Here is a 72,089-nt window from a genome sequence, read left to right on the forward strand (position 1 = left end):
TTCCTTGTAAACTTTGACGAACTCAAAACGACGCTCGACGACCTCGACTAAACTCAACCGAGCAGCTCGTCTGAAGATACAACAGTTGGAACCTTTGATTTCACAGTCGTAACATCATCACTAATATCGTCAACTATGGTTGACCTTTCTTTGATGTCCACAACTGGTAATTCTTGGTCTTTTCCTATCTCATTTCCTTTACCCTCCTTACTCTTTCCCCACACCACAGAGTAAAGTCCCATGACTATGATAATTGCTCCAATGCAGCTTCCAAGGTGGACTGACTCAGCCAAGATAATAGCAGCAAGAACAGAAGTGATGACCATACTCAAAGGGATAAAGGCTGTCACGAACACTGGGCCTTTAACTTTATTAACTATACTTTGCACGTAATATGCAATTCCCAAGCAAATGATTCCAGAATAAGCAGCAGCAAGGAGCCTAGCATCGAAGCCAATTTTCCATGCATTCCAATCACGTTCCATTATAAGAGCAACAAATCCTCCTTCCACTATGCCCATCACACATACCCATGCTGCCAGAGATAGCTCTGCTGGGTACTCCTTCAATGTCATCGATTGAACAATAAAGAAAACGGACCAACCAACAATGCAAGAGATGAGCTCAATGGTTCCGGCGACCCAGTTCTCGGGGGTGGTGTTTGGACTAGTGGTTTTCGAAAAAGATGGTGCAGCAGCCATGGCTGTCTTGGTGGAGCTGAAGACGTGGTTGACTGACATGAAGATGGAGAGGGAGCTGAGGCGACGGGATAGTGACGACGCAGCAGCGGCTGCGATGAGCAGCTGGGGACGGGGGTGATGGTTTGGGTCGTTTGGTCGTCGACTAGTTATGGTCGTAGATGGTGTTTGGACGGTGTTTGGGTGGTGTTCGACGGGCTGGACGGGATGGACGGAGGGAGTCGATGGCGGACAGCAGTGGTCGTCGGATTTAATGGAGGATCTCCGGAGAGGTTTTGGAGAGGAAGAAGATAGGGTGGCCATTGTTGGCTTTCTTGAAGCTTGAGGAAGAAGAAGAAGATAGGAGGGGGGCGGATGGTTTAGGTCTTTTAGGGTTTTTGTCTTCTTTTTGTTTTGTTTTGTTTTGTAAAACGTAAGACAAAGGGGTTTGGGTCTTTTGGGTTATGGACTGGGTCGACCCAGTTCGAAATAGACTGGGTCGTAGGGAAGATTGGGCCATTTTTTGGGCCTGTGGCTTGAAATCGAAGAAGAGGCCCAATTCCGACTTTCTTTATATTTTCGCTCTCTTTCTTCTTTTATTTCTCTAAAACTAAATTATAAAAATACTTAAACTATTATTAAGAAGTAAATTAAGTTATAAAAGCGCAAATTAACTCCCAATAACAATTAACGCACAATTAAGTAATAATTAAGCATAAAATTGTATATTTGGACATTAAATGCTAAAAATGCAAACGATGCCTATTTTTATAATTTTTAATTTTTGTAAAACAAATTTAATTACTAACAATTTTAGAATTAAATCCTACATGCAAAATGCGACATATTTTTGTATTTTTTATTAATTTAGCAAATAAACACGCACAGACAAATACAAATAATTATTCAAAATATCACAAAATATCACAAAATTGCACACCAAAGAAAAATCATTTTATTTTTGGATTTTTTGGGAGTAATTCTCATATTGGGCAAAAATCACGTGCTTACACACCTAACAAGACAATATGCGATAGTACAAGAATTTCATCATAACTCCTGATCCACTATTAGGGTAAACACTTCATCACATAGAAACTTTTTACTTAACTCATTCCAAGAGAACTATAGCAACATGCGAGTGATTTCTCATAACCGTAGAACATTCAAATCCTCAAGTAGTGGTCTAAACCACCATGACCCTTCCGGGATCCGCCTACATATAACAAGGCCATAATACTTGAATACTTCCAAATAAAATCAATTAAGGCGGCCGTCAAGCCTCGCACGTACCGCCACAAATCACATGCATAACTTAATCACACTGAAGGAACTGATCACCGCCACTATTATGCTAATTCAACCATAGCTAACCAATCTAACTTCTTCTAATTCATCCTTAACTTGTCTTAGAGACAATAATAGCTCCATTCCTTACATCACCAACCTAAATCCGCACTCATCTTGAGTGACCCCATTCCACGAGACCACATTGTCTCCAAACCCATGAACCGTTCCATACCCTCCTTACACACACATTCTCATCTTCAACTGATACACCTATTCTGATAATTCCTCTACGAATTCGAAGTCTTTTTCTCATTTTCCTCCCAATGCTACACTGCAAGTCGAAAATATCATAGAACATTCCGAGCCTCTTATCATAATCTTCTACAAAAGCTCGATTCTTAACCATACTTCGGGTTTGAATCATTAGGCACTGCATTTTTAACCTTTGAGTTCACTAGGACCGTTGTTGAGAGTCACCCATTCATGTTCCTCATGTGAGGGCCCAGTAGTATCTGCTAGTGCAACGCCTTCAACATTTACAATGGCCCCTTCGTCCCCCACACCTTTTACCTTATTTTTTCGGGAGATGATCTTATGCAGTACACCATCAGCAGACACCACAAAGACGGTTACAACATTTTCTTCCTCAATTGGTACTATTGCCACCACGGAATCGATAGCAACAATGTCTAAACCCTCTGTGACCTCAGGTTTTTGACCTTGTTCACCACTTGGTCTTTGATTAATGGAAATCTCTGAAGGTAGAGAGAACGGATCAACAATTTTAGGGGTTTCTGAAATAGAGAGAGAAGTAAAATCTAGGTGAGGTGTGATTTTAGTGGGAAGGGTAGAAGTGGTTAAAGAGGGCTCAGCAGGGGCGGAGGACTCCATATGTCTTTCAATAACAGGTATGGCTGAGGTAGTGAGGTCGGAGTTTGTATCAGCCATTGGAATGATGGAGCGAACGTGCTTTGGGAAGTTCGAATAGAAGACTTATGGATTGTGGAGAACAAAAAGAGGGGTTTTATTAAGAATAGGTAATTATGAAGAGAGAGAGAGATAGGCACCGGTTCTGAAACGACGGTTGGGCATGGAGAAGTGCAACGTTTCAGAGGGAGATGGAACGATTTGAAGTGAAGAGACATGACAGCAGGATCTGAAAAGTTGGATGCCATGGCAGTTGTGTTTTGTACCTTTTTAAGACGTGTATTAAAGAATGCACAGAACTACTAATCTTTGGTACAAGAACCAGGTTCTTGACCTATTATTTGAAAATATTAATCCTTGTTTATCCTCCATGCACTGCATATAACTTCTATACTCATCATGCGTGTTTACCTGCAACGGTATTGAAGTGAGTTAGACAGGGCCAGAAAACACTTTTAGCCAATTTTTCTTGAAGATGTTTTTTCATAGCCAAATAATGAGGAATCAGGTTCTCAATTGGGCTTTAAAAGTACCAACTTCACTTTGTTTCTTTCAAAATGCTCCCTACTTAGTGCGTTGGTAAAGATGTCTCATACATATTAACTCTTTCTCCACATTGTCCCTTAGAAAGTGATGCCTCATATCAATATGCTTGGTCCTTTTGTGTTGAACTGGATTCTTCGCCATGTTGAGTGCACTTGTGTTATCACATAGAAGGGGAACACTCTTAGTGAGTACCCCAAAGTCCTCCAGTTGCTGCTTGATCCACAAAAGTTGTGCACAACATGATGTTGCGGCTATATATTCTACTTCAGCTGTTGACAGAGCCACTGAGTTTTGCTTCCTTGTGCCCCAAGAGATGAGACATGAGCCTAGGAAGTGATCCATTCCAAAAGTGCTTTTCCTGTCCACAAGATATCCTACATAGTTTGCATCAGCATATCCAATAAGATTAAAGTTGTCACCTAAGGGATAATAAAGGACTAGGTCCTGTGTTCCTTTAAGATATCTCAAAATTCTTTTGGCTACCTTCAAGTGAGATTCCTTGGGATTTGATTGAAATCTCCCACATAACCCCACACTGAAGACAATATCAGGTCTACTTGTAGTAAGATAGAGAAGAAACCCAATAATGCCTCTATACATGGTTTGATTCACAGGAGACCCAACTTCATCCATATCTACTCGAGTGGTCGTAGCAATGGGAGTGTCTATCACCTTTGATGCTTCCATTTCAAACCTCTTCAAGAGCTCCCTGATGTATTTTTGCTGACAAATGAATGTACCCTTTGGGGACTATTTTACTTGAAGTCCCAAGAAGAAGTTCAGTTCCCCCATCATACTCATTTCAAACTCACTTCCCATGAGTTTTGCAAATTCTTCACACAGAGAATCTGTTGTTGCCCCAAAAATGATATCATCAACATAAACCTGAACAATGAGCAGGTTCCTTCCCCGTTTCTTTAGGAACAGGGTGTTGTTAATTTTCTCTCTTTTAAAGCCATTTTCCAAGAGGAATTTTGACAGTCTTTCATACCAAGCTTTAGGAGCTTGCTTCAGCCCATACAATACTTTGTCTAGTTTAAACAAATGTCTAGGGTGTTCATGACATTCAAACCCTGGAGGTTGCTTCACATAGACTTCTTCCTTAAGAAGTCCATTCAAAAATGCACTTTTGACATCCATTTGGAACAAGGTGAATTCCATATGAGATGCAAAAGCGATTAGTATTCTAATAGCTTCCATACGAGCGACCGGAGCAAACGTTTCATCATAGTCAATCCCTTCTTCCTGATTGTAGCCTTGAACCACTAGCCTGGTCTTGTTCCTTGTGGTAATTTCATGTTTATCAAGCTTGTTTCTGAATACCCACCTGGTTCCTATAATGGTTCGATCTGAGGGTCTGGGTACCAGTTGCCAAACATTGTTCCTTTCAAACTGATGTAACTCGTCTTGCATGGCTGTAATCTAATCTGCATCTTTCAAGGCTTCTTTGATATTCTTGGGTTCTATCTAGGAGAGAAAAACTGAGAAGGCAAGTGAATTTCTGGCTTTTGACCTGGTTTATACTCCAAAATCTAGAGGAGTAATTATGTTGTCAAGAGGATGAGAGCTTTTGTGTCTCCATTTAGACGTCTGAGGTTCATTTAGAGAGAACATGGGTACATTTGACTGGTTTTCCTGTGTTCTCTCAGGTGCTAGTGGTGTACCTTGAACTGCATCAACCACTCTTTCTTCAGCTTCAGTGATTGTAATTGAAGTACCTGGTTCCATTGAAGATGAGGCAATGTTGTCTTCACTCAGGTCTTTTACTTGGCTCATCATGTCTGCCTTTCCATTTGTCATGTCAATGACTTCACCGGAAACTAGTAAGGGTTCTCCATATTGATCTTCTTCAACACTCTTCTCACAAGATGAATAAGTCTTATCAAAAATAACATGAACACTTTCCTCAACACAGTGAGTCTGCTTATTATATATCTTGTACGATTTGCTTTGAGAAGAGTAGCCCAGAAATATTCCTTCATCACTCTTGGCATCGAATTTACCAAGCTGATCCTTTCCGTTATTGAGAACATAGCATTTGCACCCAAATATTCTTAGGTGAGGCAACTTGGGTTTCCTTCCATTTAGCAACTCATATGGGGTTTTTTTCAGGAGGGATCTGATCACGCACCTGTTCACCAAGTAGCAAGCAGTGTTGACTGCTTCATCCCAGAAGTTCTTTGCAATTCCACTGTCGATTAGCATTGTTCTTGCCATCTCTTCCAGAGTTCTGTTCTTCCTTTCCACTACTCCATTTTGCTGGGGAGTTCTGGGAGCTGAGAAGTTGTGGGTAATGCCATTTTCATTGCAGAACTCATCAAATTTGGCATTTTCAAATTCTGTTCCATGATGTGACCTAATGCATGCGACTCTAGATTCCATCTTCACCTGGATTTTCTTCACAAAGGCTACAAATACTTCAAAGGTTTCATCTTTAGTTCTAAGAAACATAGTCCATGTGAATCTGGAGTAGTCATCCACTATCACAAAGATGTATCTTTTTCCTCCTCTACTTTGCACTCTCATTGGACCACACAGTTCCATATGCAAAAGCTCTAGTGGCTTTGAAGTAATCATATCCCTTTTAGACTTAAAAGAGGACTTCACATGTTTTCCCTTAGCACATGAATCATAAATTTTTTGCACCTTGAGTTTTGACATGGGCAGACCATGGACCATGTCCTTATGAATTAGTTTGTTCAGAAGAGAAAAGCTTGCATGCCCCAATATTTTATGCCATAGTTCAGCATCATCATCAATGGATTTCAAACAACTCAGATCACCACTTTGTAAGGACTCAAAATCAGCAACATAGATGTTCTTATATCTCTTGGCCATAAGTAACACTTCACCAGTTACCAGATCAGTAAATGTACATATCTTGGACGAGAATTCCACCTTGTTTCCCTTATCGCAGATCTGAGAGACACTCAAAAATTGTACTTAAGACCATTGACATAGTACACATTTTCAATAGAATGAGTGAGCGACTTCCCGACTTATCCCTTTTTCTCATTTCCAAAGGATACACTCCCTCCTTGCAGGGATTTTAGTGAAAGAAAGTCCATGGTGTTCCCATTCATGTGCTTTGAATACCCACTATCCATGAATCTTTATTGATTGCTTCCTTTCATTGTTCCCTGCACAAGAAAGTTGGAGTTAGTTGTAGGAACCCCAAAGCAAGTTTGGGTCCCTTGTAGTAGGCAAGAGGAAGAATAAGAGCTCTCTTAGTCCATGTAGGTAATGTGCGTTTTTTGTGAGTGGAACCTCGTCCGTCTTTTGTAGTCATCTTTTCAGCAAACATTTTGTTTTTCTGAACAGACTGAACCCTGGCCTGGCAATTTTCTTTGACATGCTCATTGTTCCCGCAGTGGGTACAGAGCCAGTTATCATAAATAGTGACGTACTTGATGTTAGGGTTGTAAGGAGTTTTCCCCCTTTGGAACCATATTCCCTGCCTGTTTCCACCATTATTAGTGTATATGGCAGTGATAGTTTCTGAGGACCAGGTCCACTTTAGGAACTTTTCAAGATCATTTTTTACTCTTTCCAAATCAGTTTGGAGGTTCTTGTTTTTCTCAATTTCAGCACACATCCTAGTTCTCACAGCTTTCAACTCATTTTCAAGCCCTAATGTGTTCCACACTGACTATATGTTTTCCTTTTCTAGAATTTTCAAGTTTTGACTTAGTCCCTGATCTCTCTATTGTCTCCCTTAGGTCTACAATTACTGCCAAGAAATCATTTCTATCTTCTTTGAATTTTTCAATGGTTTCCTTATGGTCAATAACTACAGCCACTAAGTCATCTCTAGTTTGTTCAGCTTCTCCTAGTTCTACGGTCAAGGAATCCCTATCCTCCACAAGACTATGATAGGCATCAATCAATACACTAGCTAAAGACATGGGTTTCTAGAGAGAGTAGGATTTCAGATTTCTCTGAACATCCCTGAAATTTACCTCCTTGTTGTGATTGTCTTTATCATCATCTGATTGGGCCATCAAAGTAAAGGTTGAGTCATATTCATTTTGCTCGCCTTCAACTGCCAACATGGAGCTATCACTAGCATCAGTTTCATCTTCAGAATCACCGAAGGAATCTCCCCATGCTGCAAGAGCCTGTTTCATCACATTATCAGCAGATTTTGAAGTACTTGAAAGGAACCGGGTTCCTTTTAGCTGTTTTTTCAGGGTTGTTCTTGGAGAATTCTTGCTTCAAGAGAGGACAGTCTTTGATGAAGTGTCCAAGCTTTCCACACTTATGACAGAGATCATAGTTTTTTGGTTTGCTAGAGTTGCCCCTTTTTAGCAGTTCTCCATTTCTTCTGACCATCTTCCGAAATCTTTTGGTTAAGTAAGCCATGTCAACGTCTTCATCACTTGAGTCATTGCTATCAGCTTTGAGTACCAGGTTCTTTTCTTTCTTTTGTTCTCTTCTTTCACTGTTTATCTTCCTCTTCATCTCGTAGGTCTTCAGATTTCCAATAAAATCTTCTGTGGTCAGCTCCTGCAAGTCCTTTGATTCAATAATGGTATTCACCTTGCTTTCCCATGGGCTAGGTAGAATACGGAGGATTTTCCTCACTAGCTTGTTTCTAGGAATGGTTTCGCCAAGTGAGTGTAACTCATTTATGATGAAAGTGAATCTTGTGTGCATATCTTGAATAGATTCATCGTCCTTCATCCTGAAGAGTTCATACGTTATAGTGAGTATATCGATCTTAGATTGTTTTACTTGGGTAGTTCCCTCATGAGCTGTTTGCAAAGCTTCCCATATCTCTTTAGCGGTGTCGTAAGCAGAAATTCTATTATATTCTTCATGTCCTATTCCACACACCAGAATCTTCTTGGCATGAAAATTCTTCTCTACAGCTTTCCTGTCTGCGTCAGTGTATTCTTTACTGGTTTTTGACATTGAAAATGGGAGTTCTTCCAGTACCTTTGTTGGAACATATGGACCATCACATATGATATCCCATAACTTAAAATCCTCAGCCATAATAAAATCATGCATTCTTGTTTTCCACCACCCATAGTATTGTCCATTGAACTTGGGTAGTCGGTATGTAGATTGACCTTCTTCAAAATTTGGTGGAGCAGCCATAAGGATCCTTACTAGGTGTTAGCCTGATAGGAGGAACCCGCTCTGATACCAATTGTCAGTTTGTATGAGTCCACCAAACAGTAGAGTACCTGGTCTTGTACGAAATTCTGCTGAGAATGCTAATAAACTATAAGTAAATGAGACAATGGATTTTTTACGTGGAAAAATCCCACACAAGGGGTCCAAAAACCACGACCTACACCTGTAGGCTTTCAACTTTACTAACTTGTAAAAACCTATTACAAGCCACTTTGTAATGACTCCATTACAAAGAATTCAACTCAACTAACTTGTGGTACTCTTACCACAAACCACTTTGTGACTCCCTAGTTACAAAGACTTTTATTAACTTGTGATGCTCTTACCACAAGCCATTTTGTCACTGTACAGTTACAAAGGCTTTTACTTATAACTAAACCTAGTCACAACATAAACTTAAAGAGTTTACGGATTTTACAAGAAGATTCCTAATCAACACTTCTATCTAAGCAATTTAGGAGATACAATAAGTACAATAACAAAGTTACAACTCAACTAAGGTCAACAGAATACTGACTTTAGGAACTGGTTCGTAGTAGCATTCAACTTTGTTCTTCAAGCTCGTGAGATTTGATTTCTCTGTTTTTGCAAAAGGCTTGAATGAGAAACAGAATGTTCAAGTGATGTTTTGTATAAACTCATTGTTGACACACCTTGATGACATCACTTGAAATGATGTAAGCACTTTAGTTGGTCAAGGAATAAGTGGATACTGAAAATGTGCAGTGCAGGCAGAAATAGTGCAGGCAGTCACGTCGCTTCCAGCTGTGTCCAATTGACTTTGTACTGCTGCGAAGAAACCACAAGGGTATCAGGTCCTTGTTTGGTTTCCTATCTCCTGAAGCTATAGCAGTTCACCTTTAGATGAAATCCGTTAAACTTGCAATATAGTCCAAGTAGGTCAGGTTCCCTATCTCGTTCTTAATAGTAAGTTTGTTAGATCATCAAAACATAATGCAAGGATATTTAAAACCTATCAAAGATATTAACAGTGCATCATTTTGCGGGGTCAGCACGCCATCTACATCTGCATCATCAAATATAATACTATCTTCTTCCAAAATCCGTCGAACTCGCTTCCCGTGAGTAACTGTAATTTTTGACACCTTTTTTGTTGTCGTATACGTTACGCCATTGATCTCTTCCCCTCCACTTATGACATTAACCGTTCTTTTTGGTGAATGAGGTTTTGGCGGTTCCTGCTTATTCTTCATATATGCTTGTTTCCCCTTTTCACTAAACAATTCAATTAAGTACCTTTGTTTAAATAAATGTTTTACTTCGCCTTGTAACAATCCGCCAATTGTGTGACCATGATCGTTGTGAAACTCGCACCAAAATCGGGATTTCTCTTGTTTGGGTTTGATCTCATTTTTTTTGGCCATCGTACCTTGTCTCCATGCTTTTTAAAACAACCACCAACTCAGATGTGCTAACATTAAAACTGTAGCCCCGAGCTTCTGTCATCATCTTGTGTCTCTTGTATGTTTCGTTCTTTTCCGAACCTTGATGATGAACCTGACTCTTTATCTCTTGATCTAGGATCATACCTTGGGTTTTCCTATTTTGAACGCAAATCTTTTTCAGATTCAGTTCGTATCGAATTCACTCTTTCATCTTTCCGAGACTGAATGATAGTATCTTCTTCTATCCGCAACTTTGTGTTGTATTTATTATAAATATCATTCCAAGTTGTTGCTGGAAATTCTCGTAAATTTTCTTTTAATCTCCTCGTGGCTTCCGAGCTTTTTTTATTTAGATTACTGGCAAAGGCCATAGCCACCCAGTTATCAGGTACACGTGGCAACATCATCCTTTTACGCTGGAATCTGTCTACGAATTCCCTGAGCAGCTCCGTATCTCCTTATTTTATTTTGAAAATGTCCTTCATTCGCTTTTCAACTTTTTGAGTTTTTGAGTGTGCTTTGATAAATGAATCTGCAAGCTCAACAAAAGAATCAATATAATTTTCAAGTAAAAGAGAGTACCAAGTTAATGCTCCCTTCGTGAGTGTTTCTCTGAATTTTTTGACCAATACTGATTCACTTTCTTGTTTGGTCAAATTGTTGCCCTTTACACCAGTTGTGAATGCAGTGACGTGATCTCGTTGAACAGTTGTTCCATCGTATTTCGGAATATCAGGCATCTTGAATTTCTTTGTAATTGGTAAAGGAGCGTCACTTGGCTTCCAAGGTTGTTGAGAGTATTTGTCCATATCTATTCCCTTGATTACAGGTGGCACTCCAGGTATCCGTTCTATGCGATCGCTCTGCTCCTTGAGCTGTTTCTGCAAAGTTAGTACTAAACTTTGTAAATCAGAATTAACTGGGTTACCTGACCTTCCATCAAGAGATTCGCTAGGAGTTCCTCCATTGCCTGAGTTAACGAGTCTTGAGCGAGGATTTTCCACAGTGTTGTTGTTTGGAGTTGGTGTTGGTGGTACAACACCTGACAACTAGTTAGCAAAAGCCTGAAGAGCATTACTGACCTGTTGAGCAATTAATTTTTTCAAAGCTTCATCAATAGCTTGATCATTCTCAAACGGCTCGTTCATATTGGATTCAGATCCGTCAGGAGTTCCTTCTCGAGACTGTCGAGGAGAGTTTCATTGTGAAGGGACTAGAGTTCCATCGCCTTATTGATTCTCCTGATGTTGCTGATTTTCTTAGTGATGTAAATTTTGTTGGTTGTTGTCGTTGATATTCGACATGATTGTTTTGACAAAAGAGTCAATTTAGAAAGTAAGAGATTATCAGATACCCGGTAACAGAACCAATTTGTTTAACCAAAAAATAGGAATTTCGGTCAAAGCTTAATTTTAGAAGAACTCGGGTTACTGATAATCAAATAAAGAAAAATTATGTAATGAAAAAGAAGAATTGAACTGAGAAGTAGATGAGTAAGCAAAATAAATCAGTATATTTTAATAATAATCCGTGTCCTCAATACACCTTTTATAGCTATTTCTAAGTATTACGTTTCTTTCCTCTCAAAATAGAGTCATTATGAGCAATTAATGGCATTAATGTAACGTTATAATTGGCAATCGTAACTGTTTCGTGAAGATTCTATAACGTTTTTCATCATTGATGCTCATTAATTACAGATAATACGTATTTGTACTTTTTGCTAACTAGGTTCATTCATCCGATGTCTCTTCAAATTATCAAGAGATCCGAGTAACCGTTCGTTCTTATTTTCTTGAACCTTTGCTCGTACCTATTAAGGCTCGCAGCTCTTTGAATACTTTTTGCTAGTTGTCACTCTTTTATTGATTCACGTGTCTTGACATATCAGCATATAATTAATTCCAAATGTTAACTCGATTTTTCCCTATACAATATTCATTGATTGAAACGGAAAGTTCATGAAAATATGCTATACATTTACACATAACAAAACTCGTTGCTTAACTAATTGCTGTGCGCGAAGGATGACACTGAGTATATATTTTGATCTTGCACCTTGGTGTGTCTTTCGAGCTGCATCATATTCTTGTAATGATATGTGTTACTGGAAAGTGGAAAGGTCACTTGTAAAATCTGACGACATTTCTACTAACAAAAGTTATTCCTCTTTTCCTTATTTTGATTTATTTTACTCTCTTTTAATATACATAGGTATTTAAAGCTAAGAACTTTCGTCTATTACAGTCCTTTTAATTTATGTTATGTGTGATTATTTGCAAGTTCCCTCTTCATCAGCAAAGGTAAATCTTTAACAGTAATTTTTTCAGCTTTTCTCACGGTATTTTGTCCATTTATATTTCAAGATTCTTTTTACTTGTTTTATTTGTTTTTGAAACTTTGGAAGCTTGAACTGAATTTCCTTTTCTCATTTTTGGTATAGTCTGTGAGGTGCGAACTCCATTGAAGAGACACTCGAGCTAAAGCTACTGGCTGATAGCTGAAGAGAACATTCTGGAGTCTGAGAGAAAATGTGGAAAATGCAAAGTGATCGCATTCACTGTAGCTCCTACACGTGTAAGAACAAATGTAACTAACCTAACAGCTGGCAACAACTCATTAACAGCAAGCTAACAACTAAAACTAACATTAGGCTAACTGACTAACTATAATAACGTGTACATAAATATATTAGTGCTTAGTCAATCTTAACATAGTCCTAATGTCCAATATTATAGTAAGTTGTAGTTCCATTAGCTTGTAATCGCGGTAAAAATTGTTCCCATTTTTTTTCTTTTTTCAAACGTTATTTTTAAAAAAAAAATCATGTAGAACGTGCATTATTTCTTTTCCTTGTTAACTAAACTACCGAAAAATAGCTTTGAAATTCCACCTTCAATCTTATGTTAAATGAAAACTAAAATGCATGTAAAGTTTTGTTCGTAACCACTTCACCATATATAGTTTCGTTTAATCTGTTTGTAAATCAACAAATTAAACGCTTAGTAGTACTCGTTTCATCCAAAAATAGAAAAGAAAAACTGAAGTGGAATAAAGAAGCTTAAATCAACCCCTTCTTTTATTTTAAAGAACGGAAAAGGGTTCAAAATGCCCCTAAACTATTGGAAAAGGTTTATCATCTATTGGGCTAAAAAAACCCTATATCCACCTTTTTGGTTCACTTATACTCTTTGACCATTAGGTTAATGCTGAATTTATTCTTTTTCTAAAATTTTAAAAAAAAATTACAAAATATTTTCGTTTTTTAAACTATTGCATCAGTAGTCCACTAATTTAGTAAAGTCTTCTTCTTCTTTTTTTCAGTTTTTACAAAAAATATTTTTTTTTTCATTTTTTTAGTTCTTTTAAAGCATTTCTTTGTAAAAACTGGAAAAAAAATTGTAAAAACAGAAAAAAAAATTTTTATTAAAATATTTTCGTTTTTAAAAATTGGAAAAATATTTTCAACAAAATATTTTTGTTTTTGAAAAATATTCTTTTTTTCATTTTTTCAGTTTTTTAAAAAAACAAAAATATTTTTTCTTTAACAAAAATGAAAAACGAAAATAAAACTAAATGCTTTACAAAAACTGAAAAAAAATATTTTTCAAAAACGAAAATATTTTGTTGAAAATATTTTTTTCAGTTTTTAAAAAATGAAAATATTTTATTAATTTTTTTTCTGTTTTTACAAAAAAAAAAGTTTTTACAAAAAAAAAAAAAATTGGCAAAAATGAAAAAAATTAGAAGACTTTACTAAATTAGTGGACTATTGGTGCAGTAGTTTAAAAAAACAAAAATATTTTGTAATTTTTTTTACGTTTTAAAAATAATAATAATTATTTTTAATTTAGCATTGACCTAACGGTCAAAGGGCATAAATGAACCAAAAAAGTGGATGGAAGGGTATTTTTAGCCCAATAGATAGATGAAGGGTATTTTTAAATCTTTTCCAATAGTTTAGGGGCATTTTGAACCTTTTTCCGTTTAAAGAAAAAGATAGTGAGAACAGTAGACTCTGTTGAAAATAATCAGTGACCTAATGCTCCTGACTCTTGACAATATATATATAAATTTTAATCTTAAACGTGGAGTCAAATTTAAGTTTTCAAACAAGTAATGGTGAATAGAAAAATAAAAAATAAAAAGATAGGATAGGAAAAATGGGACAGAATCTAATAGTTTGTTTGGCTAATTTTTTTTTCTTTTTTTTGCCAAAAGCTTGACCAAAAATTGAGGTGTTTAGCCAAGCTTTTGGAAGGAAAAAAAGAGCTTTTAAGGAGAAGTAGAAGCAGTTTTTGAGAAGCAGAACAAAGTAGCTTCTCTCCAAAAAGCACTTTTGAGAAAAATACACTTAGAAGCAGTTTTCAAAAGTTTGGCCAAACACTAATTACTGCTCAAAAGTGTTTTTCAAATTAATTAGCTAAACACAAACTGCTTCTCACATTTAAAAGTACTTTTGAGAAAAAACACTTCTCAAAATAAGCAGATTTTAGAAGCTTGGCCAAACAGGCTATAAAACTATAATAAGTATCTATCTATCTATCTCTATATATATATATATATATATATATATATATATATATATATATATATATATATATATATATATATAGTTGGTCCAAGTAAAGGTTAGTTTTGAAGATTGACAAAGGATTGGTATTTATTTTTTTTGTCAATTTTTTACTTTTTTCTCTTATATTTTCCTCAAAATATTTATTGAAAAATTAAGTTACTCTGCCAAATATTCTATAACGGTAAACATTCATTGCTCAATTAGAAGGGCAAAATATTTAATAATATGAAGTCTCTCGATTTTTCAATTCTTAAATTTTAATTTGTATAAATGTTTATAACTCCCATACCTCTCATATTCATAACTTCCAAAATTTAATGTGTTATTTAATGACATGATTATTCTTCCATCTATGCTTATACAACGTAACATAAGTTTAATAGCCAAACAACAGTTTCATGAAATATCAGGTTAGTAGTATCTTCCATGGCATATTTGGCTGCAAAGTTTTAAAATCAGAAAAGCCTGTTGAATCAATTGGTAAATATACTCTTGCAAGTTGCATGTGGATTCTTTTTTGACTGACTTACTTTTTTTTGTTCTTATTTTGTTAGGTTTTGCAATTTCTTTTCCATTCGTGATTGAGAAATTTGGTAAATGTGTCTATTGGAATTATTGATCCTTTAGGCGTTTTGATAGAGAAATATGGCAAGAGCTAAAAATATGAAGGTATGCACATTCATAATAATATGCTGAATTAATATAATTTTGTGTTGTCTTAACGAATAACTTCTATGATTCCGTCTATAGTTTAGTTTTGACCATTACTTTTCAAATTATTTTTGTTATTAGATGGCAATATTAGCAGCTTACTTTGGTCTTGGGGAGCAAATACTCAAGTTAGCTTAGAAGGCATAACATTTAGGAATTTTTACCTCCTATACCAAAGGTTAACACCTTATTTATTTTAAATAAATATCATTTAAAAAAATTATATTCTACAGATACCTTTTAAGGTTTATAGCAAAATATTTAATTTTGATTAGCTCCTAGCCCTAAGCCACTAAATACGTTATTCAGTTACACTATTTTCTTTCTCTCTCTATTTGATACATCTCATTCTCTTCCCCGCACGATGCACAATCTCAAAAGGGCACGAATTTCTTTCTCTTTCAGTGAGGCAGCAATTGAGTCATTATGTAGCAAAGGCAGTGATGGACTATAAAAAGTGAAGGCAACGATGAAAATTTTGACCAATTTATCTCTGTTGATGTTTTAGTTTTATTTATTAGAGCAAACCTCAATCGCTCGTCAGCTAGTTTTAAATGTTGGAATAGTTCAAAGCTATGTAGGGCAGAATTGTTAGGATTGATGGTTGTTCCAATTCTGTATGTGAAAGTACCTGAAGATGAGATTCAAAGTTGCAGAAAGCAAAAAAAAAATTTACTAGGAAAAACTTATGCTTGAAGACAGTCTCAGAACTTGCAATGATTATGCAGCTACGGTGGGCATATAGTTCAACGTCCCCACGATAAATCTCTCTGCTATGCCGGCGGTGACAATCGTGTTGTCTTCGTTGACCGTCGTACCACCACCGCGTCCCTCTCCGTCCTTATTGCCCATCTTTCCCGTTCCCTTTACATTATAATTCAATGTGTCTCGTTGTATTTCATGTATTTCACTGTATTCACTATCTTTTTTCTCATTGTATTTCAATGTATCCCGCTATATTATATGTATTTAATTGTATTCACTGTCTCGCTATATGCCATGAATGTATTCATAAGTTTTTTTAATTAATATAATTTATGTATTCAGATGTATTATTTAATTTCTTTGAAGATTGCTATGTTTTGGGGGTATTTTTCGGTTGAGAATCTTTTTTATAACTGAAAATACAAATTTTGTGTGTTATAATTGAGTTTGTTGAGTTATATTAAGAGTCTATTATGTTAATTGATTCACTTCCCGTTTTAAAAACAGTGTAATCCCCTATTTTACGCCATGAATACAGTCGAATACAATAATCTGTCAAGCTGTAATTCCATGTTTCACTCCATGAATACAGTCGAATACACTCGAATACAACAACTGATTAGCTGGGCTTCTCTGATTCACGACTAGTTTTGCTACTGTATTCATGAATACAATAGCTTAAATATATCAAATACATCTTATAACCACATCAAAGGTATCTATAATCCGTAATATAGCAAATGGTATTTATAGATGATTACTTACTACTAAAAGATAGTGCTTTATGAAAATCTCTCTAACATTTATGGCCTAAAATCAAAACTATCTAAGTTATTTGTCATGAATGAGGAGCTTAGATGACGTTCCGATGGATTTGGAAGTCTTAAAAATTATGCAACAGTTCTATTTCTTGTATATTCGAAGTTTATATTATCTTGGCAAAAACTTTTAATTAATTTGATCTTCCAAGTTTATTTATATATATTTTTAATGTAATTCTTTTCTCCTGTTAATTAGGAATCAAGTCTTAGATTTGACCAACAGAATTGGTAAGGCAGTTCTAGCATTGCTACGAGAAGAAATTTCTTTCGATGGAAATTAAACAACTATGCATTTTGTGAATCATTTAATCGAATGATATTGTAATTCTTTTCTTTTAGTTGAATTAAATAGTTCCAATTCATCTTATAGTTAATTATCATAAAAAGATCAGAATCAATTACAAAAACATTAAAGAGTGCGTAAATTAATAATATTTTCGTGTAAAGGAAGAAGGAACAATGCAATAAATTTTGAAAGCAACAATGGGTTTGGGAAGGAATGTATTACTGCTCGCCAACACCTATATGAGCATATAAGATTTCTAATGTTAAGAAATTAATCGAGGCAATCTATGCAATGCCAATTGTTGTCCTTGACACGATGAATGCTTAGTGGTAAATGGGTTTTTATTAACATATTTTCAAGCCTAAATGTTTGATTTAAGTAGTTAGTGAAGTTCATAATCAACTATTAGACGATAATTATTTGTTTAGGATAACACAATTAGCTTTGGAATTGATGATATGGAATATTTTGCAGCTAATTAGAAAAAATATATTTGTAAAGAAATATATAGACATGAAAAATTAATCTATTCTATTCCGGCTAAATTTACAATAAGATCATATTGTAATTTAATTTTTTCTTTTATAAGAATGCGAAGCGCGGACAAAATTACTAGTTAAGTAATAAAAAAGTGTGGTTCCCGAGACTGATCGAGTAGGCAACTGTTTCTTGAAAATATATCCCCACTCACTTTACGTTATACAAAAACACTCACTTCACGTTACACAAAAATCTCACGAAACCCATTACTACTATATTAACACATCCTCTGTTTCTGTTTCCACTTTTTTCCTCTTAAAGTCTGTTTTCTTGGAATCTCAGTTTCTCTAAGAGAGAGCACAGATAGAGATTTAAATTTTAAAGGCTTTGTCCGGTGATATATATTACCAGAGAGATTCAATAGTATTTTTCTTCTAAATTCTTATTTTTAGATCTCAATTATTATATGATGTTTTTTCTGCTTCGGTTTTTGTAAATCTTATTGTTTGTTACTGCTACTATTTATTTTCCTATGACTTCTTCATTACTGTAGTTTCTATTGAGACTTTGCTTCCTTGAGCTGAGGGTATATTGAAGATAGTCTTTCTACCTGTACAACATAGGAGTAAAGACTAAGGACTACTTACACATATTTTTTCCAGAGGGATTACACTGGATATATTATTGTTGTTGTTGGTCCAGTGATATATATATTGATATGTGTTAGGCGCTCGTCATGTATTTAAACACGGTTGTGGACAAAGTTTGTGATATTTAAGCGAAGAGGATAGAGACGCTAATTCATTATCCATACTACCGAACCTTTGAAATTTCTCTGATTATAAAAACGAAAGAAATTTATATTGTCTAAGCTTTAATAACATGATATACTCGATTAACAAACTGCATTGACACTGGTAAAGTTTTTATTCTATTAGCGTGTATGATTGAAAACCTAATTTTAATAACCTAAAAATTCCTAATATTAATGCAATGCACTAGAGTTTAAGCTCTAATAACTTACAGTTTATCACGTTTGCATTTTCTGCTAGTGGAATATAGTTTCTCATACTTTCCATAAGGATACCAAATCACCTTGCTCTTGTACTAAAGCAAACTGGATTGAATAGACAAATTGGACTAGCCAATAAAGTCCCATATTTTGAGTACTTGTGTATTTATCAGACTTATACGATTGAACAATCATAAGTTATAGGAGTATAACATTTTGACCTTATAAATTCTCCGCAATAGTGAATTATATGTGTGCGTGCATATCTGGGGGGTTTTGTGTCATAATTTTCAAGACAAGATAGGGAAGCAAAGTCCTTAATATTGAGAAGAGACAAATTAGTGTTCAGAAACAGTAATCTTGCTTCTCGTGAACTTGTATTAGTATTACAGTGAAAATACACTGATTTCTAGGAAGCTGCCCCTACTATTGGTTATTGCGTACGTTGGAAAATGACATTCAGATTTCTTTGGGTCCCCCGTTTGAAGGCTAAGATGTTTTTGTGTTTTGAATGTCAAATGCATTTTAAATTTGAGTGACAAGTGAGGGAGTTTCCAATCTCCTCGTTTCTTGGGTTGACTCTTCCTCGCTAACAGTAGTTGGTAGGTTTATCAGATGATGAATTTAGTGGAGTATAAAATAGGTTGGTGATATAGTAGTGACTGAGAGCATGTGTCCGAGTTTGAAAATGATTAATTTTATTGCTGGCCGAGCCAAATCAAGCAGTTGAACTTTATGAATTTCTATACCCACCTTAAATTAATATATATAATAATAATAATTAGATTCAACATCATAATTTATACATATCTTATAAATTTCTAGTATATATGGAGAATTTGGACAAGAGCTGTTGAGTTCACATAAAACCAAAATTTACAAGCTAAATTCGATTTGTTGATGTAGTCCGGGAAGTTAGTGTAATAGTTAAAAGAGTTTTAGGAGGAAAGTATTAATTCCTACACTTGGGAATAACCAGTCCAGATTTACTGGTAAACATGTTTGTTCCACTTAAAAGCCTCTTCCTACTACTACTACAACAACTATTACTACTCAGTAAAATCTCACAATGTGGGGTCAGGGGAGAGTATAGTGTACGCAGACCTTACCCCAATCTTGATAGGGCAGAGAGGTTGTTTCTGATAAACCCTCGGCTCAGAAAGACGGAAATAAAAAACAAGAAAAGACAATTCATTAGTAATTCCAGTAGAAACCGTAATAGTAACAGAAGCATAACAACCAAAAGATAAATGACATGCAATAATAGTAACCAGTATCTAAGGCCCGGGGCTAAGATAAACAGCAAGGATAGTGTGGATTCAACATAAACTGCAAGTCATCTAAGATCAACCCTAATCCAACTCCGTCTCCATCCGGTATGAAGTAAGGAAAACTCTATTACCCCCTAACATACAACCCTAATGTTTGGCCTCCAAACCTTCCTATCAAGGGTCATGTCCTCGGAAATCTGCAGTCGTACCATGTCTTGCCTAATCACCTCTCCCCAATACTTCTTAGGCCTCCCTCTACCTCTTCTCGTACCCACCACGGCCAACCGATCACACCTCCTCACCGGAGCATCAAGGCTTCTCCTCCGCACGTACCCGAACCATCTGAGCCTCGCTTCCCCCATCTTTTCATCCACAGGGGTCACGCCCACCTTCTTCCGAATATCTTCATTCCTATTCTTATCTATCCTAGTATGACCGCACATCCACCTCAGCATCGTCATCTCTGTTACCTTCATCCTCTGGATATGGGAGTTCTTAACCGGCCAACACTCTGCCCCATACAACATGGCCGGTCTAACCACAGCTCTATAAAACTTATCTTTAAGTATCGGTGGCACTTTCTTGTCACACAAGACTCCATATGCAAGCCTCTATTCCATCCAGCCAACCCCTATACGGTGAGTGACGTCCTCGTCGATCTCTCCGTCCCCCTGAATCATCGACCCAAGGTACTTGAAGTTATCTCTCTTGGGGATGACCTGTGATCCAAGCCTCACATCCCTGCCTGCTTCCCTCGACTCAGCGCTAAACTTGCACTCCAAGTACTCTGTCTTAGACCTGCTCAATTTGAAACCCTTTGATTCGAGGGCCTGTCTCCAAACCTTCAATATCTCGTTAACACCGACCCTCGTCTCATTAATTAGAACTATGTCATCAGCAAAAAACATACACCATGGCACATCCCCTTGAATATGGTGTGTCAATGCATCCATCACCAAGGCAAATAAGAACGGGCTAAGCGCAGAGCCTTGGTGTAATCCCATAACATCCGGGAAATGCTCCGAGTTGCCTCACACAGTCCTAACCTTAGTCTTAGCTCCATCATACATGTCCTTGATCGCTCTTATGTAGGCTACCGGCACACCCTTTGCCTCAAGAGATCTCCAGAGCACCTCCCTAGGGACATTTTCATACGCTTTCTACCATGTGCAGATCCTTCTTCTTATCCTTGTACTGTTCCACCAACTCCTAATAAGGTGGATAGCTTCCGTAGTGGAGCGACCCGGCATAACCCAAACTGATTGTCGGATATAGACGTCGTCTTCCTCACCCTCACCTCCACCACCCTCTCCTAGACTTTCATAGTATGGCTAACTAACTTGATACCCCTATAATTATTACAATACTGGATATCACCTTTGTTCTTGTACAACGGTACCACCGTACTCGACCTCCACTCCTCCGGCATCCTCTTCGTCCTAAAAATTACATTGAACAACTCTGTCAGTCACTCCAATCCTACTCTACCCACACACTTCCAAAACCCAACTGAAATTTCATCTGGCCCGGTCACCCTACCCCTACTCATCTTACGCAAAGCCCCCACAACCTCATCCATCTTAATGCGCTTGCAATACCTAAAATCTCGGAGACTCTCTAAATGCCCCAAGTCCCCTAGCGCTATATCCTTGTCCCTCTCCTCGTTTAGAAGACCATAGAAGTACGTCTGCCATTTCTGCTTAATCTGGGACTCTCTCATCAATACTCTACCATCCTCATCTTTGATGCACCTTACTTGGTCCAGATCCCGGGCCTTCCTCTTCCTTGCTTTAGCCAGCCGAAACAACTTCTTGTCCCCGCCTTTCTCCCCCAATTCCTCGAATAGACGACCAAACACTGCATTCTTAGCCTCCGTGACCGCCAACTTTGTCTCCTTCCTTGCCATCTTGTACCTCTCGCTATTCGCTCTCCTCTCCTCCTCGCATGTGCTCCCTGCCAACTTCGCGTACGCTACCTTCCTAGATAGAACACAATGAAAGCCCCTCATTTTTGTAAAAACCTTATACATATAATACACACATTAAAGACAAAATATCTTACCACCCCCTAAACTTGTCACAGATTATTAGTTACAACCTTAAACTATTCGTGGTCTTAATTACCCTCCTCAACTAGATCTTTTGAGAGTTATTACCCTCCTGTACGCTGATGCGGCAAATTGTGTGGGTGCTACGTGGATTTTTCTGTATATGTGGCATTTTTTTGAAAAATAAAATATATTTTTACCTTTTTAAGTATGTTATTTTTTTAGATAATTTTTTCGAATACAATTTATAATAAAACTTGGATATAATTATATTATTTAGGCTAAAAAAAATTATTTGGCCAAAAATAATAAAGTTAATCTTTTTTTTTTTGAATTTGACCTGAAAATAAAGATTTATACAATTGAAATAAATAGCCAAGGCATCTAAAAAGTTATAAAAATACATAGTTTGAAATTAATTATTTTGGCTATAATTTTTTATATAGCTCTAAACTATGGTGCTATATATATATATATATATTATAAAAGCATGAGTACAATGTCGGTTTACAAAAATAACCTTATAATATTAAGTATAATAACTTATAATAAAAGGACATAACTGAAATTCTAGATTAATAATCCTATTATTTTTAGGAAATAATACTACACGTTAGGAATCCTACATGATTACCTTTAGGAATCATATTAGTATAATTACTTTCTTAGGCTGTCTAATAAAAGTTAACTAAATTTTACCTTATATAAATTATTTAAAACGAAAAGAGAAAATCATCGACAATCTAAAAATATGAACTAAAACGCAAAATCATGTAAAAGCATAAACGTAAGAATAACTATATCCTACTGTTTCCAACAATAAAACTACACGATAACTTTTGTGTTCTTTGTCCTAATATTTTAATCATATCAGGTTTGCCTCTATATTTTCTTTCATACCAAACTATTTGCCATTCTTAATTTTAAATCAATAAGTAATTTATTTAAAAGTTTGGTTATTAAATTATACCTTTCTATTTTTATAGTTTACTACGGCAAATATTTCTACAATTAGTATCACCATTAGCCTAGAAAAAGTAATCACTGCTAGGAAAAATAGTAATTATTTAGTCATGTAATCCTATTACTTTCAGGATATACTTCTTAAAAATTTCTATTACTAATTTAATTTGAGAATGTATTATATTGTCCAAATCCATTTAGCAAAAAAGAGAGCATATATTAATATAAAAATATTAATATAAAATATAAATACAATATTAATATACCAAAATAGCCCTAAAATATTAAACGGAAGACCTCATAGGGAAAGGACATAACTGCAATTATCTATTTTTTGGACTACAATACCTTCTATGTTAATTTTAATATTTAAGACTTTAAAATTAATAAAATTTTATCTATTAAATTCTTATTAAAAAGATGTAGGGAGGTTTAATAAAATTAGTTTTATAAGAATCCTCTGTATTGGCAATACAATACCACTCCATAATGTCCAATACCAAGAAAATATAAAAGTAATATTATATGAACTGCATAAAGAGTTGAAATTGAGAAAAAATAAACATGATAATATATTTTTATATTATATTTGAACTGTTTTTCTAACCAAATAATATTTTTTTATTAATTTTTCGTGTAATATTAAAAATACTCAATTATTAAACAACAACTAAGAAAATATTTAAGAATATAAATGTGAGAGAGAGTGAGAGAAAAAAATGATTGGTAAGAGACAATACCAATAATGATTCTACAGACGTAAATATCTAAAAGTGAAAAGTCATATCAAATCTTTTACTCTTTGAAAATAAAATTTATGGTGGATAAAATTATAATTAAGATTAATTATTCAAAATAAGAGATGAACTAATATTAAGATTTGAATCAACATAGAATCATTTTTTTATGTTAAAATCAAATAATTAAATACTTTAATTAATTATTTAGCAGGAGAATCCAATTCAATTATTTTTAAAATTTATCATATCAGTAAAATTCTTATTCAAGTTAAAAAAAATCTTAGAGTATATAAATTTATTCCATAGAAAAGAGCGTTAGAACACAAAGTAAAAAGGTTAATATATTATTAAGAATCAAAATGATATACAAGTGTCTGAGGAAGCTCAATCAAAGCTAAATCCTAAACAAGAACAAGCTTTCAAGACTATATGATAAAGAGTCGACTATGCTATAATGAGATTATTCTTTGTAGATGTCTCCGATGGAATTGAAATAATATTTCTATGTCATGCATTATTTGCAAATATTATATCAAAGAGGTATGGCACTGTTAGCAATAATAACAAGTGGTGTACCAATAATGATTTTATTATGAGGCCACCCACTTTAGACTTGATATAACTCTTCAAATAACTTAAATAACCACCACAAATATAACAAAGTAGGGTAATAGTACTAAATTTATGAGGAAGGCAAAATTAATAATATGGGATGAAGCACTTATGTCTCAGTATTAAACGATCGAAATAATTGCCCGAAGTTCTAGAGATATATTTGATATTAATGAACCGTTTGGTGAAAATTAATGGCTTGAGAAATAATTTATGTCAAGTACTACCAGTAGTTCCAAAATCGACAAAATGGAGACTATAAAAACTAGTTTTCCAAAGTTATACTTCTTGTCTCAAATGAAAACGATTCAACTGATAATAAATATAAAAGTAAGAACAGATCCAGTATTCAGTGTCTTCTTGCTTCGTGTCAGAAACAAAGAAGAGTATCTAATAAAAGATGATTTGGTTCTTCCTGAATACTTGATTATCAATCCCAATAGTAATAATAGTGCATTTAATTAGAGAAATATTTATATCATTAGATTAAAACGCAATTTGTGCAAATCGCATGATAGAATTTAAAAAGATATCTTAGCTAGCAAAAATGAATATGTTGATCAACTAAATAAAAGGTTAATTGCATGATTTTATATTAAAATAATTTTTTATTTTTGATTCAGCAGAAAATGATACCAATAATTACTACCAAGAGAATACTTAAATACTTGAATACTAAATGGCCTTCTACCGTACGTATTTGTTGTCAAATTTATTATTTCCTACATATGTTAGTGTCGCCCTTTATATAATAGACTAAGTTAAAATTGATCTTCCATTGTATATAGGTTGATTTTGAAGAAAAATATGTATGTCATGCTACTGAAAAACTTAGATACACCGAATAACTTATGTAATAGCACACAAATGGTATATAGAAGTTTTGACAATAACATCAGACATGCAAAAATTATGATACTGGTCAATGTGCTTCTAAGTATATTCTTATCCTCGAATTCAGCTTTCGTCTTTCGAAACTATGGAATATCCTTTTAAAGTCTGAAATAATTTTTAGTATGTTTATATTTTGCAAATATAATAAATAAAACACAAGGACAAACATCCTAAATATTGGACTATATTTACTGCAATATGTTGTCGCACGAACAACTGTATGTTGCACTTTCAAGAGGGATATCAAGATCGACTACAAGAGTTTTGGTTAAGGCAGAGCAACCAAAGCATTATGAGGAAACATACACAAAAAAATATTGTCCACAAAGAATTGTTCGTTAAGATATCATCACATTAAATACCTTTAAACTATAATACATAATTATCTAACTAACATGACAAAATTGATCATTTGTTTAAGTTTTGATGATGTTTTTTTATTTGAAATTCATGTATTAAGCTAATTTAATAATATTTTTCGATATTTAGATGATTATTGTATTATTATACATAAAATTTCTCTCAATAATTAAATTTTATTGTTTCTTCATATAAATAAATGTTTAAATCATTATGTGCCATTATTAACGTGCAACGCACGTTCATAGATACTAGTTAGTATATATATATTTACAAATTTATCTTAAAAAAGTAAAAATACACAGTTGTAATAAATAGTCATTGTTTTAAAAGAAGAAATAAAAAGAGTGTACAATTGCAAAAAATAACTTACTCTATGGATACATTTTTAAAGCAATAAAAAAAAGGGCAACCCGATGCATTAAGCTCCCGCTATGTGCGGGATCCGGGTAGAGGTGGGCATCGGTCTGTTCAGTTCGGTTATAAATATTATCGGTTTTGCCTATCGGTTATCGGTTTACAAATATCATAACCCGATAACCAAACCGATAAGATATTGGTTATCGGTTATCGATCATTATCGGTTCAGTTATCGGTTTACCCGATAAGACAAAACAACTAAAACAGTTTCGCAAGTATAAAACCATTTCAGTATAAAACTGTTTTATAAGATTTGCAATGTATAAAACAATTTCGGTAAAATCAGTGTTCTTAAGATCTTCTTTGTTCAAACGACTAGCAATAAATCTTTGTGCATTGATATCTACTTTTTTTTTTACTCTAGTACAGAATTATGTATATAGATTAAAAAGTGTATTAGTTATGAAATACAAATTTTATAACAACTGACACAAGATAACTTTGTAACAGCTCAACAATTAAAGCAGACTTACGCCGGCCTAAGTCTTGACGGGCGTGATGCGACTGACGCCGGCCTGAGTCTTGACGGACTGACTGGTGAGGGCGTGAGGCGGAGAAACTGAGAAAGATTAGGGAAATAAAAGAGTGAACTATGAATTATGAAACCCTAGTATGTATATACCTAAGGGTAAACTAGTAAATTAGTTAATCATTATTGGGTTATCGGTTTTACCCAATAACAGAATTGCCAAATCGAGCCCGAACCGATAACCCAATAAAACAAAATTAACCCGTTACCAAACCGTTAACCCAATAACCCAATAAAATATTAACGGTTTGGGTTATCAGTTTTACCCGATATATGTCCACCCCTAGGTCCGGGACAGGGCCGGACCACAAAGGTATATCGTAAACAGCTTTACCCTGTATTTCTGCAATAAGTATTTTGTAGAGCAATAAGTATGTTAGAAATAATAAGTTATTCCTAGCAATTGTTCACTCTTTTTATTTCTTCTTTTGATGCAATGACTATTTATTTCAACCGTGCATTTTTACTTTTTTAGGTAAAATATGTATATATATATATATATATATATATATATATATATATATATATTTAAAGCACCATAATTTAGAGTTATATAAAAAATTATAACTAAAATAATTAATTTTCAAACTATGTATTTTTATAACTTTCTAGATGCATTGACTATTTATTTTAATGGTATAAATCTTTATTTTCAGGTCAAATTCAAAAAAAATATTAATTAAAATTTTATTATTTTTAGCCAAATAAAAATATTTAGCCTAGATAATGTAGTTTTATTATAAATTGTATTCGGAAAAAAATTATCTAAAAAAGTAACATATTTAAAAAGGTAAAATATATTTTATTTTTCAAAAAAATACCACATATACAAAAAATTCATGTGGCAGGCGAGTGCACCCACACAATTTGTCATATCAACATCCAAGGGGGTAATGGCTCTCAAAAGGCCTAGTTCAAGGAGGTGATTAAGACCACGAATAATTTAAAGCGATAACTAATAATCCATGACAAATTTAGGGGGGTAATAAGGTATTTTGCCCACATAAAATCATCAAACAATTCCAATGTGCAATATCTTGGGATTTAATTAAAGTCTCTTCTTTAAGAAAGCTGAAACAAAAGAAACAGCTAATTCTCCTTGTATCCTATCAAACTGGCTTCTCTGATTTTCTTTCGCGTTGGATGAAGGGAATAGAAATTTGATTGCCGGTTGGTCCATAAAATAAGGGTTCGAACATCACTACAAATTACCAGCGGATTAGAACATCCATCAGGAGCTAGAATAAGAACGTCAAACTTGTGTACAAATGGATTTACTTTTGAATTTTTTTTCTAACATATCTATTTCTAATTTAATAACTGTAAAACTGTATGGTTTTGAGTCTTTTGACAGTACATAACTCCATTTGAATTAATATGAAGGAACTTAACTACATCCTGCAATTAAATTAGTGTGCCTATTCCTAACCTATCTTTGTTGTCCACGCGTTCAGGCAATTCAACTACTGCCTGGCCATGGCACTTACCAGAAACAACAATTGATTATACATGGCCTTACCTCTCCCATTTCATGGGGGGTGGGGGAAGCCATCTCCACTAAATTATATGTACATTAAGTCCCTGACCCTGGTGAAACTTTCTGGTAACAATTGTATTGACCCAGTAATGAGACGTCATCTTGAGACAATGCTAATCTACCAGAACTCAGGTAGTGTTGAGCAGCTCGTGCCCTGCAATTCTCAATTTGGATAGAAAATAAACATGTCATTAGCAATGCTGCCAATCTTTTTTTGAGCTATTTTGAGAAATGCACAAACTGCATTTTGGTGGGACATGAAACATACCTTCTCTGTTTTCTCCTGCCGATGCTTTCCGATAACCGGGTGGTTCCAAATCTAGAAATTTGGCTCAATGAAGACAGATATTCATGAAATGAATCACCTTTCAGAGCAATGTGTGAGCGCAAGGGAACAACAGCTTGAAGTAAGTTGTAAGCATTCGGATCCACTTTGCTGAGACACAGGAACAATACAAGGCAACTTAGAAATATTGCAGTAATTATCAAGAGCTAAATTAAAAATGAAGTCCTAATACAAAGTCACAACAGTTACATGTATTGACCAATCTTGGAGATTTTAGGCAAATCATAGAAATGAACAAATTCAAAGAATGGACAGGGAACAGTTAGTAGTGGTACAAAACCAACATTTAAAAACAATATAAAAACTATGTTACCTTCTCGAAAAAACAATGTATAAAAACTACTGACGTGGAAATCTTTTCCGGTTCAAACAGGGGCGAATGAAGTGTTGAACTGACAGGTTCAATTGAACCATAACTTTTGACGCGGGGTAAAAATTTATATGTAAAAATTCATTAAATTTGCAAACATAGTAGATATAAATCCATAACTTTAAAAATATAATGGGTTCAATGCTAAAAATCTTGAAAGTTGAACCCATAAGATTTAAATTCTGGATCCGCCTCCGTACAAACATGCAATGGCCTATCGGCTATCAGAATATCCAATCTTTATATTTTATAAAAATATCCATACTTCGGTGAAAGAAAATATTTGCAGCTCAATAAGCTGCCATACAGAACCTCTGGAGTCAACAATTTCAGCCCATGATCTTTCACTCAACTCGCTTAAATTTCCCTCACAGAAACCCCCGTCCATTCTTTCTGAGGTTTATCTTCAGCCCATGATCTTTTACCAATTCTTGACCAGAGAAAGCAGAAGTTCTTGCAAGTATATAGTTCTCTAATTCTTAATTTCTTATCATCATTTTTGAGTGGTTTATACATGTTTTGTACTCTCTTTCTAAACAGTTTACAACTCTATGGTAATAGATTGAACATCTGCGAGTATAAATCCCGAGCTGAACATATAAGCAGTGACAAGCAATAGACACATCTAAAGTTAGAGAGCCAACTTGATTTAATATGCAATTTACTTGGAAGATACACAACTACTCATGAGGACAAGCTATTTATAAGCAAAAGTATAACAGAAGAGGGGCATATGGTCCTATACCTTCTGAAGGAATGACAGATTCTTGGTAGCCTTAAATGCAAACCCTCATGTTTTCCCCTACTCTGTCCAACCATCTTTCCCAGAGCCATTGTACTGTTTGTGGATGTCAACATCTCCCAGGCCAAATCCACCTCATATACAGATGCAGTGTCCGGTCCGAGAGAAGCAATTTCTTTAGCAAAAAGGCAAACTCCGTGTTGGGCAAAAATTGATGACATCTGCAACTGGTCTTCATGCCAGTTATATGAATGTGATTCTACGAAGGGGGTCATTGACGGCTCCAACGAATCCTGGATGAGTACTTACAAGCATCAAAAACTACACATGCAGTAACACAAAGGTAATATATGTATCTAAGAAATTACTTACGTATAGGAGGTGTTTGCAGTCAGCAAGTAATAAATCAGCCACTGAAATTAAATCACTCATTTCATGAGCAACATTGAGAATTTGAGAAGCTTCTTTCTGCTCTGGGGTAATATACTGTTTCAGATCCAGGTAACCTTCACGAAGTCTTTTCCAACTATCTTGTACAGAAGTATTCAGGTTAAACTGCACAGTAGTCTTAAAGGATGTAGAACTTTTACTGAAGTCCATGCGGCTACACTCATCCAACACCCGATATCCACTCGGAACATCCTCCGTGCATTGTCCATTAAAATGCTCCACGACCTCTCCAGTAATTGATTTCGTTACTCTATCAGAACTACAACCCTGCAATTCCTGATACTCAGAAGATAAAAGAACATTTTCATCAAGTTTCTCAACCTTGAGAGAGTACATACTTGGAAGGGACAGATTGCTACAATAATTTGCCTCAACTTTGACATCAACATCATTATATGACTCTGTACTTGAAATTAATTCTGAATCAATAGTAAGCTGAGTCTCAGGGATGAATGATGACTCTGGCACACAGGAAACATTCACTGACTTGCTTACAACATTCACAGTAGAATAATCAGCTGTCTCCAAATAATTTCTTTTCAACCTCTTTGATTTGAAATGAAGATTCTCTGTTGGTAAACTGCAGGAGATTTCAGTGGCTGAAAAATGGGAGGGTGAACTGCATGCTGTTTCAATCTCTTCATTTCCGATCTCAGGTTGATCTAACGATACGGGAACTCTGCTGCATTCTTCCTCTGAATCTGAAGACATAACTCTATCAAGTTTTCTCAGTGTATTTCTTCGAGTGAATGCGATCGGTGATTCAGAGGCATCAGAAATTTCTGAGTTAGTACCAAACATAGTACATTCGTTATGATCCTGAAATGAGTAGAGCAAGCTTAACATTGCATCCTTTTTTCCATCAACATTATTAGCACCCATATCAAGATCCCTAGAATTGTTCTCTTCTGTAATATTGTTTAGCTCGACTTCTTCTGCTTTCTCATTTATACAGTATCTTTCTTCTTCTACCCTCATCGACTTAGTTATCTCTTCATCCACAAGTTCCGATAGTGGAGAAGCGAAATCCCAAGGGATAATTTTCGGTAGTAGCAGATGACCAGCTTCTAGATCAAACTGAAGAGGACTATATCTTAGCTGCAGGTTATCTGGCCGTAGCAAAAAAAAAACAGCACCAGATTAAATGGGTTAAGTGAAACTTTACTGTGAAGAAAACATAGAGTGTAGATACAATTTAGTCATAATTTCATCATCACATGAAGGATGAGAACTGTTCAGATGAGGATAGAGCTTGTTCCTACATACTGATTTCTTTTTACCATCACTTTTATGTGTACTGAACCATTAGATTTTGGCAATTGATCCCTTGAGAGGATTTAAACTAACTTTTCTCTTCTAGTTAACTAGTCTTCAACCATGGAGGTAAGTTTCTTTATGGGTTGAATCCTAATTCTTAGTTTGATAATTTTGCTTGTTCTTTGATCTTCAAGCAAAGATTTGGGTCCTATACTCAAGTTTGTGTTTAAGAAGAAAGGTCCTTCTTTTCCAAGATTTTATCTCTATCTTTCTATCTTGTTTTGCCCCCTCGTATCTACACCGTTGCCATTACTCATTTGTCATTGCATTCAAGATATCTAAGCAATGCATGAAGCTTGAAGCTTTGACTGGTCAAAATTCAATCTTAAGCAAGATCCTAAATAAATGACATGATACCTCTCAACCTGCTCTATATGCAAATAGAGGTTATCAATGATTTCGTCATTACCAGTAAGATGTATGCACTGGTTTTAGAGGATTCACTTTTACAAAATAACATGAAGCTTCAGAATTTTTGCTTGATGAACTTTTTCTGTTAGCATCCTCTTTAGCAATGGTACAAGAATTATTCACGCAATCAACTATCCTGAAGAATGCATTAACTCCTTGATATTTGGTGAATTACCTTTCTTCAAAGTTTGGCCTTGACACCAAAACTGGAGATACATAATAGTTTTACGAATATCTCCATGGCAATGATCCACAAACCCCTCTACCAGCATTGGGTGAATTTTAACTTGTTCTCTAGCACAAACCTAGAGGGAATATCTTTGATTAGCCAGATAAAGATAGATATCAGCACGAAACTAGCAAAAAGTAACTGTACCGTCTGTGCAAGCTCAAGGAGGTCCTTCAACGATGGCAGCGCAAAGCACACCTGTAGCCTATCTAAATTGTTTGGGAGCACCGGATTGTCACCTACTCACATCGAAGAATAATACTTAATTTGTGAAACATAAGCTTGACAAATTATGGTATTTCAACCATTTAGCCCCCTTACTATTGCTAGTTAATATCATGGGCCGCTTTGCGGTCTCCGCAAGTTGTTGAATGGTAGAGACAAAACCACGGTCTTCACAAAGAGCAGTATCCACGTCCTCAAAAAGGATTAGAGCCTTAGTTTCACCCTGATGATTAGCAGTTATCTCCTCCCTGCAGACTTGTTGTCTTTGCACTCCACAGGCATTTGGAGCATTTTCCTCATCAGACAAAGGTATCACTTCAATAACTCCACAGCCAGACACTAATTTGTCCTCTAAATACGCTGGATCTTTTTGAATCCTGAAACAAGAATCGAACAGACAAGATGGAAGTAGTGTATGTCAAGTCATTATAGATTCAAGATTCATTGTAGTGCTAAATTGGCTTAAATGAAGCGAAATCCCATCACGGAAAAAAGAAACAAATAGATTGGCTACTTTGCAAGATTTTCACCCATTTTTCTGTGAGCAGCAAATTTCTATATAAAAATAGGTAATGAAGATAAACATTCATTGGGTAATTCAACTAACTTTTCTAGGAACAAGAATGACACAACAAGAAAATGGTCAACAAACATGCTGAGAGGCTACTAAAAGCCCTAAATTCTTCCCTCCCAAATCTGTGACTAATGAAATGTTTTTCCTAAAGGAAGACCAATCTAAGAATTGTGTGCCAGCATGCATTACCTGGTTGTTTAACAATTCTAGATGAATGTTAAATTATTCCTTTACTGATGCAAATTCAAGATGGCCAGAACTAAATGTGAAATGTAAAACAATAAAAGTATCCAAAAGAAAAAAAATATGAACCATCACAAGAGAAATGTTTTGTCTTGAAATGCAAATACTTGAACAGTATACCAAACTACAAGTTACAGTACCCCCAAAAGGAAAAAGGATACCGTTAGTGTTCCAATTATTGACATTTTATATTTTAATAAAATTTTATTATGAATAAGTCCAAGAAAACAAAAGGAACAATCATATATCTTAATAAAATTTTATCGCAAGCAAATCCAAAAACAAAAGAAAACTAGCATCCACACATAGACGAACCGTTGAAGCCAGTGGGATTCTACAGCCTCCCCAAATTTCTGTTTTACAAGAGCACCGTTTCGCCAATCTGATGAATTGACCTAGCAAGACAATAGACCAAAAGAGTTAGTTAAGTAGATTCTTGATAACTTTAAGAAGTTTTATTTTTCTTTTTTAAGAGTTTGGTTTGAACACGTCAAAGAATCTAATGTTTAAACTGCTCCGACATATATACTGCTTATACTACATGTCAGTGGAAGCTAGCTAGGAACAATGAACACACATCTACATAGTGCAAAATGCAATTTAAGGTTAATAATATAGCAAATTTTCACAGAATTACCTCAATAACTTGAAATCCCTGTTCTTTAGCACAGGCGTAAATTGCAGCCGACTTCCCACTCTGCATAATATTAGTTAGCACATAAAATCACCAATAAAAGCTACTTCAAAACATACTAAAGTAGGTCTGGTTAAGCCTAACATAACAATATTAATAGAACTATGGCAGAAGAAACTGGAACAGTGATTTGTGTGTAACTTCCAGATTAGCCGCGTACATTCTTATGGCTTTAAATTCATGGAAAATTCTGGTTTTCTTCAACAGCAGAAAAATCAGATTTTGGGAGGATGCATGGTTGGGTCACACACCTCTCAAAGATATATTTCACGATATTTACGGCATTTCCTCTCTTCATAATCCTCTCAAAGGTTTGTGTTCAAATTCTCATGTTTAGTTTTATTGCATTATAGACTTCAGTAACTTCCCCCCTACTGGCGAGTCCTCATACGCCTGCCCGCCTAAACTTTTTTTTTCTTCTTTCCAACAACCATTCTAGCAGCACCATTTTACTTTTCAATGACCATTTTGATGACACCATGCCTCTTTTCGGCAAACATTGGGAATCAATGTACCGCATTTGTGATCATTTAATGGCACCTATGACTGTCTGGTGGCCCCGCGTCTCTTTCGCAGTAACCGCTTGGATGGTATTGCATCTCTTTTTCAAAGATCACTCACTCTTTTTCGACTACTATTTGGTCCTTTTATTTAGTGACATTTCAAGCAAAACGTTTCTAAAACCATCTTTTTTTATTTTTTCATGGTATCAAAATCTGGGAATTGCATTCCTATGCTAACACTAAATTTCACGTCACTATTGTGAAAGATTCTTCTCTTCTTTTTTTATGGTAGAAAATCTTCTACTCTTTCTTCATGATACCAAGGTTTGAGAATTGAATCTCTTCTTTGATTATTGAATTTCCGGTAATTATTTCAAGAACAAATTTTCTTATTCTCTGCCTCATAGTTTCATGGTAGCACCATTACCCAATTGGTTCATGGCAGTGACAAGACAAAAAAAAGGTGTTCCTTTATATTCAACCTTTTTCTTGTAAGTAAAGTACTTCATAAATAAAAACCAGCATCAAGTGATTGCTGGTGTATAGAGACAGTTACAACCAAAACAAGTGTCCTTATTGACTGTTAAGAGAGTTAATAAAATCGAGCATGACCTCTACATCCCATGTATCATGTGCATCTGCCATATTGCTCCAAAAAGAAAGCATTGAAATGAAAATAAGTTTAAGAGCCCTTTATTCAACTTGATTTTGAAGTTTGATTTGCAAATCCAAGTATCTTCATTGATTTCAGTTTGAGAGGGCACTGAAATTCCAGAGAACTATAAAGTTGTGTCTCTAACTTCAGAACATGTTTAGATTCTTTAATTTGAGTAAATGGGATATTATAAAATATTCTATAAGATACCACAACTTATTTTGTATTAGTTATCGAATGATAACCTATCTTATTAGGCATACAGAATAACTATGAACAAAACTGTAAGTAGCCCATAGGCCCTACGAGCCCATTTTGTAATCATCATTTCAATAAGTTCTTCATTTTTTTCTCAGAGCAATCATAGAAAGGAAAATAGATAGAAGGAAAAAAAAAACGAACACAGTACCTTTGTTCTTTCAACCTCCACCACCCAAAAGGTTGGGGGATTTTCAAATTTGTGATCATGAGCTGATTATGCATAATATATGAAGCACATTTATTCAAGGCTAAGCTTTATTCTAGCATAAATGAACACAATTGTAGCAAGAATTGAGATTTAACAGAACATAAGTTCTTTGCTCTTGCGTACATACCACAAAGTGCAACTCTGGAAATATTTTCACTAAATGGAACAGAAATGCAATAAGAATTTCAGTTCACCATGTTTATCAAATGAACAGATTCATAACTTTTTGACATATATAATGCTTAACACATGTATTGTCGTGAATATGAACTCGTAAATGCAAAAATCAGATACAAAAGACGGCATAAATTTTAAATAGTATTATTATTGCTTTCTAGAAATGACAAAGCAGTTATCTACATAAATCAGACTTTCTTTGAACTTCTACTGAAATGCCAAATGAACAGGGAAAGGAATCGACATTTCTTTTTTCTTTGGAAAGGAAAGTAGACATTTCTTTTTCTTTGGGAAGGGAATTTAGACATCTCTTTCTTTTTTGGTGAGGGAAAGTGGACATTGCTAAAAGTCAATCAAGGTGAAAGCTGAACTATTGCTCCGCTAACCAAAAAAAAACTAAATGACTAATGGTTGGCCTGAAAATTGATAATTCTAATCCTTTTGATGAAGATGATATTTCAAATCTTAGCAATTAGTTCATTTATTAGAAAAGAAAAAGAAAGAAGGAAGCTAACAATCCCTTAAAGTAAACCCAAGCTAGTGAAATGTATTTCTACTTGCTTATGAAAGAGCCCATGGATTTGTTTCACAATATACGTCACAACCATGGGTTGTTGTTTCATAAGCACGTAGTTCTCAGTAAGATAGGATACATAGGATTAAGATATTAATCAACTAATTCTCACTTAATAACTAGAAATGGGATCATACAGATGGAGAGAGAGATTGGGAACTCTAGGAACATGCAAAGACTTTTTGCAATAGGAGAGTAGAAACTAGCTACATACCCCAACTGGTCCAGATACCAAGAGGACATTCTTCAGCTGTTCTTCGTTTGTGGAGTCGGCTTCACTGTCATACAGGCTGTCAGAGGAGTCTTGAGCAACTCTATCACTAAGAATGCATGGTTTGCTTGTGCGAGAAGCTTTTTCATGCCAAAGATGCAACCAATCATTTAAAAGTTTCACTGGCTCGCTATTACCACATACCTGCATACAAGGTATTGGAGAACATTTATCATACTGCATATGGAAAAACATATGAGGGAACAAACATCTTTTAAGACTTGTCTTCACCAACATAGACAGATAAATATTAACAGTTGTGGTATAAAAAATGAGATATTCACCTGAAAAGCTCTCTCAGGCTGATATTTGTTTGTCCATAGACAACTTTTGGGCCCAGTGGGACAGTTCTGGTAGTCAGATACTATCCTAAACATGAAAAAATAGTCAAAAATTAAATCAGCATTACATGAAAAAAGGCAGCAGCCATAATACATGAGTTGAGCTTAATGGAGAAGTGAGGATTCATATAGCCGACCCCAACTAATTCAGGTGAGGCGTAGTTGTTGTAAGGAGCAACATATATTTCAAGTCAACAAGAAGCAAAAGTTCCTTTTATCCTATATTCTGGGAATGAACTATGATGCGCACCCATTTATAATTTCAGAATGTGATGGGAACAACCTGGACTGCACAACATGTACCAGCTTGCAATATAAGAAAGGTTGTTTTATTAATTCTGATTGTTTTGGACCTTTTGGTAAGGTCTAAAAGGACTGGTTGCACAGAGTAGCATAATTTTAACAAGCTTCAGAACTGTTTGCTCCATCAAGATCATAAATATCCTCACCTTTCTTGAAGAAATCTACCTTGCTTCTTGGTATCTGAACTGCTAAGGTTATTTTGGAAGGTGTCAACTGTGTCCACTACATTTGCCTACAATTATCATAACCACAAGCATTATCGGATGATCAGACAAAACAGATACGAAACGTAAAGACTCTCAATATCTGTATCTCTGAAAGCAGGATTGTACATGACGCAATAAGTCAACTAAAATACCCAACAACAACAACAACCAAAAAAAACAGTGTAATACCACAAGTGGGATCTGGGGAGGGTAGTATGTACACAGACCTTACTCCTACCTTCAAGAAGGCAGAGAGGTTTTTTCGGGTAGACCCTCGACTTAGAGGAAAGGTAAAAGGAATGGCAAAAACAAGCACACCAATCAGAAAACCGAAGCGAAAATACAAAACTAACACTAGGTATTGCAATCAGAAAACCGAAACGAAAGCAACAAGAAGTAATAACATAAGTCAAGTAATACGCAAATACACTAAGTCATGTACTAAAGCTACTGTTACAAATAAGGACAATGCTTGGCTATCAACCAAAATACCCACTTAAAAAATAATTATTAACTCAAAATTATACTATTCACTGAAAAAGGTATATTGTCCACACTTTGGGGCATAATCAATATGAGCAGCAAACAGTATAAATTCAAACAAGGCTATGTCAGAACTTACCACTTCTGCATTCTTTAGCTGCTCACAGTGGCTGACTTGTTCCTCCGCAACTACGGATAATGCTGAATGATATAATTTTGTTTCTCTAGAAGAATGATCAGAAACCACTTCATCTTGTGAAATAGCATGCTGATTCAGTTCAATCTTGTTTTGCTGTGACAATGTTTTCTTCGGATAAGAGATGCAAGAAAAGTTATCAAATTGCAGAGAGGTGAAGGAACCTTCAGAGAATGAAGAGCTTCCACATACTAGCACAACATCAGTATCGAGAAAACAAGCTTCAGAAAAGATCCAGTGACCCCAATCAAAGGCAGTTTCATCCTCCTGCAAAGGCAATTTTTATATTTCATCCAAGCAAAAGAACTGGAAAAAGTTATTACAAGAGTAACATATGAGACAGCCCTGTAAATACAATGTATAGAATTGAGAATGGACACCATACCGTAACTATTTCAAATACATGAATAGGACTGAAAGTAAGGCTTTTCCCCTCCTCAGAAGAGTACCAGTTACTCTCCACATCAATAACTTCTTGGCTCTTCTTACCCATTTTGCAGGATTGAAAAAAAGGATGTATTTGTTTTCCCGCATATCTGCGGGAATTCTCCTGGTGAAAGCAAAGAAAGTTATAAATAACCAAAACAGAACTGTAGCTTCAGTTGTGTGATACTATGAAAATGAAAAGGACCTTATTCTGCAAAATCTAGAAGAAAGAAACATCAGAAAAAAATGTGCAGATATCACATAAAATCAAACAAAAACATTTATAAGAAGCATAACAGGATCCAGCATTAAGTGCTAAAATCAAGAATCTGAAGGATCAGAATCATCAGAACTCAACCACACAGAAGATCCTGCTTTTTTTGTCGCAGAAGAAATGAAAAGAATGAGAATGTTTTAACTTAAACAAGGTGATGCACATTTGATAAATAAATAAAAATAAATAGTTCAACTAACCTCAGCTGTCTTTCTAGCCTCCATTCGGAGATCAGGAATCGAGTGTAACATTGATTCATCCTGCATAAGGTTACGTGGAACCAAACATATTTCCGTCGATCCTTTGACAACCAGTTGGCATTTCTCTGGTGTTGAGTTAGCAAGCTTCTTCTTCGAACGAGGAGTCTTCTTATCTTCCAAACAGTGTTCAATCAGAAGCAATAAATTGCCAGCAATAGTTATAGCATGCAAATTTGGTTTGCAAATTCAAAATTCGTTGGAACAAAAGAATCTTAACATTTGAGGAAAAAGCCTCTGAACGGTGAGAATTGCAGCATCAAGAGTGCATGCAACTTTCTTAAGGACTTCCATTGCATAACCTATCTCGTACCCTTTTTTAAAAAATTTAGACACATCATATGCTTTCCCTCTGCAATATATGATGCCTTAGTTTTTTTTCCTTAATAAAAAAATATTATGCCCTAGTTGAGTGAAAAATAATTATAAACAACATGGATTTCTGGAAAAAGAAAAAAGCATACTTGCAGGAGGTGAGCAAGATTTTAGGAGTTTTTCAGGTGATCCATCATTTAGCTGCTCATGTCTCTGTCTCTTCTGATTCTTTCTCTCTGAAACCTTTAGAAAGAAATCCGTTTCTGGAGAAAACATCAAAAGAAGCATAAATAAGCATCAAAATCTGTCATTCTTTTTGGTTAATTAGAAAGACATTTATCATTCATTCACTTTCAGCATTCAATAATTCACATAGGAGAAATGTTTTCTTTCTTTCCCCGTAGATTATCCATAATCCTCTCTCACCTTCCGAGCCCCACTTTATTGTAAGTATGGACAATGCAAAGAACATCTTTTTAAGTAATTCACTTACTGATAGTAACTGGAGAATCTCCGTCAGGAATTTCCTTGCTTGAAGTTTCTCTACAGCTTAGAGCAACCTGAATATTAAAGCAAGCAAATAAAGTCAGAGATACAGTGTTATTCAGCCCTTTCTCTGCTATTTCTAAGCAAGATTTTACTCTTCTCTCTACATAATTGGATAATCAAAAAACCTGATATTAGAGAGGTAGATGCAGAGAAGGGAATGCCGACTGTAGGAGACCAGTGTAGGCACATAAAAATGGACAACATGGAGAAGGGGAGAAAATACAAATTGTTTGTGCAACCAAGGGTGTGGCCTAGTGATTGAAGAAGCTAGGGTGAATCAAAAAATATGCCTAGCTTGGTTGACAGAGTTTTGCAGGACCTGCATCGGTGGGAGGATGTAAGTACCCGGTGAAATAGTTTGAGTATGTACACGAGCTAGCCCTAACACTGCGGTGGTTATCAAAAAAGGATACAGAATTCTATGTTTTTTTAAATATAACAATGGTGGATTTGGAGGATTTTGGGGCAGACTATCACTTCTTAAGAAGTACCCTCAGAACCGGGTGGCATTGAACAAACCAAGTTGAAATTTCCAGTGGTTTTTCTATTCCCAATCCAAAACCAGGGCCACATTAAGCTAGAAAACTAATTACAAGAGATAGTTCGCCTTTCTTAATTATTTTTATCATTATTATTATTGACATCACGAAATCCTGAAGCTAATTCATTCACATTAGTCAAATTAAACACAATTCTTGTAAAATTAGCTCAAGCGCTCTAGATAATAAACTAACAACAAAATTAACCTTCTTAGAAGCTCGTGGGTGACTTTGCGGTGTTGTTGTCTTGGAATTTCTCTTCTTCTTCTTCTGATTTCCTTTAGTCTTATTGCCATTTTCTTGGCTCTCACACCACTCTTCCTCCTCATCCTCTTCTTCTTCTTCTTCAGCTCCTCCTTTAACTGGAATTTGCTTCGCACTGTTTGGAAACAGCGTCGCCTGGACTAATCTACGCCGGCTACGAAGTCCTTCATCTACTAGTTCCTCCTCCATTGGATCAGCTCTCGTTAGGGTTTTTGCAAAATTAGGAGTTCCAATTAGCTTGATCAATGAAGAGGGCTCCCCAAAATTTCCCTCTTTGCTTTTGCTTGTGCTTTTTCTTTTTTTCCTTTTGTCGCTGGGCTGTGGAGCCCTCTTTGTGATATGAAAACAATGGATACGGTAACCGGTATAAACGGTAGTAGGTTACCTATGGTTGCTATTTCCCGCGATTTTATTCGCATTCCGTTCAGATTTCCCGCGCTCAGTTGAATTGTATTAATTAATTTTGTTATGTATATTGATTAAAAACATTTTTGGTGTTATGAAAATAATTATACTATGAATGTTCATTTAATACTTAGCTATAGATAATCTTCCTCAAGAATATTATTCATTTAGTATTCCATTAAAGTTTATCTACAAGCAACTGATGTGGGCAGGTTGCAAGCAACTCAATGAAATGATTTGCAGCAGCTTCTTATTAAACAGTCAGGTTGCAAGCAGCTCATGCAAATAATTTACATACAGCTCAAGAAAAGCCTCGCAGTTGCTTCCTTTCTTCTACAAATAGAGGAGTTTTCAGTTCATTATGTACATCAATTTGAAGTTGAATAATATATCAATCTCTATCTATACTTGTCTTCGGTTTCTTTACTTTATAGTTTTTTATTTTATAATACGTTATCAGCACGAGACTCTGCCATTTTGAGCACTTACTTTGAATTTAATTTCTATTTCAGTGTTCATCTCCGATGTAAGGCGACGCTCTTACGTCCATGGTTATATCTTGTTCATTCCGAGCATCATAAAGCAGATTATATCCTTGAGGTGGTAAGCTTTTCTTCTTGGTGGTAGTGATATGGATATCACTTACATATGGAGTGGCCAAATATGTGTAAATGTTCATCTCCGATGTAAGGCGACGCCCTTACGTCCATGGTTAGATCTTGTTCATTCCAAGCATCATAAGGGAGATTATATCCTTGAGGTAGTAAGCTTTCTTCTTGGCGGTAGTGATATGGATATCACTTACGTCTGGAGTGGCCAAATATGTGTAAAGTAATTTTAGCCTTTTTCTTATATTTGATTAAATATCTTTGTCATCGCTCACTTGGTTACATGCTACGTATACAGTACCTGTGTTGGTATTTGTTTTCATCCTAATTATCTTAATAAAGGATTACAAAGTGGATAACATTGTTAGATCAACTTAAACTCCAACAGAGTTTGCAAGAAATATACAACCACCATAAGTGGTTATGTTTCGTATATCTCATTGTAACTAAATTTTGTTAACCACCAGAAGTGGTATATGCCTATGACCACCAGAAGGTGATAATTTAGGCTTTCTATGGTTACAATTGAAGATAAGCTACGTAAATATTCTCTATATTACATGCCCGCCTCGATTTGTTCCTGAAGTAGTAACTATTTTAAAAGAGGTTGAAGCATTACAATTTGATATGATTAATGCACGTTCAAATAATTATGTTTGATTTCCCGAAGGATGAGAAATTTGTATAAATATTAATCATTCCCTGGAGTGAATGTGACAATATTAACAAAGCCGTAAATATGAGTGCGCTATTGATGTAAATATATTGCGATTCACCTCCAGAAGAGGTAATATGAGTGAGAGAATATATACTCAATTTTTCGTATTTTAAATTTGCTCCTGAAGGAGTAACACAATTAAAATTTCCTCCCGAATTAGAAAAATATTATGAAGAGGTGTTTTTTTTGCTTAAATAATTATTTTATATTGTTGATTTGATTATGATTTTTTCTCATGATACCAGAAGTGTCTGGGCAATAATTGATAGTACAAAATATATCAAAAACTCCCGAATAACTAACTATTTGTCTAGAAGACACATGACACCAATATTGTTTGAACAATATTAGATTGTGGATAATAAATAAAGGCTCTCAAAGAGCTTGTATACAAATATGTCATTCATATTATATGATTGTGGTCAAAACATATGTTGTAGTAAACCCGAAGTTTACTACTCCCTCCATTCCAATTTATGTGAACCTGTTTGACCGGACACGAAGTTTAAGAAAAAATAAAGACTTTTGAAATTTGTGGTCTTAAACAAGTCAAAAAGGGGTCCAGAGTATTTGTGTGGTTATAAAAGCTTCTCATTAAGGGTAGAATTGGAAGTTTAAGCAAAATTATTTCCAAATTTAGAAATGTGTCATTCTTTTTGGAACAGACAAAAAAGAAAATAGATTCACATAAATTGGAACAGATAGAGTAATACATATTGCTATCATATTGAGACTACAAATGATTGGAAGATTGAAAATTTTCATGTTTCTACAATCATAGGGGGACAAAAAATATGTATACGAGAAGCTACCCGCCTTACTCTTCAATTTGTACTACATCATGTATCACAGTAAAGCAAAAGTTTACTAATGCAAAATTTTATGTCATAGTAAACCATAAGTTTGCTAAGAGATAGTACTTGCCTTGATAAACTTGAAGTTTTTATTTGCCATTTTAAATGAGCTATTTGAGAATTCAAATAAGCATATACTGAAGAACTAGAAGATTCTTCAAGGATTCTTCTGTGTTTCTTGTTCTCGTAATAAATTGATTATACCGACTAAAGTCGGGACTAACATCCCTGATTTTGAAATATATAAAAGGTTAATATAGGCCCATTCACCTATTATGTGAACCACTTATAGATGCATATATGAGATTGTTATATGTGTGATTATTGTTAACCTGCAGTTTGACATTTAAAATTGTTTTTCTCAATTAATAGCATAATTTTCATATTATGAAATCAAGACGGTTCATCTTGATAATGATGGTTTATATCCAAGTTGGTTTAACATTAAATACCTCATATTAATGGCTAAACCATTGCTTATGAGAACAAAACTTCATGTGTTGGTATAAGATTTTCTAACTTGCATATAGCAGCACTTGTATGCATCAGGCCAACAATATACGATAAGTCCTCCCCTCACAATTGGTTTAGGATCAGAAACTAAATATTTTTACTATCTTTTGATGTATGGTATATGATTAATTTCTCTACCACAATGTACAAAGATATGTTTTCCAAAAAAGATTGGGGATATATGTTAGTTTTTCTAACATTTGGGATGGAATAAACAGCTGAAAATATGCAATATTAATCGAATTATCATTAATATGATCTTCATTTAGAAGATAATTCAAGTCAAATGCCATAAACATTTGCTGATCCAAAATTAAATATCATATTTCAGCTACAAATATGATCGACTCCAACCCTACACCACTATGTAATGGCAAGGAGTGGTCGATGCAGCTTTTACCCGAAAGGTCGGGATCGATTTTCACGGGGAGTTAATATTGGTTGGGAGTTAGGTTTCTATCTAATATAGCAACGCGTGTTGCTTTTAATTGCACTTCTAACCATGTTTGGAGTTGTTTCTATTCTACTTTTAGTGCTAATGATTGCTGAAATAAGCTAAGTACAATATTTTTATAAGGGTTTTCTCAAGTGACAAAAAGCACCAGGGAAGTGACTTACACCTAGGTGAGTATCTAATGGGATCTAAAATTTAGGACAAGCTTGTTATATTTGGGGCCATGATATAACCTTTACACAAAATTACTCACTCTATACCTCTCGGTAGTTTGAGTGACTTTGCCCTAATTGGCTTTCTCAAGCCCAATTGGGTGTTCAAACAATGCAAGTAAAATTGTCTCAAGTGAGTATTACTATCTCTAGGTTTAACCCTTAATTGGGGCTATCAATCTCTTGGGTGCACCTCAATTCCTTGTTAGCCTAATTTTCCTAGTCTTAAATCTCTCTTTCTCAAGAAGATCCTAAGTCATAAAGGCATGAATCAGTGTTTGCAACCACCAATTCTACAATTAAAGCATGAATCAAGCTAAATATCACTAACCCATAAACAATTAAGCCCTAAAATAGAAGACCCATTAAATACCCACACCAGGGTTAGGTCATAACCCTAGCTAATGGGTTTAGCTACTCATAATAAAGGTAAAAATCAAAGATGGAGATGAAATATAAGTCATAAAAGTTAATTACAAGAAGAAAATCTAAGATTAATAGCTAAAGTTGCTCTAAAATTACTCTAAGTAGTAAAATACGGCTACTCACGAGCTCCTTAATACAAAAGATACCCTAAAAATGTGAAAAAGATCTATTTATACACAGCCAAAATTACTGGACAAAAATACCCCTACGGAGGTTCCGTTGTTAGCGAAATACAGAGCGCCTCAGCGCATGAATTTCTGCGGCCGTGCAAAAACAAGCGCGGACCGCGTTTCTCATTTGAGCTCTAGTTGCAAGGTCTCTGAATCTCTATATTCGCCCTCAGCGGAATTTGAATTGCGGTCGCGCCCAGTATTTCCGTTGTCGTGTAATTTGACGTCAGTGGTCTTTGTTGTACCCAAAAATGCCTTCTGTGATTCTCCATTCCACTGTTAGGGGAATTGTGGGCGCCTCAGCGGTGAACCTTTCGTGGCCGCACTACTCCTTCGCTGTCAGCGCTTTTATCTCAACTTTGAACTTGTGCAGGTTTTACTCTTTTATGAGCTGGTTATGACTTTCTTGCTTCATTTTGACCAAATCCTGCAAACAAGCACAATAAGTTAGTTTTCGGGAATACTTTTACACATTTTTTATCCAAAACTTAAGCAAAAGAGAGCATAAGATAGGCTAGAATCCATAGTTATCAACTCCCCCAAACTTAAGTTTTTGCTTGTCCTCAAGCAAACAAAGTAATTCCCACCTCCACAAGGTAAAAGAAAGAAGAATTTCAGCTGTTCTAAGGTGACTTCAACAAGCATCAATTAGGACTAACAATTACCCTCTACACAAATGTATTATCAACAACACACAATCTTTTTAGCACCATGGCTCTAGTGCGACACAAGAGCATCAAGAGTTGACTTAACTCATCAAGGAAGCTCGCTCTACTACGTAGATCGCTGTGGAACCCAAACTCTTTCTCCTCTACTCTCCATAAGCAAATATCACTTTAGATTATAGCATTCAGAACAAGGATTATGAAAAAATACACTCATCTCTCTCAAAGGAAGGTCACAAGTCCGACTCTAAGTACCATAAGTTTGCCCCTCATGTGAATCGCCACTATGTAATCTCACTCAACTCGAAATTATATAGGGCTTTTGCGGGAATGTAATGAAGGCTTTTGGTTCAAGGTAGGATATATCAGTCTATGAAGGTTTCATCTTTCCTTAAGCACTTCATTTTCTCATTTCGGCTCATACTTTCTTGACTCTAAGTCATTTTTCTCTTCCTTAGGGGACTAGAGAGACACATTGTCACTCTTTCTTGTTCATGACAAACATTTTTCTCCTTTCTAATCATTCCAAGCCTTTTTTCATTGCTTTTATTGAATCCCTTCATTTATCTATATTATTCACTTTCTTTTTGATTTTTTGGCTTTTCTTTCTTTTTCTTTTGTCTTCCCTTTTCTTCATTTTATAACTTTTATCACTTTTGCATTCCTCTTCTCTCACCCCAAATTTATGCTTTTGCCAATTGTGCTAAGGAAAGATCGGGTGCCAAGAGGGGTCATTTTAGAATGGATAAAGGCTTGTATCATGGTTATTGAAAGAATAAGGGCTTCGGCTCAACAAGGTTGACTATGGATATCATATTTGGTGGTCTATGGACGTTTTTAAGTTTAAATTTGGATAAAGGAGAGCCTATAATCATTTCTCAAGTCGAGCTTCACTTAGAATTTTGCCTAGACAAACATTCAGGGCAAGTTCTAGACTTATTGGCACAGGACTTGGACTAGAAAATCAATACCTCACCTCACAAGTTATTGGATTGCTAAAGATAACAGAGTCGAGGGCTCACAACAACCTTAGCTAAGATTGAGCAACACAAATGGCTCCTAAAAATCACTCGATGATTGTTTAGTCAACACAAGAGTCTAAAGGTCACAACTAGCACCATTCTTTGCAAATCAATTTGTTTCTAACCATAAGGTCAAAGGTAAATATGCTAGGCCCAAGTAAAGCTTTGCGTGAGACATTTTTATTGATTACTACTATTTACACAAAAACATAAAGAAAACAGACTCAGACCCTTAAGAAGGTTGTCATATCATTCATCATTGGGAAGAGCCACCCGGTTCACACAAATTCCACATTTGAAAAGAACTGTGACATTAAGAAACCCAAAGGCTTATTGATCACGAAAACTTGTAAGAGTAAGAAGCTACAGATTGAAAAAGAAACTACTAAATGAAATAAGAAGCTATTGAGATGAATATACATAAAAGGGGAATGAATATATACATGAAAACTTAACTTTATATACATACCAAAAGTATGAAAATAAAGTATGATAAGTAAAAAAAAATAAAGAAAAGAATTAGTATCAAGGTTATTACAAACCAATATCTGAATCATCATCAAACTCAAAATAAGGCCACCCCCCCCCCAAATAAAGAGTAACATTTTCCTCAATGCTATCAATCAAAAGTAGAATAGGGGAAGGGTAGAAAGTAAAGAAGAACTCCCTATGGTGCCTCTGTCTGCATGGGGTCACTGACTGGGTCCTGTGGCTGGCCTGAGTCACCTCCCACAGGGTCCTCCAGCTCAATCTACAGATCCTCAGTTTGGGGATCACCGCTCTCCTCCTGGGCACTCTGTCGACCTCCTGCTCTGGTACATGTGCTGCCTGAGGTGCTGGAACTGGATCCTCCAAGAGTAGGAACAAGGGGATGTCTCCAGCTGATCGAATCTGCTCAACCTCCTTGTGCAACAACTTTATCAACTCTTATGAGGCCCGAGTCTTCTTCATTTTCTTTGTTTGTTTGGCCAGGTCCATGTTTGCTTTTCCCTATGCTTCCAAAGTGGCCATGATCAGCTTATGGTTGTCCAAAAGCTTTTTCTGGTTGTCCAAAAGCTCCTTTAGTGATTCCTTCGGTGAAGCAGGTACCTGAGGTTGTGTCGGAACTAACTGAGGTGCCATTGTGCTGGATATGTCAGGCAACTTTGATGTAGCTGCCTACATCCAGTTGTTGATGCTGGACAGAGTCTGATTCACCCTCAGTATAGTCAGAGGGTATGCTGATGAAGAAGACACTGAAGTCGGAATATAAGAATATGTTCCGGATAATGGAGGTGGCATAGCAGTAGAAGAACCTCCAATTATAAAAGGCTCAGAACTATTGACCAACACCCCTGGCTTTTCAGACTGCTAGTGGAAGTGGTGTCGCGCCCCTTTTTTTCCTCCCCTTTTTACGGGGAAGAAAGGTCCAGATTTCGACATTCATGGGGGTAATAACTCATTTCCTTTTGGGAATTGGGTATTTTGAAGAGTCGCCACCTAACGGATTATGGTGCGTTATGTCACCTAGAGCGATTAACTCTTAGATTGGTTTGCATTAACAGAGATTTAGGGTAATGACTCGAAATAACCTTGAGGGAAAGGTATTAGGCACCCGTCTCGGTCCACAACGGTGGATCCCGTTGGAACTTATACTTATGAATTAGTCATTTAACAAATAAGCAGTTGACACAAATAATTACAAATAAAGCATGTTGGACATTGTATGACTCAGATAGTAAGACAAAGGATTTGAACAAGTTGTGTACATATAGAGAAGTGAAGTTTTAAACAAAAGGAATTTGGAAAGGAGGGGTTCTAGGTTGGTTAGCCTATAGGATCACCCCACGCAATGCCCAGTAAACACTCCTCAATGAGGGGCTACACATGACATTAACTCGTAGTCATCATATTCATATCTACTCATTCTCACCCCTTAGTGGTCATTAAAGCGAATGTTTATTTAAGTGATCTTTAGGCGTGTTGTTACCCGTCCCTTCCTAATGGTCCTGGATGAATTTAGGACCTCTACCTACAGGCAGTTCTGGACAGACCCTTAGGCTTAAAGGAGAAAATACTAGGGCGACAAGCAAGAACACATATGACCTTAGCAAATAAAAGCAGGAAAGAGCAAATAAGAGGCTCAGTTTTACCCCCACAGATAAGGCATGTAAACAACACGACTTAAACACAAATAAGGGCAATATTGTTAAACAGTATCCTAAGACATGATGTCTAGGCGAATATCAGAACACATGAGATATGCAGCTTTATTTTGTAACTCAGAAGCAGGGGCACTAATCAGTTTGCCTACTGATTTTAAGCTTGTCAATCAATAAGCAGTACACACAAAGAGGTAGTTTCCAATTTTATAAGAGTTGATTATCTAAGGCTTGCCTAGGTGTGGGATAGTGCACAGTTGTTACCAGAACCATTAGAAGTTCAGAAGTCATTTTTGCCTAAGAGCCTACTGTTCTAGGTGTTACAAAAATACAAGGATTATTACCAGTTTGTTTAAAGCAGGATGAGACGGTTAATACTCATTTTCATGCATCAGTAGTTTAACTAGGCGTAGCTGAGTGAGTATGAACGAGAACCTAAACATGGTATCTAATATACACACATAAGGTATAGAATGATTTATATGCAAGATTCCTAAAACAGGATTTCTAAGTGCACATCATGATTACAGAATTTCCTAAAAGTAGGATTTCTAAATACATAAAGGTTACAACATTGTAAAACATGTAAATGTGCAAGAGTAAGAGTTTTTGTTTTAATGCGCAAGAGTATGGTTTCTACCTATTTGATGTCTATAGCATGCATAGCTACCCTCCTATTTTTACTATCCATCCCCAGTATCTGTTTACAACAAATTATTACAGACCAATATTGCATGAATTACATAGGTAGATAAGAAAAATAAGAAGTTACTCTATAGGGAGCCTAAAAGTAGGCCCAGATTTCCAGAGTTACCAATGCCAGATTGCCTTACAACCTTTCCCATTATCCGGGTGTATCAGAGTTCCCTAAGGACCTCAAGGGATCCCGGGCAGTGCTCACACCCAAATTTGATAATCATGGTTGAGTAAGTGCAGTGTGGAAGGGCCAACTCTAATGTATTAAAATTCAGAGGGATCTCATAGGGATCCCCAAGCAGTCACATGTTAGAGGGGCAAAACTTAAAACCTAAGAGTAGATGTGTAAGTGCTTGAAAAGATTTAAGCATGAAAACAGTTTGAAAATGGACTTGTTTGAAATAGTTTTGTAAAAAAAACAATAGATGTTGTTTTGAAAAGCGAGTAGAGTAATAAGCAACAGTACAAACACAACACCCAAAGCAGGTTCATACATAACTAAGGAACATAGAACAAAGGCGGGTTTAGCAACCACAAACAGGGGTAATGGGATTTGGGGACACATAGTTACAGGAGCACTTAAGTACAAAATCAGTAATATTCTAAAGGGTTAAGGAACTTCAAAATTAATACAGAATCAAGTTACTTAAGGATAGCCAACTACTTTGCATAGAAATATTAGTAAGGAAGAGTCACATTGGGGTATACTAGAAGGGGGATAACATTTCATAAACATGCTGGGTCTAAAGGAGGGGACACATTCAGAAGCATGATGAATGAAGCGATAAAGTAAACATATTAGTTGCAAGTTGAACAACAAAACCATAAGTGAAAACAGACTAGAAAAGAGCAATTGAAGTAATAAAAGAAACATATTGTTTTGAAACTTTTAATTGAAATCAGGACATACCAGTAAAGAGGACAGTAAACACAAAAGTGAATGAGCAGGAGAGCATAATAGTCAGCCTTGGCTTGCAGCCGGCTAACTTAGAACAGTAGTAAGTAACCAAAGAAAGAGAGCATAAAAGTTTTGAGTGTGAGAGAGTTTGAACTAATGTGTTCGTGTTTGTTAATGAGAGAGTATATGTATATATAGTTTGAAACTAGGCAGAATAATAAGGTAAGAGTTAAAGTCATGCAGTAATTATGGAACTACGTATCAATTAGTATAAAACCAGTATAAGTACTCTCTTAATTAAGGGAGTTAACTTCAAACGGTAAAGACAAATAAGGAAGGAGATCACATAAGACAAGAATATAACACATAAGTAAATAATTTCAGCATAGTGCAAGTATAGAACATGCAATTAAGACTAAGTACATAATATTCCAATTAAGGAAATAACATAAGAATTAGATTTGACAGTATAGTCGACCATAAAATAAGGTAAGAGAATAACTTAGAGGTTGGAAATCAATAAGGATATCATAATAAGATATTAGTGAAAGGCATCAATTACATGAAATTAGGGGTTCAAATAGGAGTAGTAATGATTAAGGGGAATTAACACAAATTATTGTAAATACAAAAAATAATCACAGTATAGGCAAGAAGGAATAAAATCAAAAACCCTAATAGGCATAGTAGGGTTAAAATCATAGAAACATGGAACATATTCATGAATAACAGACATGCAAGCAAATTAAACGAACAAATAAGCAAGGACGGTTCTCAGAACCCAGGATTAAGACCAAAATAATTAGGGTTTTCAACATAATGAATCAGATAAAAGAAAAACTTAAATAAACCGTTTAAGCATAGTAAAAATTATAGAATAATACTAAAAATCAGAGGAAAAGTAATTTTGAAAAGGGGTTAAGAAACCCTAGTTTTGAAGACGAAGAGGCGCTTTAAAAAATCGGAGATGTTATTATGGAAAACAGCAAAAATAACTCAAAATATACTCAGATCTATGGTAGATCTGAAGAGTCAAGAGACGAGTTAGGGTTTCAGAGAGAGATGACCTAGAGATAAAGAGATTCTGGCTTAGAAGCCATGGATCTAGCCAAAAAATATAAAGATCTTACTCGGACGGCCAAGGGTGGCCTGAGAATGGCATGAAAGGCCATGGGTGTGAGTTGAACAGCCTCTGGTCCCCTTGAGGATCTCAAGGTAGCAAGGATCCGGCATGTGAGGGAGCCATGTAGGCTAGGGGTGGTGGTGGAACCACCATTGATACCGGCGAGCCAACGACCGGCGAGTAGGACCTTAGGTTTAGCAGAGAGAGTCTCGAGAGAGATGAGAGATGTAACGACGGAGAGTGATGAGAGAATGAGGGTTTGGGGGGTAGACTATTAGGTTAATTATGGAAATGGGGGATCTAGACCGTTGATTAGAATTGATCAATAGTCTAGATTGGACCAGGGACTGGGTCGGATAATTTTGATGGATTGGGTCTGGGGTTTGAGCTATTTTAATTGAGGTTTGGGGCTGGTTCAATTAGGCTAGAATTGAAATGAAATTGGCTAGTTGTAAAATACCCAATTAAATTAAATTAAAAAATTTACAAAAATAGTTGATAATTGTACAAAATCAATTTCATGCATAGAAAATAGTTAGAAATGATTACTCAGTATTTTAAAATACGAATGATCAATCTTTGGTCAAAAATAATATAAAATCATATGATTGGGCTATAATTGCAAAGTTATTGCAGTTATAGCCAAAATGCCAATTTGGCTAATTATGGAATAATTTGGTCTTAATAGGACCATAAGTAATAAATTAAATCAAGAAATGCTTTTGAAATCATTTGTAATGCCATTTTGTAATTATTTATTGGAAATAAAATGTTGGGTAAACTAATAAAAATACAGGAAAATTATGGAAAAATACCAATTGCTATTAATGCATGATTTTGAAGGTATATATGCAGTTTTAAAATATTTTTGGGAAAATTTGGGTATCAACAGTTGCCCCTCTTTACCCGGGAAGGATGAAAGAGTTTTCGGGTAAAGAAATGATGACCAATTTTCATCGAACGAAATGGTTTGAGAGATTAGGCTGCACCCTGGTTTCTGAGCTGCCTACATATCCTTGATTTTACATGAATCAGGCTATATATAGTTCCGGAGTCATCGGCGAAGTATACCGGTGAAGTCATTACAATAACGGATGCAATGTCTAGGGCTGGATGAATGAACGGTTTTATGGAAGAGGTTAGGTTTGATATGGTCGGGAGAACTGGAGCGGGATCACTCCTGCTGGGATAGCCGTTACTCGTCGGGTTACCTGCAAATAGAAGCAATACAAGTGTATGTTGTGCATAAATTTAAACATGATGCAAGTTCCCTTTGGACTATGAATGTTGTCATCGGACGGTTAGGGATGACGTCCTCAGACCATGATGTCTTGGGCCATGAATTTCTTGATGAGAGATTCACAGGCTTTAATGTGGTTCAGATCAAAATAATCCTACGTCCACCAGAGAACAGTTACCTTTTTATTATTAACAAAGGAAGGAGAGAGTTGTCAATTACACTTAAGAGAATTTCTCTCTTAACTCTCTACTCACTACAATGTATTGTATTATTTTTGGGATGGTTTCTACAAATGAAGGAGTGCATCTATTTATAGAGGTAAAGACCTCCTCTTGATGTCATTGGTGACATCAAACTACCTCCTCTTGATGTCATGGGTGACATCAAAGGAGTAAGCTTCTTCCTAGCATTCACACCAACTCTTTCCACCAACTCTTCCAATTGACATGCCATTGTTGACTAAACATAAACCAACACTTTCAATCTCCACCTTGGTTTGCGTTTCGAGCGTGCGTGTGAACAACTTTGGCCAAAACTTCTAAGCTTACTGGGCAACCCCGTTGTAAGAAACAAGAAGAATCAAACCATTGTTGAACATACCACCTCCACCTAACAACTGTTCTCTTCAGAGTTGCATCAGTTGATGCACACCCCCGCCAAGTGCTTGCAGTGTGCAAACTTAGCGAGCGAGACTATCTTGGTTAACATGTCTGCAGCATTATCATCTGTGATAACCTTCACGACCTTAATAGTTCCCTCTTCAACAACATCTCGAATAAAATGAAATCTAACATCAATGTGTTTAGTGCGCTCATGAAATCTCTGATTTTTCATTAGATGAATAGCACTCTGACTATCACATCTAAAGGTTGATTCCAGCTTAACCAAACTCAATTCCGCTACTAAACCTTTCAACCAGATAGCTTCCTTCACCGCCTCCACTGTTGCCATGTATTCTGCTTCTGTCGTAGATAAAGTGACAATCGACTGCAGAGTCGACTTCCAACTAACGGCACTGCCAACAAGGGTAAAGATGTATCCAGTTGTGGACCTTCTTTTGTCAAGATCTCATGCATAGTCAGAATCTACATAACCGAGAATTGAAATACCTCTACCACTTTTTCGAAAGGTCAAACCAACACCAGAAGCTCATTTGAGATATCTCAATATCCACTTGATAGCTTCCCAATGCCTCTTTCCTGGGCTGTACATGTATCTACTTACCATACTTACAGATTGAGCAATATCTAGATGTGTGCATACCATAGCATACATAATGCTACCGACTGCACTACCATAAGGAATCTTTGACATATGTTCCACCTCATCCTCGGACTGAGGCATTTGTAACTCTAAAAGTTTAAAATAAGAAGCTAATGGTGTACTTACAGGCTTGCACGTATGCATATTGAATCTCTCGAGAACCCTTTCAATGTACCTCTTCTGAGAAAGATGTACAACACCGTCTTCTCTTGAAATCTCCATACCAAGGATTTTCTTTGCAGCTCCTAAATCCTTCATGTCAAATACCTTACTCAACAGCTTCTTCAAAGCATTTATCTCTGTAATGTTGTTAGCAGCAATAAGCATATCATTAATATACAACAGTAAATAAATCATTGAGTTACCAGAGATCTTCTTGTGATACACACAGCTATCAAATGCACTCCTTGAGAATTCATGTGTAGTCATGAATGCATCAAACCTTTTGTACCACTGTCTAGGGGATTGCTTCAAACCATACAAAGACTTCTTTAGTTGGCATACGTGATCTTCTTTTCCCTCAGCTAGGAAACCTTCAGGCTGATCCATATAGATTGTCTCTTCTAGATTACTGTGTAAGAAAGCAGTTTTGACATCAAGCTGTTAAAGCTCCAAGTCAAATTGGGAAACCAATGCTAGTAGCACGCGAATTGAGCTATGTTTCACGATTGGAGAGAAAATCTCATTGTAGTCAATTCCCTCCTTCTGACTGAAACCTTTTGCAAACAATCTCGCCTAGCATCTTCCATTTCAGGAATTCCCTCTTTCTTTTGGTAGACCCACTTGCATCCAACTGTCCTCTTCCCCTTTTGTCGTTTCACTAAGACCCATGTCTGATTCTTATGAAGAGACTCCATCTCTTCAGTCATGGCTAACCACCATCGTACAATATCCTTGCAAGAAGTTGCTTCAATATACGAGGAGGGATCCAGATCCTTAATCTCTTCTTGTGCAACTACGAACGCATATGCAATCAAGTTTGCTTGATCTATAAGGCGTTCCGGTTCTCGTGTCTGCCTCTTCTCCCTCCCCTTCGAAATTGTGTATGGTTCATTGACAACAAGTTCTTCAAGGTCTACATCTTCTGACTCATCTTTAACCTGAGTCTCTTGATCCTTTTCCTTGGAAAGCTCCACTTGCTTGTCGTTCTTGTTTCCTGAAAACTCCACGGAAATTTTATGGGGATCAAGTATAGAGGATTCATTGAAGGTGACATCTCTACTAACTATAAATTTTGAGTAAAGACAAACACCAAAGTTTGTACCCTTTTACTCCATACACATACCTTACGAATATGGCCTTCTTAGCCCTTGGTTCAAGTTTTCCTTCATTAACGTGATAATAAGCTGGACACCCAAAATACTCATAAGTATGAATAGTTAGAGGGTTCACCTGACCATACCTCATTCGGAGTCTTAAAGTCAATTACCGATGCTGGAGATCGATTGACAATATGAGCAGCAGTGTGAACTACTTCAGCCCAAAATTCTTTGGACATTTTGGCTTGTAGGAGCATACAACGAGCCTTTTCAAAAAGCGTTCTGTTCATTCTCTCGGTAACTCCATTCTGCTATAGGGTATGCCTGACAGTCCTATGTCTTGAGATCCCATGTACCTTGCAGAATTCATTAAACTCTTCATTGCAAAACTCCAAGCCATTGTCTGTGCGAAAATACTTGATTTTCTGCTCCATTTGATTTTCAACCAAAATCTTCCACTCTTTAAATGCTTCAAAAGCATCACTTTTTGCCTTAAAAAAATGCACCCAAACCTTTCGTGAGAAATCATCAATAAAAGTGAGAAAATACCTCTTTATGCCCTTCGATGGAAGTTTAGAGGGACCCTATAAATCTGAATGGATGTAGTCTAGCACTCCTCTTGTCTTGTGTTTGCCAGTGCTGAAGCTAACCTTCTTCTGCTTCCCTAGAACGCAGTGCTCACATAAGTCAAGTGTGTTGATCTTCTCACCTTCTAAAAGGTTACGATTGTTCAACATCTCCAGTCCACGTGCACTCATATGACCTAGTCTCATGTGCCATAGTCTTTCCTTGTCATTATTAAATAACTACACTGTAGATTTATTTGTAGAGCCAACAATGGTGCTTCCAGCCAATGTGCAAAGGCCGTTCTCCAGCTTTCCTTTCAGCATGACTAAAGAACCTTTAGTCACCTTTATAGTTCCTGTTTTGCTCATGTACCTGTAGCCTTGTTCATCCAGAGTACTTAGGGAGATCAAATTCTTCTTCAGATCAGGAACATGACGGACTTGTGTAATAGTCCTCACGACTCCATCATGCCATCGAACCCGAACTGAGCCAATGCCAACTATTACACAAGTTGCATTATTGCCCATTACTATAGTTCCTCCACTTTTCTCATAGCTGCTCAACTAGTCTTTTCGGAACGTCATATGTAGAGTACACGCAGAGTCTAACACCCATTTGTTTCCATAACTACTATTATTATTACACGATGTTGTTAGTACATAATCATTATCAAAATCATGTACCTGTTCAACTATAGATGCAGTCGCCTTTTCCTTGGACTTTGACATTGGGCAATCTCGTTCAAAGTACCCCTTCTTGCCACAACCCTAACACTCTGTATTCTTCTTGTTCATACAAGACTTTGATCTATGCTTTGATTTGCTCTTTCCTTGTTGGCTAGTCCGGCCTCTCACAAAGAGCCCACTTGCTTGGTCATCTCTATCTCATTCAATATGCCTCCGCACATCACTAGAGTTAAGTGACTGTCGCACTTGCTCAAGCTTGATAGGCTCCTTGCTATACATCATTGAATTCTCAATATCACGATATCCTGAAGTCAATGAAAATAGCAAAGCACATGCAAGCGTATCCTCCTCCTTTTTAATTCCTGCAATCTGTAAGTCCATGACAAGTTTATTGAACACATCTAAATGATCTTGTAATGAAGTACCTTACCCCATCTTAAATGTGTGAAGAAGCCGTTGTAACAACATCCTTGTAGTCACTGATCGGTCTTGTATAGCCCTTCTAGCTTTTCCCATAATTGTTTAGTCGTCTCTTTGGTACCCGTACTCACTTCACAAAGCACATTAGGTGCAAGGGATAGTTGGATTGCACTCAATGAATCCCCTTCAATCTTCTCCTTGTCGGGAGCTGATATATCCTTAGGATACTTTCCGTCAATAGTATGGATTGAACCTTTCCTCCGCAGTAACGCCATCATCTGGATCTTCCAGATATTGAAGTTTTTGCGTCCACTGATTCTATCAATTTCAAACTTCATGGAACTCATCTTTGCTTGTTCTTCCTCCTTAGATCGTTAAAGAATCTTGTTGCTCTAATACTAATTGTTAGCGAAAATGTAAAAGAAAGAACACAAGATTTAACGTGGTTTGGATCAAAATAATCCTACGTCCATCAGAGAACAGTTGCCTTTTTATTATTAACAAAGGAAGGGGAGAGTTCCCAATTATACTTAAGAGAATTTCTCTCTTAACTCTCTACTCACTACAATGTAGTGTATTATTTTTGGGATGGTTTCTACAAATGAAGGAGTGCATCTATTTATAGAGGTAAAGACCTCCTCTTGATGTTATTGGTAACATCAAACTACCTTCTTTTGATGTCATGGGTGACATCAAAGGAGGAAGCTTCCTCCTAGCATCCACACCAACTCTTTCAATTGGCATGCCATTGTTGACTAAACATAAACCAATACTTTCAAGCCTCATGGAAGATAGGGAGATAGGGATTAACCTCGTGCAAATATGGAGGCAAGGATTAGCCTCATACAGGTGTAGAGGCAGGGATTAGTCTTATGCAGGTATGTAGGCAAGGATTAGCCTCATGTAGGTGTGGAGGTAAGGATTAGCCTCATACAGGTATGAAGGCAAGGATTAGTCTCATGCAGGTGTAGAGGCAGGGATTAGACTCATGCAGGTATGGAAGCAAGGATTAGCCTCATGCAGGTATGGAGGCAAGGATTTGCCTCATGCAAATATGGAGGCAGGGATTAGCCTCATGCAAATATGGAGGCATGGATTGGACTCATGCAGGTGTGGAGGCAAGGATTAGCCTCATGCAAATATGGAGGCAGGGATTAGCCTCATGCAGATATGGAGGCAGAGATTAGCCTCATGCAGATATGGAGGCAAGGATTAGCCTCATGTAGATATGGAGGCAGGGATTAGCCTCATGCAAATGGGGAGGTAGGTATTAGCTTCATGCAAATGGGGAGGCAAGGATTAGCCTTATGCAAATGGCGAGACAGGGATTAATCTTATGCAGTTATGGAGGCAAACATTAGCCTCATGTAGAGAGCAAGTAGTAAATAAGAGTAGTATATGTCTTAGATGGATATATATTCGGTGTCTGATGGCCTGATTGATAGTAATCTTGCTACGTGGATGTTATCGTTACGTCAGATGTGCTTGCTTTCAAAGAAAAAATTGTAAGTTTTGTGGGGGGAAGGTTGGTTCGTGCTCCGTTTGCTGGCCTTGCTATGCTCCATTCTGAAAGCTCTTTTAAGTTCCCATAGGTAACACCTGACTGTTATGGAAATAAAGTTTTCGAAAATATACAACTATTGATAAAAATAGAGTTGCTTTAGAAACGTAATGATATATCAAGTAATTTTGATGAACTAGAAATTGTAACACGTCTCAAAGGCATTGCAACTCTCTTATGTCGGAATTTTAAGGGTTCTCCTCAAAATTCTGCCCTAGTTTAGTAGATGATCCTTCGGTTGTTTGTGGATAATGGATCTTGCTGAACCTTTTTCGGACCTTCTCAAAATTCTGCCCCAGTTTCTTAACTGATTACTGACCGTTTGACACATGCTGGCATTGGATGGACTTGCTCCAGAATTTTAAGGACCCTCCTCAAAATTCTGCCCCAGTTTCTGATCTTGGGGGAAATGAAAATTTTATTATGATCTGACCGAACCCATAAGGCTGCCTACGTATCCCCTCTTAAATGGGAATCACGTCAAGCGTAGTTCAATTATATTAGATGAGGAAATGTAAATAATCTAAGCATAGTATCTCTTGACTGCGTCTGAATTGATTGGTTTTGGCCAGATTTCTCCATCCATTTATGCAAGTATGAGTGCTCCCCTGTTAGCACCCTGTGAACCATGTACGGACCTTGCCAGTTGGGAGAGAATTTCCCTTTAGCTTCATCTTGATGTGGGAAAATCTTCTTCAGTACCAACTGATCTAGTGCAAACTACCTCGGTTTGACCCTTTTATTGAAAGCTCTGGACATTCTATTCTTATAAAGTTGGTCGTGACACACTGCATTCATCCTTTTTCCATCGATGAGGGCCAATTGTTCATAGCGACTCCTTATCCACTCGGCATCACTGAGTTCAGCTTCTTATATAATTCTTAAAGAAGGAATCTCTACCTTGACTAGGATGACAGCCTCGGTACCATAAACCAGCATGTAGGGAGTTGCCCCGATTGATGTGCTAACTATAGTGCGGTATCCCAATAAAACAAAAGGTAGCTTCTTATGCCATTGTTTGTGGTTCTCTACCATTTTCCTTAACATCTTCTTGATGTTTCTATTGGCGGCTTCTACGGCTCCATTCATCTGAGGTCTGTAGGCTGTGGAATTCTTGTGCTTGATTTTGAAAGTTTCGCATATAGCTTTCATAAGATCAATGTTGAGATTGGCGGCATTATCAGTGACAATGGATTCAGGAACACCGAATCGACAAACAATTTTATCCTTGACAAAATCTACGACGAATTTCTTGGTTACAACTTTGTAGGACACAACCTCTACCCATTTTGTGAAGTAATCAATGGCTACCAGAATAAACATGTGTCCGTTTGAAGCAGTGGGCTCAATTGGACCAATAACATCCATTCCCCAAGCGGCGAATGGCCAAGGTGAGCTTGTTGTATTGAGCTCGTTTGGCAGCATTTTTATCATATCGGCATGCACTTGGCATTGAAAGCATTTGCGGACATACTGGATACAATCTGTCTCCATGGTCATCCAAAAATAACCGACCCTAAGTATCTTCTTAGCCAAGACAAAACTATTTATGTGCGGGCCACAGGTCCCAACATGTACGTTCTCAAACAGTTTAGAAGCTTCTTTTGCATCGACACATCTTAGCAAACCCAAATCAGGAGTTCGTCTATACAGATTTCCTCCACCGTGGAAGAAGTTATTGGACAATCTCCGGAGTGTGCGTTTCTGAGTGTGGTTTGCATGCTCCGGATATTCTCCCTTTGACAAATACTCCTTGATGTCATGGAGCCAAGGCTTTCCATCTGTTTCTTATTCAACACGAGCGCAATATGCCGGCTGATTATGGATCCTCACCAGAATGGGATCAATATAGTTCTTATCTGGATGTTGTATCATAGATGACAAGGTGGCCAATGCATCGGCAAAATCATTCTGAATTCTGGGCACATGTCGGAATTCTATTTTTGTGAACCTCTTTCTCAATTCCTTTACATGGTACAGATATGACAATATCTTGGAATTCTTGGTGGCCCACTCTCTTTGCACCCGGTGCATAAGCAAATCTGAATCACCAATTACCAGCAACTCCTGAATATTCATGTCGACTGCCATGTTGAGCCCTACTATGCAAGCTTTATACTCCGCGATGTTGTTGGTGCAGGGAAATCTGAGTTTAGCAGATACTGGATAACGTTGACCCATTTCTGGTACCAAAACTGCTCCAATGCCCAATCCTCTAAAATTTGCAGCTCCATCAAAGAACATCCTCCAACCGTCGTATGCTTTGGTAATGTCTTCTCCTATAAATGATACTTCTTCATTAGGAAAATACGTCTTCAAAGGTTCGTATGCTCCTCCCATCGGATTTTCAGCGAGGTGATCTGCCAATGCTTGCCCTTTGACTGCCTTTTGGGTTACGTAGATGATGTCGAACTCACTCAACAGTATCTGCCATTTGGCCAACTTTCCAGTCGGCATAGGTCTCTGGAATATGTACTTCAGAGGGTCCATCCTGGATATGAGGTATGTAGTGTAGGCACAGAAGTAATGCCTCAATTTCTGAGTTGTCCAGGTCAAAGCACATCAAGTGCATTCAAGCAGAGAGTACCATACTTCATAAGATGTGAACTTCTTACTCATGTAGTATATGGCTTGCTCCTTTCTTCTTGTCTTGTCATGTTGTCCCAAAACACATCCGAAGGCTCTATCTAATATAGATAGATAGAGTAGCAAAGGTTGTCCTGGTTCTGGCGGGACCAGAACTGGTGGTGTGGATAGGTATTCCTTGATTTTGTCAGAAGCTTTCTGACAATCCTCTGTCCAGCTTGTTTTGGCATCTTTTCTCAGCATCTTGAAGATGGGTTTGCATATAACTGTGGAATGTGCTATGAATCGACTGATGTAGTTGAGACGTCCTAGGAAGCTCATTACGTCCTTTTTGCTCTTAGGTGGTGGTAACTCCTGAATAGCCTTGACTTTGGATGGATCCATCTCGATCCCCCGGCGACTGATAATGAATCCCAGTAGCTTTCTTGCGGGAACCCGAATGCACATTTTGCGGGGTTCAGTTTCAAATTGTACCTCCTTAGCCTGTCAAAGAACTTTCTTAGGTTCGTTACGTGATATGCGGCCCTTTTGGATTTGATATTGACGTTGTCTACATACACCTCTATTTCTGTATGGATCATGTCATGGAAGATAGTTGTCATGACTCTCATGTAAGTGGCCCCAGAATTCTTCAGACCGAATGACATCATCTTGTAACAGTATATACCCCAAGGTGTAATAAAAGCTGTCTTCTCTACATCTTCTTCATCCATCCAGATCTGGTGATAGCCCGTGAAGCAATACACAAAGGATTGGAGTTCATGCTTGGCGCAGTTGTCGATCAAAATATGTATGTTTGGTAGTGAGAAGTCTTCCTTAGGACTTGTTCTGTTTAAATACCGGTAGTCAACACATACTCTGACCTTCCCATCCTTCTTCGGAACTGGCACAATATTAGCTAACCAGGTTGGGTACTCAACCACATTGAGAACTTTAGCTTTGATATGCTTGGTAACTTCCTCCTTGAATTTTAGGCTCATGTCTGGTTTGAACTTTCTGAGTTTCTGTTTTACTAGTGGATACATGGGATTGGTAGGTAGCTTGTGAGACACTATGAATGTGCTCAAACCAGTCATGTCATCATATGACCATGCAAAAATATCCTCATACTCTTTTGGGAAGCGAATGTACTCTTCCTTCTCTGTTGGTGACAAGTGAATGCTGATGCGAGTCTCCTTGACGGTTTTAGCGTCTCCCAAATTTACTTCTTTGGTCTCGTCCAGATTGGACTTAGGCTTATTCTCAAAGTTTTCAACCTCCCTGAAAATTTCCTCGGGTATCTCATCTTCTTCGTCTGAATCACTATTCTCATGTTGTGTTGCCTCATTACATGTCACGGTCACTAGTTCATCAGAAAAAGTAATAATAACGCTGTAGAAAGGAAAAATATAAAGATAGTAGTGAATAATAAAGAGCAAGTGCGTTTGATTAAAACTGAAAAATCATCTGGACAAAGTACGGCTCGATGAATCGAGCATTTATTTTGAAACAAGTAAATCTTAAAACAAAATTACGGGAAATCTTAAATGCCTAGAATGTCTATAGAAGTAAAATATGCCAAGCTACCTAGGGACTCGACGGGCTCGGGATGGTGTGGCAGTCCTGTTCCTGAGAACGACTCCCTTTTTCATGGTTTGAATAGTGAGGCCTTCTACTCATCCTCCTCAATTATGGCACTGCAGTCCATGTCCTCATCCTCTAAGAACAAATTCTTCAACCCAACTAGTGCTTCCTCTTCTGCAGTACCCCAATCATATCAGCTTGTTGAAAAGCTTGTTCCAAACGTCACACTGGTTTCTCGAGAGAGTAGTACGGTCCACGCCATTGAGGCGACCAATTTCTATACTCTTGCCATGTGTACTGGTATCCGATCCCAAAGGTGGTACCATGATTTTCAGCTATATTGGTTTGGTGATACCTTGGAGGTTCTTTCCCAATCCTTTGTTGGGTTCATATCCATACCAAGCCAATATGCTTTCTATTTTATTGCTCCACCATTTATCCTTCTCGATGGCATTGACCCATTCAATGTGATGATAGGTTTCCCCTCATAGCCTTCTTCTATGTCCAATGGTCGGGGTGGTTTGACTAGTATAATGGGGTTACTTCCATCTCCGTGAATGATTACCTACTAACAGTTCCATTCAAACTTCACGGTTTGATGTAGTGTAGAAGGCACGGCTCAAGTGGCATGGATCCATGGCCGGCCCAATAGAAGATTATATGAGGCTGGTATGTCAAGCACCTGAAACTCAACGTCGAACCAAGTTGACCCCATCTGCAAGCAAAGATTGATTTCCCTGATCGTGGCCCTTTGGGATCCATCGAAAGCTTTCACGTTCATGCTTCCTACCCGTATTTCATGAAAACCTTTGCATAACCTTTTCAGAGTGTCCAATGGACAAATATTTAGGCTTGAACCTCCATCAACGAAGACCCTGACAATGAATTTGTCTTCAAATTGCACTGTAATGTGCAATGCCCGATTGTGATTCAGCCCCTCAGGTGGTAGTTCATCTTCGTGGAAGATAATCTTATGACTTTCCAATACTTGTCCCACCATGTTGGCCATTTCTCCGCCAGTGATGTTATTGGGTACATAAGCCTCACTCAGCACTTTTATTAAAGCTTTCTTTGTGCCTCTGAATTTTGCAACAGTGACAGGATAGATATCTAAGCTGGGGTTTTGTTCAGATGGTTAATGACAGAATACTCATTTGCATGTACTTTCCTCCACAGGTCATCTGGCCCTGTCTTAATGACGGGCTGCCTGGTAGTGGCATCCTTGCTTGATCCTCCAAGTGTTCAGGCGTATAGACTCTCCCAGTCCTAGTCATTCCTTGTGCAGCGTCAGATTCCTCTACCTTGGCCTTCCCTTTTCACCGAGCCTCAGCAACATAATCCCAGGGTATTGCTTTTGAGTTGAATGGAGGTGTGGTTGATACTGTCACAGTGAAAGGTGTGACCACTTCTACTTCAAATGGAGCGGGGGTGGTTGCAGGCGGAGCCACCTTTACCTCGAATGGAACTGATGCAGCTACCTCAACCTTGATTAGGGACTGAGTATGTACCACAATAGGAGTAAGTGTGACTGTAACTTTAAAGTCATCACCTTCTCGAATAAGCCCAATCGACCCCTCATGGTCCCATTCTTCGTTTGTTTCTATCACATGTACACCATCACCTCTATAATCAGGGAGGGGGTTGTTGCGGACATTAGGTGCGGCTTCCTTCGCCTATATGACCTTATTGTCAATCAACATCTGGATCTTATCCTTCAATGTTCGGCACTCAGTAGTGGTGTGCCCTTCATACCGGAATGGTACGCACAATTTTTGTTCGGATTGACCCATTGGGATGGGTTTTCTAATGCCACAGTGGGAATATGAGTGGCATAACCTGCGACTTTCAACCTTTCATACAACTGGTCGATGGGCTCAGCAATGGCGGTGTATTGTATGGGTGGCTTGCGATCGAAGTAAGGTCTTGGTCTTGGAATGTTTTAGCGAGTTGAAGGTGATTGGAAATGGGATGGTTGGGAGTTATAGGTGTGATGGGCAGTGGCTGGTTGGGAATATCTTGGAGATGAAGGCTGATATGTAGGCGGTGATACTTGGTATGTGGGATGTGGGTGGAGGTGTTTGATAAATAAGTGGAGATTTTGGACCCTGGGACACCATTACTGCCCCAACATCTCTCTTCTTCGATATGCCGCCTGATTGTAATGCTTTATTTGTGGCCTGTAGTGCCTCAAAATTCGTTACCATCCCGCTCTTGATCCCTTCTTTGATTCTTTCTCCAAGTTTGATGATATTAGAGAATTTATGATTTTTGATAACCATCAACCTTTCATAATATTACGGATCTTGTGCTATGACGAAGAATTTGTTCATCTGTTCTTCGTCCAAAGATTGCCTGACCTTGGCCGCTTCCGACCTACAACGAGTAGCATATTCACGGAAAGTCTCAATATGTTTCTTCTTAAGATTTTGAATGTAGAAAATATCCGGTGCATTCTTTGTGTTGAACCTGAACCGGTCCATGAAATATGATGCCATACCTACCCAATTGGACCATTTCTTAGGATCTTGGCTGATATACCAGGACAAAGCATTCCCAGTAAGACTCCTCAAAAAAGATCTTCAGCCGAATTTTTTCATCTTTACCGACCCCGACAAACTTGTCACAATAGGTCCTTAGATGAACCCTGAGATCACTTGTGCCGTCGAACATCTCGAACTTGTGAGGTTTGTACCCCTCTGACAGTTCTACATCTAGTTGTATGCATAGGTCTTCATAGTTCAAACCTTCTATTCCTTTGCCGCCTTCGACACCTTAGACTCAGCTTGTCAACTTCTTGAGTTCTTCAGCCATGTTTTTAATGAGCAGGTCCTTTTCGGAGAATCCTGGTGTATAGGAGACGGGTTGGATGGAGTGAGGTACGGTTTCTACGTATATAGGGTTGCTTTGATTGGTGCTAGGGACTTGGGTGTAATGATGGTCATTGCCGAACTTGGGTGTAATGATGGTCATTGCCGAATATGTCTCCTTACATATTGGTCTTGTTAAATAAATTTATGTAGCCACTTAATTTCAATTTTTAAATTTTAAAAGTCTAATTTTAAGCCTTAAAAGTTTGCAAACTCTTACGTATCAATAACATTGAATAAGAAAAATAAAATATACTAAAAAAAAGTAACTCAGCTCGGTCCGGCCCTGTTAAGCTCAAACCCGGACGGGCCCACCTAAACTCGAAAAATCCCAGACCACTACCAGCCCGGAACCCCCAGCCCACTAATAACCTTAAACAATAACCGGACGGGCTATTTTTTTCGTGTCCAGCGCGGACCAGCCCATCCGGTTAACACCTTTAGACTAGAACCAGTAACTTAAAGAAATTAGAATCTCAAACCAATAAGCTTGATATCCTGGCTACGCCCCTGCTCGAACAAATAGTTATCTTTCTCCACTCAAATTTTACGTGCAAGATGAATAATTGTGGCCTCATGTCTTTCTCGCTTTGTCGTATAGCTCTATTAAAAGTTATACAATACAACTCTAAACTAAAAATTGACAAATATTTCCAAATGTTATAAAATAAAAACTATAAAGTAAATAAACTGGAGACAAGTATGGGCTATGCATGCAGCATTATCTTCATATAAAATTGTGGGTCTTTTCTCACATTTCAAACCTCATTTTTCTCGAATAAAATAAATTATTGATCTCAACCATGGACATTACCTACTTGCTTCATGAATAGCTATTATATTAGCATGATTTGAAGAAGTAGCAACAATAGATTGTTTTGTGGAGCGCCATGATATGACAGTACCTCCACATATAGACACGTATCCTATTTGAGATCGAGCTTTAAGGGGATCAGATAAATAACCTGCATCAGAATAACCAACAAGATCTGCACTATCTTTTTAGCATAAAATAAACCCATATCAAGAGTTTTCTTTAAAAATCGCAATATATGCTTAATCACGTTCCAATATCGCCGTGTAGAAGAAGAGCTATATCTTGCTAGTAAATTAACAGAAAATGATATGGCAGGCCTTGTAGCATTATCAAGATACATAAGTGCACCAATTGCACTAAGATAAGATATTTTGGGACCAAGGAGTTTCTCATCCTCTTCTGGAAGTCGAAATATATCCTTATTCACTTCAAGTGATCGAACAACCATTGGTGTACTCAATGAGTGCGCTTTGTCCATGTAAAAGCATTTTAAGACCCTTTCTTATAGGTATATTGATGGATAAAGATTATGTCTGCTAAATATTCAATTTGCAGACCAAGATAAAGTTTTGTCTTTCCAAGATCTTTCATCTCAAATTCTTTCTTAAGATATTCAATTGCCTTTTTGGAGCTCTTCTAGAGTTCCAACAAGATTTATGTCATCAACATAAATAACAAGTATATCAAATTCTGATGATATTTTTATTATAAAAATACATGAACAAGTAGCATCACTTATGCAACCTTCCTTCAACAAATATTCACTGAGGCAATTATACCACATGCGCGCCAGATTGCTTTAAACCATACAAAGACCTTTGTAATCTGATCGAGTACATTTCTTGAGACTTTGAACTATATGCTTTAAGAATTTTAAATCCTTCAGGGATCTTCATATAGAAATAATTAAATGAGTCATATAGGTTATGACTTGCATTTAAATGGCATGACATCTTCAGGTGTCTGGACTATAGGTCCGATCCTCACAATCTTTTACAATATTGTGCACTATATTATATCAAATATATCGTCGATGATCATTTTGTATTGGTTCCTAAGCGATATAACTTATTGAGATCTCATCACTTTCTTTATTTTTAGGTGCCTGAACTTCTTCTAGAGTTTCATAAAATGTTATGTCGTGGGCTCTTCTAGAGCTCATTTCCTCCTCATTATGATCATTTTGATCATTAACTCCTATCGTTTTTCAAGGATTGTTACCTTTGGAACCGATTGGTCTACCACGATTTATGCATACAGTAAACTCTATCCTTCATGGACTTTAATTTTAATAGAAGCATTTTGATAATTACGGATTTTAGTCTATCTTATGCTCTTTTTTGCTTAAGCTTTGGATAAAAAATGTGTAAAAGTATTTTCGAAAGCTAACTTATTGTGCTTGTTTGCAGGGTTTGGTCAAAATGAAGCAAGAAAGTCATAACCAACTCATAAAGGAGTTAAACTTGCACAAGTTCAAAGCTAAGACAAAAGCACTGACAATGAAGGAGTAGTGCGGCCGCAGAAGGTTCACCGCTGAGGCAGCCACAATTCCGATTACAGCGGATTAGAGAATCAGAGAAGGCATTTTTGGGTACAACAAAGACCGCTGACTGTGGTCAAATTATGCGACAACGGATGGATGCGACCGCGATTCAAATTCCGCTGAGGGAGAAAATAGAAATTCAGAGATCTTGCAACTAGAGCTTAAATGAGAAACGCGGTCCACGCTTATTTTTGCATGGCCGTGGAAATTCATGCACTGAGGCGCTCAGTATTCCGCTGACAACGAAACCTCCGTATGGGTATTTTTGTCCAGTAATTTTGGCTATATATAAATAGATCTTTTTCACATTTTTAGGGCATCTTTTGTATTAAGGAGCTCGTGAGCAGCCGTATTTTACTACTTAGAGTAGTTTTAGAGCAACTTTAGCTATTAATCTTAGATTTTCTTCTTGTAATTAACTTTTATGGCTTATATTTCATCTCCATCTTTGATTTCTACTTTTATTATGAGTAGCTAAACCCATTAGCTAGGGTTGTGACCCAACCCTAGTATGAGTATTTAATGGGTCTTCTATTTTAGGGCTTAATTGTTTATGTGTTAGTGATATTTAGCTTGATTCATGCTTTAATTGTAGATATGTGGTTGCAAACACCGATTCATGCCTTTATGACTTAGGCTCTTCTTGAGAAAGAGGGACTAAGTCTAGGAAAATTAGGCTAACAAGGAATTGGGGTGCACCCAAGAGATTGATAGCCCCAATAAAAGGGTTAAATCTAGAGATAGTAATACCCAACTTGAGCCAATTTTACTTGCATTGTTTGAACACCCAATTGGGTTTGAGAAAGCCAATTAGGGCAAATTCACTCAAACTACCGAGAGGTATAAAGTGAGTAGTTTTGTGTAAAGGTTATATCACGACCCCAAATATAACAAGCTTGTCCTAAATTTTATATCCCATTAGATACTCACCTAGGTGTAAGTCACTTCCCTAGTGCTTTTTGTCACTTGAGAAAACCCTAACAAAAACATTGTACTTAGCTTATTTTCAGTAATCATTAGCATTAAAAGTAGAACAGAAACAACTCCAAACATGGTTAGAAGTGCAATTAAAAGCAACATGCGTAGCTAGATTAGATAGAAACTCAACTCCCAACCAATATTAACTCCCTGTGAAAATCGATCCCGACCTTTCGGGTAAATGCTGCATCGACTACTCCTTGCAATTACATAGTGGTGTAGGGTTAGAACCAATCACTTTTTGGCGTCGTTGCCAGGGGAGTTAAACGGTTTTGGCTATTTATCTGACTAGTTGTATGTGTTGTTTTTCTTTCCTTCTGTTTTACTAACTTGTGTGAGTTAATCGATTCAGGTACAAAATGGCAAATAATGATCCTATCATAAATGTTCTCCCATGGGAGGAGGTAGATGATAATGCTGAAGATGAGGTACCTCTAGTACCTCAAGCTCAAAGAAGAGGCCGTCAGGCCAACGAAAATATTCCAGACCCTCTCCCAGCTCCTCCACGAGTAGCTCCTCGGGTGCTTCCAAATGAAGGATACGCAAGTGCAATTGTCCCACCTTGGATTCGGGCGGGTAATTTACAGATTACAAATGTCATGCTAACCTTATTGGAGCAAATAGGGTACTTCACAGGTGCTCCCCATCAAAATGCATATAAATATCTAAAGGGCTTTGCGGATACCTGCTGGGGAAGCAAACAAACTAACGTGTCGGGGGATGCATTGAGACTAAGATTGTTCCTTTTTTCACTTAGAGGGAAAGCTTTGGACTGGCTCGAAAGACTCCCCAATCATTCTATCGCTACATGGGATGAGTTGGCCGACAAGTTTATAGCCAAGTTTAAATAGGAACCAAATGATCCCCTTCATGAAATCTGGGATAGAAATAGAACTATCGTCAAGGAATGTCCCAACAATGATATGACTAAAGCAATGATCAAACAAATTTTAGGGGGACCCTCATCTCATAAACCTTCACAAGGAACTTCAAGATCACGGAACCATGAACCAGTTAGCCAAAGCACACCTTTAACAAATTCAGGGACCAAAGCAAGTAAACACAATGGATGGTGTTAATCTATTGGTAAACAAGAGGAGACAGCAGGGGCAACAAATGCAAGGCAACCAAGATCAATATGAGCAAGGTAGTAGTGGATACAACCAAGATGATGGTTATGATGAGCAAAGTGAAGAGGTTTTGTATGCCAACAACTATCAAGAAAAATGAGGTAATGCTCCAAATCAACAATGGAGATCTCAAGGGAATAATCAGAATTGGGGAAACCAAGGCCAAGGAAATTGGAGCAATAACAACAACTCCAACAATTGGGGGAACAACAACCAGAATTGGGGTAACAATAGCAATTGGGGTGGCAACAACAACCAAGTAGGTTGGAATAATGGTAATTAAGGTAATCGGAGGCCGGGTTTTCAAAGGTCTCCAATGTTTTAACAACCAAACAATCCGCCTCCATTTCCGTCTCAAGGTGTTAGCTCGTCAAACAATGAGATAGGAAGGATTGAGTCAATGTTTGAGCAAATGATGAAAAAGAACGCCGACTCTGATGCCTAATTGGCGTCCCATAATACTTCTATCTGCAACTTGGAGGTCCAACTTGGATAGATTTCGCAAGCTTTGAACACGCGCCCTAAGGGGGCGCTACCTAGTGATACGGTAGTGAACCCGAAGGGTGGGAAAAATATCGGCAGTGACCACAAGGAGCGATTGAGGTGGGGAAGCAAGTACCTCCAAGCAAAAAGAAGTTGTGAGTGATGATATTGAAGTGCAAAATGATGATGATGATCCAATAATTGATGAGCAAGTGAGTGAGAAGAATTTGAATGGTGAAGTCAGAATTGATATTCATGACAATGAGGTGGAGACTCAAAATGACATGAACCTGTCTAGGGAACACGTGTTAGACATGCTGGAAATGGTAATGCCTAAAGCCAAAGATCCTTTGCCAAGGCCTCCCCCGCCTTACCCTCAAAAACTTGCAAAGCATAAGAATGAAAACCAGTTCAAGAAGTTTATTGAGATGATGAAAAGTTTTTCGATCAATGTGCCCTTGGTGGAAGCTCTTGAGCAAATGCCGAGTTATGCCAAGTTTATGAAAGACTTGGTAACTAAAAAGAGATCTATGGATTGTGTGACCATCAAAATGACTCATCAAGTGAGTGTTATTGTGCACTCGATGGCTCCAAAGCTTAAGGATCCCGGCGCATTTACCATTCCATGTACCATTGGTAGTGCATATTTTGCAAAGACTTGTGTGATTTGGGAGCAAGTATAAATTTGATTCCTTACTCTGTATTCAAAACTTTGGGTATTGGTCAACCGAGACCTACTTCAATGAGATTGCAAATGGCGTATATAACAATGAAGAGGCCGCTTGTATTATTAATGATGTTCTTGTCCGGGTTGACAAGTTTGTTTTGCCTACTGATTTTGTGATTCTCGATTGTGAAGTTAACTATAAGGTGCTGATAATATTAGGAAGACCTTTCCTAGCAATAGGGAAGGCATTGGTTGACGTGGAAGCTGCGGAGCTCACCTTCCGGGTGGGTGACGAAAAAGTTATCTTTCACGTGTGCAAATTAATGAGGTAGCCGAATAGTACTGAGGTTTGTTCTTTTGTGGATTTGGTGACTGAGGTGATAGTTGGTGACATGAGTGCCATGATCAATGTGGAGGATCCTTTGGAAGTTGTATTGTTGAACCATGATGTGACCGAGGATGAAGGCTCGATAGAGTATGTCAATGCCTTGCAATGAATGGGTTCTTACTCCTATGAGCCCCATAAACTTTCCTTGGACCTTGAGAACAAAAAGACTCCACCAACAATCCCTTAATCGAGGAGCCTCCTGTATTGGAGTTGAAGCTTTTGCCTTCACATCTCAGGTATGAATTCTTAGGCCCTTGTTCAACTTTACCTATTATTCTTTCTTCATGCCTTACTAATGTGCAGGTAGATGCCACCCTTGAGGTGCTTCAAAGAAGGAAGAGGGCAATTGGATGGACTCTAGCTGATATTCAGGGGATAAGCCCCGCCTTTTGCATGCATAAGATTATATTTGAGGATGATGCCAAACCCTTCGTGGAACATCAAAGGAGGTTGAACGAGGCTATACAAGAGGTCGTCAAGAAGGAAGTTATCAAGTGGCTAGATGCAGGGGTTGTGTATCCCATCTCGGATAGTTCGTGAACTTCACCAGTACAATATGTGCCGAAAAGGGGGGTATGATTGTGGTCACAAATGAGCAAAATGAGTTGATCCCCACTAGAACTGTTAACAAATGGAGGGTATGCATGGACTACCAGAAGCTGAACAAAGTGACCTGCAAAGATTATTTTCCATTGCCCATTCTTGACGAGATGCTGGATAGACTTGTTGGGCATTCCTATTATTGCTTTTTGGATGGATACTCAGGTTATAACCAGATTATGACTGCACCAGAGGACCAGGAGAAAACCAC

At 36.9% G+C, this 72,089-nt stretch overlaps 2 protein-coding genes across 5 annotated transcripts; both read right to left on the reverse strand.

Moving 5' to 3' along the window:
- Positions 1-53: 53 nt before the first annotated feature.
- LOC107822193 (WAT1-related protein At4g08300-like) lies at positions 54-701 on the reverse strand. The gene has a single exon (XM_016648713.2). The coding sequence runs from the start codon at positions 699-701 to the stop codon at positions 54-56; it is 648 nt and encodes a 215-aa protein (XP_016504199.2).
- A 26,992-nt stretch (positions 702-27,693) lies between these two features.
- Positions 27,694-40,674, reverse strand: LOC107789591 (uncharacterized). Of its 4 annotated transcripts, none has more exons than XM_075219289.1 (19): positions 40,299-40,674; positions 39,497-39,563; positions 39,153-39,266; positions 38,632-38,804; positions 38,117-38,281; positions 37,924-37,998; positions 37,675-37,827; positions 36,993-37,078; positions 36,487-36,571; positions 36,146-36,346; positions 33,497-33,556; positions 33,175-33,254; positions 32,139-32,419; positions 31,965-32,056; positions 31,764-31,893; positions 29,783-30,969; positions 29,414-29,703; positions 28,221-28,388; positions 27,694-28,106 (listed from the first exon to the last, which is right to left on the reverse strand). In XM_075219289.1, exons 1-19 carry the CDS (start codon positions 40,542-40,544, stop codon positions 27,989-27,991), a joined length of 3,771 nt encoding a protein of 1,256 aa, XP_075075390.1. In that variant the 5' UTR covers positions 40,545-40,674; the 3' UTR covers positions 27,694-27,988. The 4 variants fall into 4 exon arrangements, with proteins under 4 accessions (XP_075075390.1, XP_016466915.2, XP_075075389.1 ...); XM_016611429.2 differs by having other exon boundaries at positions 37,675-37,842; XM_075219288.1 differs by having other exon boundaries at positions 37,675-37,998.
- Positions 40,675-72,089: the final 31,415 nt, after the last annotated feature.

The sequence above is a fragment of the Nicotiana tabacum genome, chromosome 8, assembly GCF_000715075.1.
Source record: "Nicotiana tabacum cultivar K326 chromosome 8, ASM71507v2, whole genome shotgun sequence".
Classification (NCBI taxonomy): Eukaryota; Viridiplantae; Streptophyta; class Magnoliopsida; order Solanales; family Solanaceae; genus Nicotiana; species Nicotiana tabacum.

Bases quoted from the DNA above. Each gene is read 5' to 3' on its own strand.
- LOC107822193 (XM_016648713.2), bottom strand. From the start codon at position 701: ATGGCTGCTGCACCATCTTTTTCGAAAACCACTAGTCCAAACACCACC.
- LOC107789591 (XM_075219288.1), bottom strand. From the start codon at position 40,544: ATGGAGGAGGAACTAGTAGATGAAGGACTTCGTAGCCGGCGTAGATTA. The intron at 33,255-33,496 runs GTAATTCTGTGA...TTGTCTTGCTAG, and splicing joins AGGGATTTCAAGTTATTGAG to GTCAATTCATCAGATTGGCG. The intron at 28,107-28,220 runs GTATGTTTCATG...TGAGAATTGCAG, and splicing joins GGCAGGAGAAAACAGAGAAG to GGCACGAGCTGCTCAACACT.